The 63,995-nt window shown below is 46.9% G+C and overlaps 4 protein-coding genes, 3 long non-coding RNA genes and 1 pseudogene across 7 annotated transcripts; 3 read left to right on the forward strand and 5 right to left on the reverse strand.

The window, feature by feature from the left end:
* Positions 1 to 2,069: 2,069 nt before the first annotated feature.
* On the reverse strand, positions 2,070 to 3,273 carry LOC120672357. The gene is made up of 3 exons (XR_005674101.1): positions 3,150 to 3,273; positions 2,899 to 3,037; positions 2,070 to 2,266 (listed from the first exon to the last, which is right to left on the reverse strand). It is a non-coding gene; the product is annotated as an uncharacterized LOC120672357 (long non-coding RNA).
* A 2,435-nt stretch (positions 3,274 to 5,708) lies between these two features.
* On the forward strand, positions 5,709 to 9,509 carry LOC120672868 (ketol-acid reductoisomerase, chloroplastic-like). Its single transcript, XM_039953473.1, has 10 exons — positions 5,709 to 6,041; positions 6,158 to 6,250; positions 6,744 to 6,809; positions 7,052 to 7,192; positions 7,650 to 7,877; positions 8,018 to 8,135; positions 8,205 to 8,344; positions 8,427 to 8,594; positions 8,699 to 8,854; positions 8,946 to 9,509. The coding sequence occupies exons 1-10, from the start codon at positions 5,769 to 5,771 to the stop codon at positions 9,309 to 9,311; spliced, it is 1,749 nt and encodes a 582-aa protein (XP_039809407.1). The 5' UTR covers positions 5,709 to 5,768; the 3' UTR covers positions 9,312 to 9,509.
* A 690-nt stretch (positions 9,510 to 10,199) lies between these two features.
* LOC120676983 lies at positions 10,200 to 10,847 on the forward strand. The gene has a single exon (XM_039958327.1). The coding sequence runs from the start codon at positions 10,325 to 10,327 to the stop codon at positions 10,733 to 10,735; it is 411 nt and encodes a 136-aa protein (XP_039814261.1). The 5' UTR covers positions 10,200 to 10,324; the 3' UTR covers positions 10,736 to 10,847.
* Positions 10,848 to 13,561: 2,714 nt separating this feature from the next.
* Positions 13,562 to 15,474, reverse strand: LOC120674208 (protein trichome birefringence-like 19). Its single transcript, XM_039955351.1, has 2 exons — positions 14,602 to 15,474; positions 13,562 to 14,475 (listed from the first exon to the last, which is right to left on the reverse strand). Exons 1-2 carry the CDS (start codon positions 15,049 to 15,051, stop codon positions 13,708 to 13,710), a joined length of 1,218 nt encoding a protein of 405 aa, XP_039811285.1. The 5' UTR covers positions 15,052 to 15,474; the 3' UTR covers positions 13,562 to 13,707.
* Positions 15,475 to 18,728: 3,254 nt separating this feature from the next.
* LOC120674420 lies at positions 18,729 to 20,035 on the reverse strand. Its single transcript, XR_005675110.1, has 2 exons — positions 19,929 to 20,035; positions 18,729 to 19,387 (listed from the first exon to the last, which is right to left on the reverse strand). It is a non-coding gene; the product is annotated as an uncharacterized LOC120674420 (long non-coding RNA).
* An 8,776-nt stretch (positions 20,036 to 28,811) lies between these two features.
* On the reverse strand, positions 28,812 to 35,371 carry LOC120675861 (annotated as a pseudogene).
* On the reverse strand, positions 29,846 to 31,580 carry LOC120675862. The gene is made up of 3 exons (XR_005675522.1): positions 31,029 to 31,580; positions 30,564 to 30,616; positions 29,846 to 30,116 (listed from the first exon to the last, which is right to left on the reverse strand). It is a non-coding gene; the product is annotated as an uncharacterized LOC120675862 (long non-coding RNA).
* A 23,461-nt stretch (positions 35,372 to 58,832) lies between the features above and the next one.
* Positions 58,833 to 60,594, forward strand: LOC120675730 (protein trichome birefringence-like 19). The gene is made up of 2 exons (XM_039956935.1): positions 58,833 to 59,679; positions 59,767 to 60,594. Exons 1-2 carry the CDS (start codon positions 59,239 to 59,241, stop codon positions 60,520 to 60,522), a joined length of 1,197 nt encoding a protein of 398 aa, XP_039812869.1. The 5' UTR covers positions 58,833 to 59,238; the 3' UTR covers positions 60,523 to 60,594.
* Positions 60,595 to 63,995: the final 3,401 nt, after the last annotated feature.

The raw sequence follows: 63,995 nt of genomic DNA on the forward strand, positions 1-63,995 counted from the left end.
ACGCAGGAAACTTTCTCTCTTCCTGTTTCATCTCCTCTCGCAGCTTCTAGCGCCTGGCCGACTGCCTGCATCACCCCATGCTGTCGCCGTCCGGTTACCTGACTCGCCCTGCGTGGCTTCCGCCCAGCCTCCTTGCCTCCCTCTCGACCGCCGCGCGGTGTGGCCTCGTCCTTGTTGTCCACCGCCTTCTTTTTTGATGCCGATGGCCTCCGTGGTGTACGGAGATGACGATGACTGCCGGGGCCATTCCACCCGCACGGAGATGGAGATGTGCTTTGGCGGCGGCGGCGACGATGAAGAGGCGGCCCCTTTTCTTCTTGGTGTGATGGACATCGTGGCATGCGGCGATGACGATGAGGCCGGGGCCGCGCCGCCTGCGCGGGGCAGGAGTTGTGCAGCAGCCACGACCAGATCCCCCGCGGCCACCGCGCGGTGAGTGGCCGACGTCGTGGCGGTGGAAGAGGCCCGCCTGATGCTCCCGCTACTGCTCGTTGACCACCGTATTCGTCGCCACCTCCGAGCTGCCGACCTTCGCCCCCAGCCTCGCTTCAACGACCGCGCGCAAGGATAAGCTCGCCACGCCTCCCGCCGGGCAGCTCGACGCAGCGGCTCCTTCTCCGCGGCGGTCCGGCTTGCAGCTCGGCGCACCGCGGCGGCGCGGGCGACCCAGCCGGGCCTCGCCGCTAGCGCCGATGAGGAGCCCGGCGGCGCGAGGTGGCTCGGCGCGACTACCTTGCGTTCAGCTCGACGTTGCGGCGGCTCCTCCTCCGTTCTCCTCCGCGGCGTCACGATGGGTAGCTCGGCGCACCGCGGCGGGTTGCCCCTCGCCGCGAGGAGGAAGGTGCGGTCTGCGGGCGCGAGGAGTCTCGGCCCCGCGGGCCCCTTCCCTCTGTGGACCGGCGGCGGCCGGCTGCCGAAGCCGGAGGTGCATCGCGGCACGGCCCCTCCTTCCTCTCCGTGACGCGGCGACAACCAGCGTCCGGGGCGGCCCGGCGAGGAGCCGGCCGGGGGGCGCGGGCGAGGGTGGGTCGGTGGGGACGCCTCTGCATGCCGCTGGCCGTTCGTGGCCAGATCGACGGCCGATATTTTTTTTGTCGACGTGGCACGCTGACGTCGCACCTTTTGGTGCGCGAATCGTAGTATAGAGACTAGAAAAGGCGCACGGCATTGCCGCGCAAGGCCTGTGACGGGCCAATTGTGATTGTAGTTGTATCTGTTGCCTTTGAACAGCTTGTGATTTCTGCTGGTTTTGAGTGAGGGATCATACGATGATGATCATAGCCAAATGTAGAAATGAAGATCTAGGAGTGCGCTTTCCTGCATCATCACTTTATTGTAGCTAGTAGTTTAGATTTTACCACTCTCGGAACAAACTGAAACGTGTAATTTTCACTATAAGTCTATAACATTGGCTGTTACTATATGAATTCAATACGATGAATATGAAATCCTACTGCTCCAGGATCCTTGTGAGAAAAGTAGTTAGTGAGACGAGAATATTGGTAAAGGACTTGAGTAACTCATTGCGCGTCATATCATTATCAAGCTTGTCGGGGAGCAACTACAGAGCAACACTTGTCAAAGTATGCCGCAAACTGACAAAGCCAATTGTTTGTCATCACCCTCTTTTCTAAAATTGGATGTACGCATAAGGTAACTATATATCTCATTTCTATAATTTTGAATGATTAATGAGACATCACCATACTCTTGAACGGTGTAAGTGGCACAGCGAAAAAGGTAATTTTTGGATTTTGTGAGTAAAAGTCGTAGGCTGCAGGTAAAACTTTAATTGGACGACTTGGGTTTTATGTGAGTTGAAGTCTATTACCCTGCCTGACACCATAGATCGTCTGCAGCATTTGGATTTCTAATGCCATCAATTCTCTTTCATCGTTGATATCACCACAAATGTGTGTGCACAAAAACATTGATGATCTACTTTGATTACTCTCTGAGCATGGAATTTCTATTTCTAGGTTTACCATTTGGTTCCGTTCTTCACTGTACTCGGTCAGAAATGCATATTGAATACCATTTGAAATCAAAGTATGTCACAGCAAATTGATAAAGGAAATATGTGTAGTTGTCATTCTATAAATTGAAGGTAGAACACAATACACCCAATATGATTTCCTATGATTTATGATATATCAATGTTAATATCAGTTATTGTAATATGATGCATCAAGCATAAACTTCTTTACATTACATACCTGTTGTTCGCTATTCTTTTCAACTTGGGCTCGGCTGTTCTTCTGGTTTCCTGAAAGTACAATGCAAATTTGAATCAGGATACACAGTATAATTATTTGTGTGAGTAAACCAACACATAGGTATTAGTATATATTTTAGGGTTAACAAAACAACTGGATAGCAAAACAGTAGTTATAAGATACTTGACCGAAAGGGAACAAATATGCGACGTATTGTAATTCCCTTACAAGCATGGAAGGCTGATTGGTGATTGGTTTCCAGTGAAAAAAAAATCAGATGAATCAAAGGTACACAGTAACGATGAGGCCGTAGCACTGTATTTCCAATGAATCTTTGCATGTCAGGTTGCGAAATTATACATTAACTGAATAGTAACTTCTACAGAGTAAACTAAGTGCTGATGATATGGGCAATTCGTCAAACATATAACATGCACATATATGTTGTTCGTTCCCTAGGCCATCACAGGCATGAATGGCTGCCGTGCATGATAAGATGGAGGTGCCGTGGACAATGCAAGAGGGAGGAGCAGGAGGCTCGCGGTTGTTAGGCTGACATTATGCTTAGTTGTTGTGCCTCCTCTTATTTTGGCCATGCGTCGCGGGCGTGCCCGATCGGATGTGACGTCGGTAAGCACCGGGAGAAAGAACGGTGGAAGGTAGGGGATGGAGTGCGGTATACTTGCAGTCTTGCACCATGCCCATGAGACGCTCGCCAGGCGCGTGGGAGCCGCTGTGGTGTTTGTTTACTCCAGCAGGGAGGCGACGACCAGGTTGGGGACCAAGCGGAGGGCAGCAGCGACCTCCAGCCGGTGGAGAGACTGAGGAGGAATCGAAGGGCAGCAGCGAGATATTGAATGATGAATTTGAAGGGAATATCTATAGTAAATCATGGATGAAAAAGGAAATCAAAATTTAAGAGAAAGAAATTACCTGGACAATCTGTGGTGGCCGGATCCCAGCCAAGAGTCTGCGACGGCGGCTCTCTGCGATGGGGAAAAAGTTATATGGAGTGCCTCATCTGGCCTCCTCGCGGGCGACAGGGAGCAGCACAGCGATGGCTGCCGCTGTAGGTCGTCTCCGCGAGGACCTCGCGGCGGGGCGCCGCCATCCGAATCTGCAGGCCGGCCGCGCCAAACCCGGGGACGCGCCACATCGGGGTGCAGCTCACCGCGCGGAGCAGGAGGAGGAAGGCGGCGCCCGGGCCGCTCTCGTGGATGCGGGCACCCGCAAAGAGCCCGCGCTGGGGCCGTGACGCCGGGGCTGGGCCTCGCGCGTGCCTTGGCCGCGTTGCCCGCAAGGAGCTGCATCGGAGGATGGAGGCGAAGGGCGGAGGCCGAGGGTGGAGCCGCAGGCGGAGGTCGCGGCGACGCAACGGCTTGCGAGGTGGAGCCGTGCGGGCCGCGCTGCTGGGGGTAGACCTCGCCCATGCCGCCGTCGGAGCGGGGCGGGGCGGAGCAGGAGCGGGGGCGGCCGGCGAGGCGCGTGAGGAGCCGGTCGGGGGCGGGGGCGAGGGTGGGTCGGTGGGGGCGGCTTGGCCAGCCGCCGGCCGTTGTTCGCCGGATCGACGGCCGAGATTTTTGTTGATGACGTGGCCACGCTCGCCGCATAGTTTTTGGTGCACGAATCGTATTAAGAGATTTTGAGGTTGAGAGAGGAGAGGGTCGCGCGCCAGCGGCCCCAGGCAGGCTGCGGGCCTGTGTGTGGATTGGGCTGGGCCTCTTCCAAATAGAAGCAGGCAGTGCAGGCCCATACATCTGGCCCTCACAAGTTGATCGTCTTCTCCCCGCAGCGCGCTGCGCGCTCTGCTCTGGACACCGGGTTCCTGGCCGCGTAGCCTGCTTGCTTGATGGACAGCAACCCGGGTGTCACCGCCTCACCGGCTTGGGCCACGACCCGGTACGGGCCACCGCGCAGGGAAAGTTGCGAATGTTTCAACGGTGACCTGTCCGTGAGGCTGACCAGCTGATCAGCACGAGCGCGATAGAAGGCGGCGGTCGGCCGCCCGTCCGCGCGCTCAGTGGATCAGCCGGCGGGTTTGGGTCTGTTTAGTTCGTTTTACATGTAAATGTAAAAAAATTTTGCGTGAGAATCTTATCAATTTGAAGTACTAAATGAAGTCTATTTACTAAAACTTTTTGCATAGATGGGTTGTAAATCGCGAGACGAATCTATTGATGCTAATTAATTCATGACTAATCAATTATTAGCGGATAGTTACTGTAGCATTACTGTTGCAAATCATGGATTAAATAGGTTCATTAGATTCGTCTCGCGATTTACAGCCCAACCATGCAAAAAGTTTTGTAAATAGACTTTATTTAGTACTTCAAATTAGCAAGATTTCTTCGCAAAATTTTATGTTTACAGTTTTTTTTATGTTTACGGGGTGGAACTCTAAACAGGACCAAGACCCTAACCAGCGCATAAGAGCCACTTCGCGCTTTGGTACCATGCAAGTTGCCGCGGGCTACAGGCTGCAGCAGGGCCGTGTTTCGCGTACTAACAATAATAAATCGTTAGGAAGAAAAACGCGAATTCCTCTGTCCTTTGGGCTCTGCCTAATAAAGGCTTATAGCTACGAGTACAAAAACATGTACGTCACGCTGTCAGTGATGATTCTACAAGGTGAGTGCGCGCGTGATACAGTCAAAATGATGTTGAAAAGAATCAAATAAATGAACAAGGGTACAAGTCTATCAACCGTACCATTTCTACGTAGAGCATATTTTTATATTTGTGCTATGTTGCCAATGACGCGTCCGTATAACATTTCTTGTAGCCAGCATACGATAAAACAATATATATGGCTTGAGCCAAAAGTTACAAGGTATGCCAAAAAAAAAATCTTAGCTCGACTGTAGCCAACATATAGTATAGATGTGTGTAAAAACACTAATCTCGAGCACAATACACCTCTGCACATATTTTTTTACAATAATAATCAGTGAATGTTTGGACCAGAGTCGATGGTTTTTTTTCTCTCCAGAAAAATACATACCATGCTGACTTGTAATTTCTTCCATTAGAGCATCTTCAGCAATAGCTCTCAAATCACAGCTCTCATATAGCTTTTGGGGGCTTGTACCCATCTCATTCCCTCCAAATAATACATCCAACTCCAGCAGAAGCCCTCAATTTTAAGCTCTCATCCAAGTCTAGAGGGGCTGATGAGTGGGGCCCACGGACGGAGGGCTCCCTAGAGACCTCCCAGTCCTAGGGGTGGAGGGGGAGATTTGGAGGCCTCCCTAGTTCAGGGACTCAAATAGAGGGTCTGCTAGAGTTATTTTTTTGATTTCACTATTTAAATTTGAGATAGAGGGTTTGATAGAGAGTCTGCTAGAGTTGCTCTTACAAGTAGTCCAGTAGCTTAACTTCAAAAGTCCAGTAGCCCATACCAATAGCAATAGCGATGTGACTTTCCTACTGTCACCGCACCACCTTTCAGCCCTACAATCCCACAGATAAAAGGCCCACGGACGCATCTCCAAAGAATTCCCCCTTCTTCCGAAACACACTCACGCCGTCACGCTTCACCCTAGTCCCTCCCAAATGGCGGCGGCCACCTCCTCCACCACCACCCACCTCGCCGTCGCCCGCAAAACCCTAAACCACGCCCCCTCCGGAGCCCCAGGCCCCGCCGCCGGCTCCGTCTCCTTCCCCGCCGCGCAGGCCCCATGCCGCCTCGCCGCCTCCGCGGGCTGCCGCCGCACCGTGGCCGCGAAGGTCGCGTCGCCGTCGGTCGTCGGCACCGCCATGCCGTCGCTCGACTTCGAGACCTCCGTCTTCAAGAAGGAGAAGGTGTCCCTGGCGGGCCATGAGGAGGTCTGATTTGTGCCCCCGTGCTGTTGCCTTCCGTCCCGTGGTCCGTCGGGGATTAGTTCGAGCCGTCGGGCGAACCCGCACCCCTGTTTGCTGACTTTGGTGAGTTTATGTTGCAGTATATTGTCAGGGGTGGGAGGGATCTGTTCCCGCTGCTGCCGGAGGCGTTCAAGGGGATCAAACAGATTGGCGTCATTGGCTGGGGCTCGCAGGTTAAAAGTCTGCAAACTCTGTTCTCACGGAATGATCCTTGTTGTCAAGTTTGCTTGATGGTATTTTTGACTTGTACGAAAAAAAACATTATACGCTAGTAGACTAGTATTACTTGCTTCCAACTACTAATGCCAGTCTAGCGCACTACTACAGCACACATCTTCTGATTTGGCTCCTGCTTTTTGGGCTCGAGTGTTACAGGGATAGGGCTAGTGTTACTTAATATTAGATATAGTTTGGTTTAGTAGGAGCGGTTTTGGTGTTGCTATGTTTGGCGTGGGATGCTGCGAATGCCTCTGTTATAGAAATGAGATAGGATCATAAATAGAACTATGCTTTGCCTAGATGTTACAATACATATTTGCTTGATGTTTCCTTGTTATAAGTTATAGTTGTTCCCCATCACGAAATTTTCTATTGATCTTTGGGCATGATCTCTTCCATTGATAAAACAATATGCAGGCAATAACATAGCCGGTGTTAATTTTGCAGGGTCCTGCACAAGCTCAGAACTTGAGGGACTCACTTGTTGAGGCAAAGTCAGACATTGTTGTTAAGGTTAGGCCTTCTTTTGCAGTCTTCCCGTGCAGCATATCCTGCCCTGATAGATAAGCTTAAAATTTATCACAGGACTTAGCTCTAAATTGTTACTTGAGTAGGCCATCAAATGTTTCTTAATTTCTTCTTGACTCAACTTTCCATAGGTAGTAAAAATAACTGCTGGAAATTATGGGTTTGTTAACTGGTATCTAAGTACTTAAACAGTTCTTACCTCTCTGATTCTGTTGTTTTGGTTTCAGATTGGTCTCCGGAAAGGTTCTAAATCTTTCGAAGAAGCCCGTGCAGCTGGATACACTGAAGAGAGTGGGACTCTGGGTGATATATGGGAGACTATATCAGGCAGTGATCTTGTATTGCTTCTGATATCCGATTCTGCTCAGGTTTGTTTCTTCGGTGATTTGTATGCTCATATACTGTCTTTTCTGTGATCATTCTCTGGTATAGTGCTGTCATTCTATTGATTTAAATTATATTTTAATTATATTACTTTGGAATGAAGCTGATTCTTGCTAATCATACTCTGATAATTTCGATATTGTTTGTGTCTTAAAACAGTTGTCCGGTATTGTTTGTGTCTTAAAACAGTTGTCGGGTGGCATAAATTCCTATATGACTCACTATATTCAGCGTGGTCATTCTCTAGCTAATTCTATGGCTTGCAATTGTTTTATCTTAGCAGCACTTTTGTTTCTTGGGGAAAAATGAATGTTTTTGTTAGTTTGTACATATTTTATGCTTGCTATTCTTTTGGTTCTCGTTCCAGCAAATTTTGCTTCTCTTGTTCTACACAATTTTTCTATGAAAATTTGATTTACAGCATTTTGATACTATGTGCAGGCAGATAACTATGAGAAAATTTTCTCACACATGAAACCCAACAGTATTCTTGGTTTGTCACACGGATTTCTCCTTGGACATTTGCAATCCCTGGGCCTAGATTTCCCTAAGAACATCAGTGTGATCGCTGTCTGCCCCAAGGGAATGGGCCCATCAGTTAGAAGGCTTTATGTTCAGGGAAAAGAGATAAATGGTGCTGGTATCAATGCTAGCTTTGCTGTTCACCAGGTATGTTACGCATGGGTATTATTGGAACAGTTTACTATTTAACTAGTTTACTTTCATAAAAGAACACATGCTATTTTTGTTTGTTTCAATATATATTTTCGAATCTCTGTTGATGTCCTTGTATTGTTCTTTGCATTTAGGATGTTGATGGAAGGGCTACAGATGTAGCTCTGGGGTGGTCAGTTGCTCTAGGTTCCCCTTTCACATTTGCTACTACTCTAGAGCAGGAGTACAGGAGCGATATTTTTGGAGAGCGAGGTGATATCCACTTTCATGTTTGCCTGAATAAAGGTTAGCAAGCCGCACGACTAATTATTTATTATGCAGGTATTTTGCTCGGTGCTGTTCATGGCATGGTGGAGGCTCTTTTCAGGAGATACACTGAGCAAGGAATGGATGAGGATTCAGCATATAAGAACACTGTAGAGAGTATCACTGGAATCATCTCTAAAACTATTTCAAAGAAGGTACGTGGAGCTTTTCTTATCTTTCTAATGTCTCTTTTCATCTTTTATGCTTTATACATTCCATATCTTTCCATGTTACCAGGGTATGCTTGAAGTGTACAACTCCTTGACCGAAGAAGGAAAGAAGCAGTTCATTGAGGCTTATAGCGCGGCATACTACCCATGCATGGACATCTTGTATGAGTGCTATGAAGATGTTTCTTCTGGAAGTGAGATTAGAAGTGTGGTATTGGCCGGGAGGAGATTTTATGTATGCTTTCTTATCCAGTTCAAAATGCTAAATCATATTTCTTTCATGGATATCCAATGAAACAATAAAACATCTGACTCATCTGATTTTCTTCCTTTTTATAGGAAAAGGAAGGGCTTCCTGCTTTTCCCATGGGCAATATTGATCAAACACGTATGTGGAAGGTGGGTGAAAGGGTGCGTTCAACCAGGCCACAAGGTGACCTTGGCCCATTGCATCCCTTCACTGCTGGAGTGTATGTTGCATTAATGATGGCTCAGGTTGGATCCTGAATCCCAAAATTGAAAATAGGATTTTATCATACATTGATTGGTAAAATGTTACAATTTATTCTATTTTGTGCCCTTTCAGATTGAGGTCCTTAGGAAGAAGGGCCACTCTTACTCCGAGATCATCAATGAGAGCCTGATTGAGTCTGTGGACTCGCTGAACCCATTCATGCATGCTCGTGGGGTTGCCTTCATGGTTGATAACTGCTCCACGACTGCTCGCTTGGGATCAAGGAAGTGGGCACCGCGTTTCGACTACATCCTGACTCAACAAGCTTTTGTTACTGTTGATAAGAAGGCACCAATCAACCAAGACCTCATTAGCAACTTCATGTCTGATCCCGTCCATGGTGCCATTGAAGTCTGTGCTCAGCTGAGGCCCACCGTCGACATCTCAGTGACTGCTGATGCAGATTTTGTGCGCCCAGAGCTCCGGCAGTCTTCCTAAAGTTTGTATCGATCTGCAGTCCGTCTCTGGTTAGGTTATATAAGGGTATTATGAGTGTGGGCGTTTGAGCTCTTATTAGACCATGTATTACTGCTGTTTGCGAACAGGAAAAGTAAACTCTCTGAGTGTAGGACAACTGTTGTGTGATGCACTGAACTTATATTTGGCATGAATCAAAATAAGTGGTTGGTCTGAGTATCTGTTTCACTATGCCCTTTTCAATGTGGATGCTTTAGAGGTGATCAATGAAGATCGTTGTGATCTGTCCGCGTTGAATATTTCTGTCGACGATACTTCATTTTGCTAAATTGAGCTGAACTATTTGAGTTCTAGTGAGAGGTTTTTTACGGCACACAATATGATCATATATTACCATTTGAAAAGGACTTGTATGTAAACATCGGATGGTCAAAATTTGTCTATAATAGTGCAACATCGATTAGTACTATAAAGGTAGTATATCTAGGTAGGATAAGTAGTATAAGGGTAGTAGTATGAGGTACTATAGGCAGTGGTCTTATTGTGCGCCGTAAAAGTTGTCTCTAATGAAGCGAGGGTCTATGTGGGCGCATGAAGAGGTCTTGGTGATCATTTGTCACATTCTTTCATCGCTTTCAGTTGTGACGGAATGGAAGCCCGAACTATTTGTCAGCGATGCTGCAACCCCCCTTTTTTTTAATTGGTAGGGACGAGGGCAAGCATTGCACCGGCGACATTGCCGGCCCTTCGGACTAGGCAATGCAGACAACACTGCCTTGGGCACTACCGACATGCTGCATCGCTCGGTCATCTCGCCGCCGAACATTCGGACGCTAAACTCCTAAACCGCAACGATTATTTCGAGGTCCGTCACCACTCGTTCGTTTGGCGTCTCCTGATGATTCGCGCCCTTATATAAACTCTCAGCAACCACACGCAAATCACATCATCGATCAAGCGATTTCCAGCAGAGCAGGTAATAATAACTGAAGCGACCTTGCTGATCAACTGACCACCAAGCGAAGCGAGCAGCCATGGCCGAGAGGGAGGGCGCCGTGGTGAAGAAGGGGCACGAGGAGGGCCTGAAGATGGCGGTGTCGCTGCTGGAGGAGTTCGGGCTCCCGCTGGGCCTGCTGCCGCTGGCGGACGTGATCGAGGTCGGGTTCGTGCGCGCCACGGGGTACATGTGGATTGCGCAGCGCAAGAAGGTGGAGCACCAGTTCAAGCTGGTGAGCAAGCAGGTGAGCTACGACGTGGAGATCACGGGGTACGTCCAGGCGAAGCGCATCAAGAAGCTCAAGGGCGTCAAGGCCAAGGAGCTCATGCTGTGGCCGCCCGTCAACGAGATCTCCGTCGACGACCCGCCCACGGGCAAGATCCACTTCAAGAGCCTCGCCGGCGTCACCAAGACCTTCCCCGTCGAGGCGTTCGCCGCGGGGCAGTAGCCGCCGCGCGCACCCCGCACGGTGCCTGCTCGGTCGCACACGTCACGTACCCTGCTGCTTGATTTGCCACATAATTTTATAAAAGAAAGGCGCTAGACGGCCGAGGTTAGCGCGATCAAGAAAGAAGATGGATTTTTACTGTTTTAATCACGAGTGTGCTTTGCGAGGATGGATTGCAATATGAACCTTAGAGTTGTTTGACAATGGAGAAAAAACGTGAACACTACTTTTTCTTTGAGAAAAGAGTTGGATTTTATTGATATAATACTTTTACATCCGAGCCCCTGACATAAGTCCACAAGAAAAGTAGCCGGTGCTCTTCGCCGTCTCCGACCATTGCTGTTGCATCCTGATTCTCCTCCATCTACCCGCTAGAATCTCATCTTAATATTTTGCACTGTGCCGCCAGTTTGACCGGGACGCCCTTGGTGCTCCTTCTGTTCCGCTCAATCATTCTGGATCATCCTAGGCCCCCATCCACCCACCCATTCATATGGGCCGGGGCAGTCCGCTCCTACGCCTCCCGGGCCTGGGTTAAGATATGTCGGGCCGGCGTGGGCCACCTTTATGCAACGAGGTGGTATGGGAGGCGGGTCCGTTAGAGTAGCCTGGAGCTGGAGGAGGCTGGGACGATGCCAGCGATGACCACGGATGACGACACCTCGTGCCCTCGTCCTTGGACTTGCCTTGCGCCCGTCGTCGTTTCCAGTCAGATCATTAACCGAGCCGCGTCTAGCGAGTAGTGATCATTAGACCCGGCGCCGACGGCCGGGCGCTGGGTGAAGTCCCGGCCGAAAGCGTCGGTGCCCAGCAAAACCGCACGTCGCGGGTGGATGCGAGCACTACCCCGGACGGATGAGTCCCGGCCGGCTCCCACCAGCCACCAGCTGTCCAGCTCCATCCGCATCCGGTCGGCAGGCTGCCCCGGAATTACGGGGGCCCGCGATCGTCTCCCGTCCGCGCCACTAGTACCGGGCACCGGCTACCTCCATGAGTACACGACACGCTTGCTCTCGAAGCCATGGATGATCAATCCATTCCATGGCATCCTAGCTATAGTAGTGCCATCAAGCCCTTGTTTAGATGCATAAAAATTTGGGTGTAAAGAACTGTAGCAATTTAGTTTGTATTTGGTAATTATTATTCGATCATGGATTAACTAGACTCAAAAAATTCGTCTCGCAAATTATAAACAAACTATATAATTAATTATTTTATTTATTATATTTAATATTTCATGTATACGTTCAAAAATTTAACGGGCAGTCTTTTCAGCTCGATCTCGACTCGGGCTAGGCTACTCCTGTTGTTACGTACGGCCACCGTCGCGGTTAAAGTCGTAACGTGTCCTTGGAGACTTGTAGTTGTACTGTGGGCCAAACCGTCGCCTCCGCGCACCCACGTTATTCTCGCGGGAGTAAAAAGCTTCAGGTTAAAATCTTGTGTCTGCTGCGCCCTCCCGGTTTCTGCTGTAGTGCCATGCACCCCACGAGCCACGGACGAAAATGGCCCGTCTGACTTCGGCAGCCGGTGGGCCACGCTCCCCCGCTGCCCATTTACTCTTTCGCTGGGCTGGAGCTGGTGGTTGAAGTGGTGTGAAAGAAAAATATTATTAGCTGATTGGTACTCTGTTCGGCAGCCGTCAGCGCAATAGTGTTTCTCTCACACCGCTCCTAGCACCAGCTTCCAGCCACCAGCCAGCTAATAATATTATAGGCAATGATCTTTGCATGTAGCATGGGCCCACCCCATGTCGGAGCGTGTTTGTTTGAAATCGAGAGAATTCCGTGCAGGAGCCGGGAGGTGCTACTGCTGGACTGCTGGAGCAGCGGCGGCGACTATGGAGCAGCAGCCGTCCAACAGCGACGTACAGCTCTCAGCCCGTTTAGTTATTAAAAATTTTCACGCGCTACAGTAATTTGTAATGTTTGATCACTAATTTAGAGTATTAAATGTGAATAACTGATAAAACTCATTCCATAACCCTAGGGTGAAATCGCGAGACGAATATAATGAGCCTAATTATGCAATGATTAGACAATATTGTACTACAGTAACCAACCTCTAATAATAGATTAATTAGGCTTAATAGATTCACCTCACGATATCCCGTCCATCCGTGTAATTAATTTTATAATTAATTTATATTTAATACTCCTAATTAGTGATTAAAAGGTCCCATTTTAGGAACTAAACGGCCCCTCTGATTCGATTTCATAGGAACCACGTCGGCCGAGGGCCGAGGGGCGTAGACAGGCAACCGGGAGCCCAGAAATCATCCGTCCTCAGCAGCGCGGGCGCGCGGTGGTCGCCGCTCCCACTCGCCAGCCACGCGCGGCGCGGCGCGCGGCGCCACCGCTTCTTTTGTCCGGCCCCGGCGCCATCAGTGCCGCGATCCACCACCGTCCATCCATCGATGGTGGGGGCGCGCCAGCTCCCCACCCGGTCCCGGACGCGGACGCCGCCGTACACGGCCATCCACCTCGCCGCCCCGCGCGGGGTCACGCCGCGCGGCGCTTTTACTCCCCGGTCTCGTACGCGCCCCAGATCTGGAACTGCAAACCCCGCGGCAGGTAACCCGACACGGGACGTGATGATCTGATTGGATTCGAAATGGCCGGGGCGACCTTTTCGACAGCTTGCTGCTTGCGTGCGCCAGCCAGCAGCCAGAGTACTCTACTACTCCAGAATCAAATGCGCAGCACTACCACAAGCTGCTGCCGCGGGCACCGGCCTTTTCTCGATTGTTCCTTTGCACGGCGCCGACCGACCAAAGAGGCGAAAGAAGAAAAAGGAGTAGTCACGCCGATCGACGACAGACAGAGATTGTGCGAGATGAGGTCTCGGACGATTCCTTGCTTGTCAAAAATTTCCCCCTTTTTTTGAACAAAAAGCAGGGCAAAACAAAACGAATCTGTGCACGGTTACCGGCGATTGCGTTTTGGGACCCGAAATGTCGATCCGTCTGGTGGCTAGGCGAGGAGCATCTGGAAGAGCATGTCGTTCCAGATGTCGATGGGCCCCGGGAGGCACCAGTGGATGCAGTCGTTGTAGAGCTGCACCTTCTCGTTGAGCCAGTGGCCGTAGCGGCTGGGGTGGCCGTCGGGGCGCATCAGCATGGCCGCCGTGGCGTCCATGAGCATGAGGCGGCGCCCCTTGTCGCGCGCGGCCTTCTCCGCCGCCCGGAACTCCTCCATCTGCGCGGTGTAGAAGTGCAGGTCCCGGCCCTCCATGGCCGTCTGGTTGGCCCGCAGCGGCTGCGTGCGCCGGCAGTCGCCGCCGTGGTCCCACGTGCCGTTCTCGAAGTGCGACATGGGCGAGAGCATCCGCACGACGACCCGCGCCCGGAGGCGCTCCAGGTCGTTGATGGCGCGCAGCGCCACCCGCCACGCGCGCCGCTGCGAGTAGTAGAGCGTCAGGTCCGGCACGCCGTACTGGCGGCTGCAGAAGCTGCACCCGACCAGCCGCCGCTTCTCGTAGAAGAGGGACGGGCGCGAGAACCAGTTGGCCGCCGACACCAGCACGTAGTCGAAGCGCGGCATCTGCGGCACCCACTTGTCGTCGGGCTCGTCCAGGTAGAGGCTCCAGTGGCCCGTGTGCGCGGGGCCGTCGTGGTCGGGCTCCCGCGCGCGCACCAGGAACGGCGACCAGAACATGCTGATGGTGAAGTTGTACGCCCGGTAGTGGTACACCTTGTTCTGGTCCGTCGGGTTCGCCGACACGTCCTTGGGATACGCCACCTGCAGCATACAGCCTGGTGATATTGCTGGCGATCGAATTCAGTAGCTAGTAGTAGCTGGTTTTGCGAATTCAATCGGACGCTGGCTGCAGCTAGCTAGCTGCTGCGAATTCAGGCAGATACGCACCTGGGAGAGGAGGCAGAGCAGCGACTGCATGTGGTTCCTGGCCAGCGAGTCCCCGACGAAGGCCAGCGACTTGCCGCGCGCGAACTGCAGGAACTGGAGCGGGTCGAAGCGCGGGAGCTCGCAGCCAGAGGGCCGCCACCGCCACTTGAGGAACCCCAGGTCGGGGCGGCCGTACTTGAGGCAGTTCTGGTGCTCCTGGATCATGTGGCACGTCTTGTGGGTGTAGTAGGGCGCCTCGGGGTCGGGCACCCACTCCCCGCGGAAGATGTCGCAGTACTTCATCACGCTGACCACGGGCGTGGAGGAGGCGAGCTTGGCGGCGCGCGGCGCCACGCCGACGCCCGCCAGCCCGAAGTACTGCGCGTTGGTGAGCACGATGAGGATGGCCAGCGCCGAGAAGTAGACCGGCACCGGCCCGAACAGGAACCGCACCACCCAGTGGAGCTTCATCCCGCTAGCTCCTGCTACCAATCTCTCTCTATCCGTCGCCGGAGCCCTCCAATAATCCAATCCAATCGACCCCCCTCTCTCCTCCTGCTATGTATACCTTGGCTTTACCTAGCTTAGCAATCTGTCGCCCGCCCGCTCTCTCCGCAAGCGATTCTGCGGGGAGCAAAGCAAAACGGGCGCCGGCCACGGCGGCGAGCTCCGGAGCCGGTGGTGGCCGGCCTCTCGGCTCTCGCTCAACGCGAGAGAGAACTATGAGCTGAGCCTGAGAGCGCTATCCATCCACGCCGCCGCGCCGCGCCGAAGCCCTTTTGCCCCCTCTCCTTGAATAGAGCCGCGCCGTGGCACGCGAAAGCAGGCGAGTAGGTGCGCGACCGGTTTCAATAATACTGCCAGGTGGGGCTCGCCGCTCCGGGGGAAGGAACATGCCCGTCCCTGTCAAATATTTATCGTCGCCTAGTAATAGGCCAAGGCGTTAAGAGAGGCCTCCCCCGCGTGACCTCCCCCTGCTGAGTGTTCGGGTCGTCGCTTGCCTGCCCGCCACTTGCCGAGCTGGAGATCGAGTTGGCCGCCTCCGGCGAGTGATCGGGTCGTGCCCCGGCACCAACACGGCACCAGGCCAGGCCTGCAGATCTGAAAACGATCGTGTTATCCTGCCTGCCTGCCATGTTATTGTATCCTTTTTTACGCGTTTTTTTAATACTTTGGTTGTACTGATGTTGGGGTGCTGCTAGGGGTGGTAATGGGTCATGGCCCTAATGGCCTATTCACAGCTCAATAATGCCCTTAAAATTTTTAGTTCAAAAATATATATGTTTAGAGCCCGGCCCTTTTAAGGCCCGATCCTTAGATTTTCTAGTTCAAAATGTTGGGCCCTTTACCACCCCTAGGTGCTGCAGAGGAATGGACGAATGCGAAGCGGACGTTCTGAGGAGGATAAACAAAGGGAGTGGGAGGGAGGAACAGCGGTCGATGCGCGCGCCCGCCCATCGATAGAAAAACAAAGAGCGGTTAGTTTTTGTGTTTACGGGAGTGGGCGCCGTGCGCGCGCGGTTTCAGAGGGAGGATGTTGGTTAGCATGTTCGTCCGGGTGGAGTTTGAGGGAGATTGCGAGTGCGGGGAGATGCTTCTGGTCGGCCTCGTCTCGGCTAGAGATGCCAACCACGGGAGAGTTGTGGCAAGGGAACCGTGACCCTGACACGCGATTAGCTTTAGCTCCGAGTAGCCATAGCGGAGACGGGCGTCGCTGTCCGTCCGGGGTCGGCGGGTCGCCTCCTGATTCGAGCCGGCGCGGGGCGGCAGCGGACGTTAACCCCGAGGCGGGCGCGGGCACTGTCCGTGTGCCACCCACCATATGGCGGCATGGAGCAAGCGATCAGCTCCGCGAGCTGTTGCTTGACATGGGGCAGAACCAGACGTGCACTCACGCATGTGCAACGGCGAGAACCGTGTGAAACCAGCGCCGTGCCGGCATAAATCGGAGCCCTGTGCGAAATTCTGAAATGAGGCATACTAGACTAATCATCTTTATGTTTTTGGCTGCCAGAATCATATTTTCTAGATAGATTTGGAAAAAATATGACTTCAATCCATTATTTTCTAATATAAAAGATGAAAGAATAAAATTATAATTAATCCATTAAAGACTCAAATGATACAAGTATATATGTATATCAATACAGTTGGGGAATTAAAAGAAATATTTATTTACTTTCTCCTTAAGCCAGTCAATTGCGTGAAGAGTTGAAATTACAGACCTGCCGTTATTGAATTCTCCGCCTGCCCTGGAGCCGCCAGCCGGCTGCTGCACCCCCATCGCCGTCGCGAACTCGCAATCATGGCAGGACTCCACGGCGACGGCGGTGACGGTAGCGTGACAAGGCGGCAGGTCGGTTCATGTTCGTCGGCAGGGCTGCAGGCATATGGCAGGAAAGCTGGGAGCGCGCGGGGTTGGGCAGACAAGGCAAGGGGGATCCGCCGCGCCCGAGCCGCGTGCATCGACCTCTCCCGTTTCGGCCGGTCCAACCCGCGAACTAGCAGAGGCGGCGAAGCAGGAAGGCGAGCGAGGCGGAAAGCTCGAATCACCATTTCCGCCGCGCGCGCGCCCACTGGGCAGGATGTGGCTTGTACGGGGCACCGGGCAGCGCGAGTCCGCAGTTGTGCGCGCGGACGCCATCAATGACTCGTGGGGATGTTTGTACACGGCACATGGGGCCACGGGATCCGGCGGACGGCGACGACATGCCTGCATGGTTGCAAAGCTAAACAAAAACAACGTGCATGAGCAGAGGAGCACAGAGCCACAGACTGAGGTCTCAACACTGTGCGTTCTTGTTATCCTGCGAGCGTGAGGCGGACCCAATCCCGATCCATGAAAGATGGGATAACCCTGCTGCTCTTTTTTTTTGTGCTTAATCCTGTCTAGGCAGAAGATCTGGATCGGATTAGGCTGAACCCCACAGCACGGGCGATCGACCGATCGTACCAAGCTGTCTAGGCAGTACGAAGCTGCTGGCGACCTGGCGTGGACTTATGCTCACAGTTCACAGACGGTGGAGTCAAGTTGTGCGCACTTGCGAGACGATTTCGTTTGCAGTAAAAAAAATCTTCCAAATTTGGGTCTTTGGGAGGGGAGGTAAATGTTCAGGGGCCATGAAACGCATGCGTGTTACAGCCAGTACTTGCATGCTTCTTGAACAAAGTGGAAAGGTATTGGTCACTGGTGCAGTACCAGTGAAGTCCAGCAGCTCGATCAGCTGCCTGCTCATCTCACATCCCATGGCCATCAATTAATAAAAGAAAAGTAAAAGAAAAGCGAAACAAAGGAGGAGAAAAGATGATGCTCTGGGCCATCTCCGGGGTCGGGGTGTTTGAATTTCGATGGTTGGGGTGGTTGCAGCCTGGTTGCAGCTTGCTGCCCCGACCCGGCAGGCGGCAGCGGCGTAAATTTCCGAGCCGGTACCGGTACCGTCAATGGTCACCACCACATGGGGGCCGCGGTGAACTGTTCCTGCACGTGGACCTGCCCACGTCTAAAAGTTACTATTAGTACTCCTAAAGCACGGGTTAAAAGGTAACAAAATAATTAAACCGATTAGCTTTGTTGCTGTCATCCGTACAACAATTGTTCATGGGTGGGAAAATAATTGTGTGCGCCCCGGGCGCACGCCAGCGCCTGTGCGACCCCCTCCTGGATCGTGGACGCGTGGCCAGCCAGGAGATCGGACGTCACTGCGCAGGGACCGCGGAGGAGATGGCTTCCGGCTCGTTTTCCCGGTCTTTCCCAGCTCATTGCGCCCTCGGCTCGGCTTCCTATCCCGCTCGTAGTGCCAGGGCTCGGTTCCCGCGTACGTCGACTCAGGGTGTGTTTAGTTAGGCTGTGTTTAAATGCGAAAAGTTTATGAAAAATAAAGTTGAAAATCATTATATTACTTTTTATTTGTATGTGGTAAATATTGTTCTACCATGGGTTAACAAGGCTCAAAAGATTCATCTCGCAACATACATCCAAACTGTGCAATAAGTTGTTTTGTTTACCCACATTTAGTGTTCCATGTATACATCATTTGTTATATTTAATATTTCGATGTGATTTCGATGAGACAGGAAGTTTAGAAGCTTTGGGAGAACTAAACACAGCCTTGGGAAAAGGGTATACATTTTTGTATTGAGAAGCATGCTTTGTGAGAGGGGACACGGCCTTCAATGCAAAATTTTTTTAGGGATTTTGAGAAACTAAACACAGCCTCAACTCCTTCGGAAGGCGGCACGAAAGCCCAACCTGCCGACGGCGGCCCCGCTGGAGGTCGACGGAAGTTCACGGCGCCACGGCCGGGGGAGGAAGGCGGCACCGCGAAGCCCTACCCACTGTTGAGACCTTTGACTTGCCAGGAGAACCTGATCTTTACAGGTGGAGAACAGGTTCAGGGGAAACAGTTTCCCTGTTATCATTGCGAGTTCAAATGTTTGTCAGGTGTTGAGAAACCTTGAAGTTGAGCTTGAGGATTCACAGTTTGTAGACGTCTCTTCAGAGCCAAGGGATAAGGGATCAAGTTCTGCACTTCCTTAATGACCTTCGCTGGCTCTTTCAGAGAGCTTCTGCATGTTCTTCTGATTTGGATTTGGTTCAATTCTCAACTCCACGGCTCAAATACCTCTTGTTGTTCTCTAGTAAGCATGAGTGGTGCTCTCTTACTAAAACACTTCTTGCACAATTCTCAACTCCACGGTTCAAATACCTCTTGTTGTTCAAAACGCATGGTCCATTTGCTTGTACAGTTTGTTGCAATTTGCCCTGACAATTCCAAAGTTTACCCCTTCATGCCAAACAGGTAATCTCCTGCATAAGAGAATAAGCAAGTCAACTGCAAGTTCAGTTATGAACTGAGTATAAAAACATCTGTTTCTTCTTCTATCTACTAATAATCTGTCTGAGATAATTCTTTATGCGAGACAAAATTCTTTATGCCATAATATTTGTTCCTTCTATCAATCCCAGATAAAATTCTTTATGCCATCTGAACAAGAACATATATAAAACAATGGTTTCTTCTTCTGCAGCAATCAAGTTTTCGGTGGGATATCTTTCAACCAAGTATCATCTGAAAATAGGACATCCTGACCATTATTTACTACCCGCAACAATCATCAAACGGCACCCAAACGAGCAATCATCACAGCAGTTCATATATTATAAAACCTATGCAAATTCTCAATATGTTTGCTTTTATTTGACCTTGACCCCCATGAATCCATGTTGCGTGTGCATGTTACTGCATTCTTACTACACTGTTTAATTCCGATTGGATTTCTGAAAATGCTAGTTGAATGACAAAGAGTTCCTAGATCGAGGGAGAGGCGAGGCAGTGGGTACTGGCTACCTTACGGAGAGGAGCCGGCCAGGCGCGGAGAGGACCTCCTCGGCAGCGAACCGGATCTTGTTTTCGCAAAAAAATATAGAAACGGAAGTAGAAATGAAGTTTTTCCGTCCCTTTCCATCCGTTTCTACGAGCGGGATTGGAAGCCGGCAGGAGCCAGAAAAGACCGGAAAACGAGCCGGAAGCCATCTCCTCCGCGGTTCCTCCGCGGCGACATCCGATCTCCTGGCTGGCCACGCGTCCACGATCCAGGAGGGGGTCGCACAGGCGCTGGCGTGCGCCCGGGGCGCACACAATTTTTTTTTCCCATGGGCGAGCTTTTTCATCCTTAACCCGAACCCTTTCAGGGCGATCGACAGCCACCCACTTGCGCTGCCGTGCCCCCCCTGTTCCGAGAGGTGAGGGCAGCCATGGCCCAGCAGCATGATCGCCCGGGCCAGCTTCCGATCCAAGAAACGTCGACCATCGATTAATTATGATGATTATCTCTTACTGTTGGTAAAGTAGTAGAAAAAAGAATATATCCAGACATCCTGCAGAGGAGTGAGGCGTGCGTCCAAAAGAAATCGTACGCACTGTCGCCTAGCACAGTGTGGCGCACCGACACCCTCTGCCGGGCCTGGGCTGGGTATATTCGGACCAGTGGCTGCCACTGCCACGATAGGGGTAATCGGCTTTCGCAGTACCTGTGGACTGTGGTAGAGCCAGGGAAGGACTAGCACTTGCCGGTAGCAAACAGAGGCCTGGACCGTCGCCACCGCATCAGCGGCGGTGGAAACGGAGGCAGTAAAAAAAACGAGGGGTGAGACAAAGCCTAGCACCGGGACTCCGGGAGATCACCGGCCCCGTGAGGCGTGAACGGTCAGTCGCCGGCGTCCGCGGGCGGCGTGGTGGAGCTCACGAAGCACGGCGGTAAGCAGTCAACCCGGACGTACTACTACGTGCAGCTGGTGATCCGCGGCCTCCGCGCCCGTGCCGTGTTGAACTTGAACGTGGGCGCGCCGCGTGAATGGGGCTCAGGCGACGACGACGGATGCTGTGCCCGCCCCCGTTTGTCAAGGCACCAATCCGGCTGCTTTTCCGGATTTTATTTAAGCGCAGTGTTTTGCCTTCGGATTGTTGGGAAGAGCGAGCGCGATCCATCCAAGATCCAACCATTCATTCGTCCACCGTGGTTCGTATGATGACGCCGTCGAGACTAAGGATGTATTCAGATCGGATACGGATGAAATCAGATCCAAATGTCATTTTTTATTACATTTTAATCCGGATACGAATGCGAACGTGGATTTCATCGGATCTGGATACCTTCTCGATTTGAAACATAGAGCTATCACGAGTATCAGTTTATTTTGTCAATAATTTTGCAGTAGATCAAAATCATTATACAAGTAGAGAATAAAGGATTAAAAGATAGCTAATAAAAAAGAATATAATTATTTATGTATAGCTTTTATATTAAATATATAATACTAATTTTAAATGTAAAATAAATAAATCTTTAAATACTTAATAATTAAGATATATAAAAAGATTTATCATTAAATAAATAATTAAGTTGACTTGTATAAAATAATTTTAATCATGAAATAAATATATTAAATAGTTGAAGTTAATTTTTATATCATTACTAATTTTAATAAATATATTATTAGTTATCTAGCTTTCTAAATAATTTAAATAGTGTGCATCATTAAGTAATTAGGTATAAAGATAAGTTTAAGATTTTCTCACTAGTCACTTTTTCTTTGCGGATACGGACGAATACGAATGTGATCGGATATTCCTCGAATACGAATATGGAATCGGATAGAGAAAAGTTCTCAAAGTCGGATTCGGATGCATCCATTTGACATCCATATTAAAATCGAATACGAATACAGATATCCATATTGACGTTTTAAGCGGATACGAATACGGATAATTCGAATGTTCAGCCATCCGAATCCATTCTTAGTCGAGACGAGCGTGGTGCGGCGAGACTGGCGACGGACAAACGGAGTGACATTTGCGAACGGATGGCCGTCGAATCAAAGATTCATTTGCAGAGGTGCAAATTGGTGAATTGCAGATGCACCTCTAATTCTATTTAGTTTAAATAATTATACTAATTTGTAAGCATAAAATTTAAAAAATAGTATAAATATGTGAATTAAATAGGATTAGAAGTGCAACTAAAACCACTTCCTATTTGTTCGCACTTACCTGCCTACTGTCCTGAGAAGTGATTAAGTAGACTTATTAAATTCGTATCGGGACTTATAATCCATCAGTGCAAAATATTTTATAGATAGACTTCATTTAATACTTCATGCATATATCTAAACGCATGACGTCATGTTTTTTGCTAAAATTTCTTGGCATCCGAACACAGCCTCAGTCTTGGACCATGCAACAAGCCCCATCACAAACAGCCCACGGACTCCCCTAGCCCCTACCTTTTCTAGTGTTGAATTCGGCCCACCCAACTTGCCACCTACACGGCCCACATAATCAAAGGGGCGGCGACTTGCCTTGTCTAAACGACCCATATAATCAGATTTAAGATCTTGAGAAACGAAGGCCCAATTATCACTGCATTAGGTCACAGTTGTGATAGAAACGTTGCAATGGAATGGAATCATGAAAGCCTCAACATGGTTCATAGTCATGGCTGATCGTGGGGGGTTCTAATCTATATGGTCGACCGTAGTGAGGACTCCTACTGTCAATCTTCCGACAATCTTTTTTTTTCTTATTAGTATTCTTTTGTCATTATATGCATCCTCATATAGCGTCAGCTATAGCCTGCTATTCAGGGGCGGAGCCAGGAAGTCATTTTTTTCAATGTTAGGGGAGGGCCAATCATATAAATTTAATCAAAATTTAATCAAAGTTTAAAATTCTAATGGAAATTTGGGGACCGGGGGGCCAGGCCCCTGCCCGCCCCCCTGTCTCCGCCCCTGCTGCTATTTGAAACTTGCTTTTACCATACCAGCTCAAATAATTACTACCCACATAAATGGTGACATCACACGTACAGTCATCCAAGCACACAGTTTTGTGATGTTTCTTGGTATTGATTATGACAAAAAATGAGTGTCACAAATTAGTAACGAGAATAATCGTCATCATATTTATGATGAAAAAAGATGTTTTAATCCTTAAATAACTTTTATTACAGGGTATAGGCGATGAACCAATTTTTGTCATACAAGTATCATAGATTAGGAAACATACGAAAATAGTACTAGTGATATAAATGGAACGGCTTAGAAGCCCAAATGTGTTGTAGTGGTAAAGAGCCGCTGACTAAATTCTTCTTTATGGTAGGAACACGCTGCATGTTCTTCAATTACACAGTTTTCCCCGAAGTAAGCTTAATATTTACTAGACCAACACCAAGAACACACACATGTGGTCCGTTCCCTATCAACAAGGAGGAAGTCATTGCGGCCTGGTAAGAAGAAAAAAAGAAAACATTAGCACACATGAATATTAGCCCTAGTGTCAACCCACCACTCAGATGAACAAAATATTGAAAGAACTGTAAGTAATAAATCATTGTACCCCGATGTTCCTTCAGCCTCGCTAATGATCATGTTGGCGGATTTCTTGCCTTTGCGATTCGGACACTGAGAAGCAAAGTGGTTCGGACTCTCGCACACAAAGCAAACTCCCTTCTTCTTGAACATGGTTGTTTGCTTAGTCTTTGTTTGGTTCTACGATAACTTTTTCTTATTCTTATGGGAATTGTTCTTTTGAACAAAGTTGGCACTTGAAGCTCCAATAACTTGTTTTCCACGTGTATCTTTTGCTCTCGCCTTCTCTTCAATATCAAAAGTCCCGATGAGTCCATCAGTCGTGAACTCATGTCTCTTGTGTTTCAATGAAGTAGCACAATCCTTCCAACAAGATGACAACTTAGAGATAATATCTCCGAGCACAAACTTGTCGGGTAACACATGGAGTCTCTTTCCTATAATTCTTGAGATCTTTTACTAGCTTTATGTATCTCATAAGCTTGTTCTACCACAGAACGGTCTTCAATCATCCTATAGCCAAGAATTGTTCCATAATATACAACTCACTGCCGACATCAAAAACGCCATATTGAGCATCATGAGCATCCCCCACATCCTAGCCATTCGTTAGCCGGATATATGCATTCACTAGGTCAGCAAGAACACTTATGATGCAACCTTTGAAAAGGCTATCGGCAGCATCGAACACACTCCCTTTCCCTGGAGTGTGTTTGGGCTTCCCCTTTGTTATATGGATCAAGTTCATAGCCATCAACCACAAAATAAGCCGCTCACGCAAACGTTTGAAGTTGAAACCATCAAATGCATTTGGCTTGATTGTTGCAGCAAAGTTAGCTATCGAAAGCCTATAAACAAAAAAATTAGGTTTTTGGATTGTTAGAAAACTAGGCAATTTTGGGCATGTTTAATTCCAAAAGTAGACATATAATTTAGCAATATTTCCATAACTACAGTGAGAAACATAGCATGTGGTCGTGTTTAGGATTAACACAAATATAATAAAAATCAGAATGAAACATAGAAGTTTCAATCTGTATCCCGGGACATGACCAGTGTTGGAGGCACTAGATGCGCCGTTACAAGCTAGAATAGACATGTGTTCAACTGGTCTTGTTCAGTGTAGCTGTACAAAGTCGTTGCAGGAAGATGTTTGTAGTGCAGTCCTGCAAACGGTCACTAGGAAGTTGAGAAAGTACTCGAATATGGAGGCCACAGGGAAGTAGACGACGTAGTCAATCAGGGAGGTCACCAGGGAGTAGAGGATGTAGTCGTTCAGGAGCGAGCCGTCGCGTGAAGACGCTCCACAATTCGAAGGCATGCTCTCACCAGTACTGTGTGTGTAGTGCTAGCAATGGAATGGCAGAGAAGCAGCTGAAGGGAAAGGTCTCCATAGCAGGAGTACCTGCGAGTGTTTGAGTGTGTGGATTGAGAGGAGAGAGTGCTGGTTTATATAGTTTTGGAGGTGCCTCCGTACCGCTCCGCTTGGGCCTCGCTACGCCCCGCGTGTGGCTCGCAAATCTCCTCTTACCGGCTTCACAAGTGTACTCATGGTCTACCATTTAAGTCGGTTTAGATCCTCCTCAAATACCCATACATAATTAAACACTCGATTCTCTAGTATTTACTAGTGGGGTTATTATTCTTTAATTGCATATGAAATTAAATGGGCTAAGCTCATAAATTCCAACAATATCTAGATACAGAGAAAAGTCTATGCACCTAAAAACTAAAACAACTAATAATTTGGAGTGCAGCAAGTACATACTTGATGTTTTCAAAGTGTGTTTACTTACGATTGCGTGTATACTTATGATGAAGGTCAATGGCAAGACATAGGAAGCGGAATATACTCTTACTAAGTATAGCACGTCGACATCAAGTACTTTTCTTTTTGCGAGTAACATCAAGTACTACTAGTTCGTATTATTGGATTCAGAATGTGTAACCCCAAAAAATGTAGATTTGTTCATCTGTGTATATTTATAAAATAAATCATATCCAAACATCTTTAATCTATATAGCTGGGAGTTCAATGCAAAAACAAGAGGAGAGCACCGATTTAAATAATTTAAATAGCATTTGTATGGCATGCACAGTAGTACTCCCTTTATCGAAATTATTAGTCCTTTTAGTTTTTTTATGAAACAGGAGGAGTTGCCCCCTGCTAGTTATATATTAAGGAAAGTGAAACAAAGGGTTGTACAAATTAGGAAACATAAAAAGAAACAAAGAAAATAAAGAACGTTACACAAGGGCTCCTAGCCATTGAGACATTTGTGCTTTTTTTCTTGGGAACATATCTGGTGCAAACCACAACTTTGTGAAAACTCATGCAAACCAAGGCAAAAAAGTTGTCTAAATTCACCAAACAAATCACACATGTAGATGATATGATGATACACAACCTTGTAAAATATATTGTCCAAAATCGACTTTGTTTGTGAGATATAAAAATAACAAATTTCAAGCCAGAAAGCTGTCCAGGTGATTTGTTAGAAATTTGTTATTTTTATATCTCACAAACGAAGTCGAGTTTGGACAAGATATTTTACAAGATTGTGTATCATCATATCATCTACATGTGTGATTTTTTTGGTGAATTGAGACGATTTTTTTTACCGTGATTTGCATGTGTTTTCACGAAAATTGTGGTTTGCACTAGATACGTTCCCTTTTTTCTTTGCTTTGCTCTTAGTATAACTAAGGCAAATTCCTTCTTGAAATGCAGCCAACACGAAGATTGATTCGGCTGAAATCCTTTGAAAATCAGATCGTTTCGCTGCATTCAGATGCACCAGCACATCAAAACAATTACTTCCACGAAGAATGGAACTCCCAATTGATTCTTGAGTTGCTCTAATGTGGTAAAAGGATCATCTTGTCCAACCATGAGTCCTATTGACGCCCAACAAGCATGTGCAAAAGGGCAGTGAATAAAAAGATGTGTTAAGGATTCTTCTACCATCTGTAAGCAACAAACACAGTTGTAATCAGGCAACTCCATATTTCTGCGTCTTAGCATCTCTCTTGTACTCAGTCTGTCCTTTAATAATAAACCAAAATAACACTTTATGCTTATTTTGGCAGGATGATCTCCACAGCCACTTAAAGGCCTCATGAACAATTTGGTGTCCAGCAAGATGTTTGCATGCCTTGGCTGTGGAGAAGAAAGGTGGGCTCCAAATATATGACCAGATGCCTTTTCACTGGAAATTTGCAGACTATTGAGATCTGTTGCAACATCATTCAACTGTTGCAGTGTCACATGAGAGATTTGAAGGTGAAACAAAGAAGCACACTACTACAAAAACTAATTAACAGCGACCTTTTTAAGGAACTCTGAGGCGGACACAGAAAACAACCGCCTCTGTTAATGCCTAGTATTAACAGAGGCGATCATTTCTTATAATTGAGACGGTTAAAGAAACCACCTCTCAAAATCGATTAACAGAGGTGGTCAGTGTAAAAGTGACCGCCTCTTTTAATACTCCTATTTTCAGAGGCGGACATGTTATAAGTCTGCACCTCAGTTAATAAACCGGCCCAATTGAAGCCCAATTGAGCCCAGTTGCTGAGAGGAGTATATAATGAACCCTAACCCTTCCATTCTCTCTCTCTCTCAACTCTCTCTCTCTCTCTCCCTCCCTCCCGCACTTCTCTCTTCAAGCGGTGGCCGCACTCTCCCTCCCCACGCGTGCTCTCCCTCCCTCCACAGGCGGTGGCGCATGGAGCTCCTCTCTCCCTACTGTAGCACGCAGGGCATCATCGACGGTGGCACGCATGAACGAGTCGGATCCGGCACGAGCGGGCGGATCCGGCGCGGGCGCGCTCGGGCGGGCGCCGGCGTCCGCGCGCAGCTCGCGGCGGCGCGGTAGAGAACCCCATCGGCGTCGAGCACTGCGAGGAGCACCTCCTACGCGGGCGAGAGCGCGAGGGGCTCCCCGAACGATGAGCAGGCCTTGGCGCGGCGGACGGGGGCGGCGGGGCCAAGGACAGCGGCGACGACGCGGCCGCCTGCGGTGGCGGGGTCGAGAGGCTCGACGCAGACCTGCAGCGCGGTGGTGCGGCGGAGCACTGGTGCGATGGAGCAGCGACGCGGCGGGCTCAGGGCGTCGGCCCCGGCACTGTGGGAGGCAGCCGGGGCTCAGATGTGCTTTGGCTGGCCCGTGATGGGTTTTATCAGGCTCGTTAGGGGTTTTCTTTTTTATTTTTTTTAATTCATTAACTGAGGCGGGCACACAATTGCCCCAGAAAATAGGTCATTTTCTATAACCTTTGCTTTGAGACGATTGTGAAAACCACCTCTGTTAATCGGTTTTGCCCGCCTCTGTTAAGTTATGTGTAGTAGTGGCAGGTCCACCCACTTCCAGAGCTGTTTGAACTGAGATGTGTTTAGTCTTAGCAACAGAGAAAAGTTCAGGGAAATGATGTTTTCGGACATGATTTAACCAAAGGTCATCCCAAAAGAGACATCTGTTTCCATCATAGATATTAACCATTGCAATATCTTTGAAAGAGTTAAGGAGCTTTAGGATGTCCCTCCACCAAAATGATCCTTTTTTACTATTACTAAGCAATGTACCATTGTTGTAATATCTCGCCCAAACAAGATTGACTCAAGAAATGTCCATTCTATTGAAAATTTTATGGAGGTGCTTGAGTAAAAGAGCATCATTCTGAGTTCTGAGATTTAGCACACCCAAACTACCCTGTCTTTTTTTTTTGGCAAACAAACCATTCCCATGCAGCATTTGGAGGTTGCTTTGCATTGATGTCTGCTCTCTCCAAAGACGATGTTTTCTGAATTTATCTATCTGCTTGATGGTGGTTTTATGCAGCTGAAATGTGCACATATAGAACATGGGGAGGGTAGTGAAGATTGAATTTGTAACCTCAAGATGTCCAGTTTGTGAAAGGAAAGTTGATGTACATAAGAGCCTTCTTTCACATCTATTCACTAGTGGTAGGAAATCCACAACTTTTGGCTTTGTGAGACCCAAAGGTAGTCCTAGATATGTGAAAGGGAATGTGCCAAGGACACAACCAAAAGTTTGGGCTAGAGAAGTTGCTCTTTCCTCAGCCAAGTTAATTAGAACCATCATCGATTTAGGATAGTTAACCTTGAGCCCAGTAGAGTTTTAGAAAGATTGAGGGAGGTAATTTTAAATCATTGATCTGATTTGGCCATGGCCAGCTATTCAACTAGACATGATATATATTTAGATGCATAGTAAAATCGATGTGTCTAGAAAAGCCAAAACGATGAATAATTTGGAGGTTTATCCTAGGTCAAATTTGGCCAACTTTCAACAAACTTATTGAAAGAAATAATACACCATGAAATATATGTTGATAGTGCATATGTTGTATAGTAGAGTCTTTATTTTTCTATAGATTTAGCTTAAGTTAGTTAAGTTTGACTTAGGACAAATTTAATACGATATGTCGACATGTAAAAAAACCAAAGTAGTAAATAAATAGGGGCTAATTAGTCAATTAAACTCGGCAGGTAGGCGCAAAAGGTCTCGTTCTTGACGCAGAGAAAGAGCCTCTCGTACGCGAGCACCATCTTGGTGGCCGCAAACATGGACCTGGCGTACTCCCGGTATGCGCGCCCCCGCCGTGAGGTGCGGCGCGAGCCCTCCGCCACCACCGCCTCCAGGCTCTCCAGCAGCGACTCCGCGTTAGGCGCGAACATGTGCCCGAACTCGCCGTCCACAACGATGCTGCCCTTGATGCTCGGGAACCGCGTTGCCACCACCTTCCCGCACTGCATCGCCTCCAGCAGTGTCTGGTCTAGCCCCTGTGATTGCAGCGTCGGTGCACGAACACATCCAACGCGTTGTAGAATGCCTTGAGATTCGCCAGCGGCACGACGCCGAGCACCTTGGCGTTGCGGCCCAGGTCCTTGTACCAGTTCTCCCTGTTGGAATATAAGTAAATGGCCCGCCTCTCCCCATCAGCTTAAGTTTTTGGGTTAAACTGGTTGGTGCATGCAACTCAATATGGTATCAGAGCCAGAGGTCTTAAGTTCGAATTCTGATTGCCGCAATTAAATAGAATAATTGTTGCTCGCTCCTATTCCACAGTCTGAGGCCTGAGGGAGCCTCCATGTGAGGGTGAGTGTTGAAATATAAGTCAATTGCTCACCCACAACCCCAAAAAACTTTTTCCCTGACGGTCAGAACCGTCATGAAAAGTAGACAAAACCGACAGGAAAGGCTTTCCCTGACGGTAAGGTCCAAATTTTCCCCGTCGTTTGGGTGTCGTCAGGGTAACTCCAAACTTTCTCTGTCAGTGAACAACCATCAGGAAAGCTTCATTTTAATATGGATAAAAGCTCATTAAACAATTCAAATCACAGCCAATTCTTGTAACAATTGCACAAGTGTCATATATATACACGGACCAGCTAGAATCCACAAATCTCAAGTGTCATACATATAATCAGCATTCAAGTTGTTCATAAATTGTTTAATGGTCAATAAATCGTAAGGTACATTCTAAAGGCCTTGCAATATAACGCAGACCCAAGTTACAATTCTATAGTTCATGCAACTAACATGTAGAAAATATATTGAAGTTTAGTAATTACTACTTCCTATAATCCCTTAGAACGCAATGCACATAGCTGCTAGACTGCTACATATCCATTCATCTCCACATCCTACAGCCAAAATAAGAAAAATATAACGATTCATGAGAAATCTTGTTAAATATGCAGTAAAACATATAGCTAGCTGATTGCTTGTCCAACGTCTCTGAATTAAAAGAGTGACCATATAGCACTACAACGGCTGATTGCTTGTGCTGAGCCGCTGAGGCCTGCACAGACTACAGTAAAATGTAGGTCTGTCAATCTGCTGTACATTCTCTTGTTCTTGTTCTTGTTGGTAAATTGATGTTAAGTAAAAACCAGGTTCTTGTTTTTGCACAGACTACAACGGCTAGTAAATTCATGTTAAGTAAAAATCAGGTTCCAATTGGAGCATAGGGCATGTAGGAGAATTCTCAGTCAAGCAGAGGCTAAAAGAAACAGCCCAATTGGTCCCTAGAAAGTAAAAACAAGCATGCAGAGAATAACAAAGAACACACCAAAATGCTAGTATGCTACCTCTGAAAGTACTTGAAGCCCTCTCCTTTCTTCAGCAGCCCAGGAACCCAGACCTGAAAGAGAACAGTAAATAATTGCAGCAATTCATACACCGTGATAATACAGGTCTATTTAGCAGCAAGGGTTCTGTAGCAGTGTTAGCAAGGGTCAATTGAGAAAAGAAAGCTATTGTTTTAAAAAAAAGAAGAAGAAAAGAAAGCTATCGACACATACAAATATAGATAGATGCAGTTCAGCTAATATACAAACAGTTCGGCAGCTAATGCCTAATAAACGGGGACTCAGGCAATGAGGTAATACATGGAGATTCAACCATTCAGGCAATCAGGCAATATTAGCATTTAACGGTGCCAGTATAGCAGGCGTTCAGGCAAGAGGCAATATTATTACCAGACTAGTAGTACAATCAGTACAGAGGAGGCAAGCTGAGCAGGGGAGGTCACATCCAATCATCCAAGTGCTTACCCGCATGAGAAGCTGCTCGGCCGGAGGGGAGCGGCCGGTGGGAGCAGGCGTCAGGCGACCAGCCACCCAGCGAACGGGGGAGCCACCGGCAGGAGCAGGCGCCCAGTCTCCCGCGCGGGGAGGGGAGCAGACGAGCAGCTGCCCGTCGGGGAGGTGAGCTGCCGGCGGAAGGAGGGAGACCGCCGACCAGCGGCCGGGAGGAGGGAGACCGGAGACAGGCGGCGGGGAGGAGGGAGACCGGAGACCGTAGGGGAGCGCGCTCGCTGTCCTCTCTCACTTCTCGCGCTCGCCCGCGTCCTCGCCGTCGTGAATCGCCGCGGAAGCGCCGATGCCGGATGTCGACGTCACATCATGGTCCTAACTTCTGAGGAGGAACAATAGGAAGAAGTCATGAGAAGAGAGGGAGGGCCTCGACTCACCAGATCCCATGGACATCCTTGCCGGCGCTTAGCCGTGCTCCGCCGCCGTCGCCGAGAGAGAGGAGAGAGAGCAAGGGAAGGGGAACGGGGAGAGTGGGTGGTGGGGTGGGAACTGACCAGAGATACAAGAGCAACTCTAATCCAATTCCTACTTTTGGCCCCCTATTTCACCCATACGAGGGTATCTCATTTTATTTCTCTCCTATTTCACAACAAACTTCAACTCTCATACTGACTCTTATATCTCCAATTCCCTCATTTTTAATTCATATGAAGTAACTACCATGAACATTATTTTGAATTGCCATTTTATTTTTGCATAATTTATTTCCAACGGGCATATTTGGAACCACAATATTTTGAACGTCATGTTTTTCAACTACCATAATTTGGATAGTACTATTCACAACGGCTATATTTCGCATTGGTACTTTGAACGTCCTATTTTGCAACGGCTATTATTTCCAACGGGTAGTATTTTCAACTGCTAGTATTCAAACGACCAGATTTCTCACATCTATATATGTGTAGGCCTATACTCCTGCCTTCCACACCACACCATTCTTCCTTCTCTTTCTGAAATGAGCTCTATCTTTCGTTTAGACTCATCATCGTCGCCGTCGGATGACGATGATGAACTGATCCTTTCGGCACTACACATAGCTCACACGCAGTATGAGGGTACAAGTGCTCCAAGGCGGGGTGGCTCTGTGGTTGGTCGTCAATATATCTATCGTGATAGTTTGAGCGGTGCGTGGAGGTTGTTCAATGATTATTTTTCAGACAATCCAGTCTATGGTCCAACTTTCTTCCGTCGCAGGTTCGCAATTAGTGTATCCAATTTGATTTTGATTTAGTCAGCACATCTATTACGTAGGGATTCTTATTTGTTTTTCTTTGCTCAGATTTAGAATGGGTCGTTCTCTGTTTATGCAGTGCACGCTATAGAGCAACATGATGATTATTTTGTGCAAAAGAGAGAGTCAAATGGACGCCTTGGGTCATCTTGTCTACAGAAGATGACTGCAGCCTACAAGATGTTAAGTTATGGCGTACCATCAGATTTTATGGATCAATATATTCGTATAGGTGAAAGTACTGTTATAGAAAGTCTTAGAAGGCTTGTCAGAGGTATTATCGAGGACTTTGGAGATGAGTACTTGAAATCTCCAAATGAGCATGACACTGTTAGACTACTTGCAATCGGTGAGCGTAGGGGTTTTCCAGGAATGCTTGGGAGCATAGATTGTATGCATTGGTAGTGGAAAAAATTGTCATACAACATGGCAAGGTCAGTATACTGGTCATGTTCACAAGCCCACAATAATTTTGGAAGCAGTTGCCTCACAAGATTTATGGATTTGGCATGCATTTTTTTGTTTGCCGGGGTCTCATAATAATATCAATGTTCTTCACCGTTCACATCTGTTCGGAAAGCTAGCACAACATATATATATATATATGTATATATATGTATATATATGTATATATATATGTGTGTGTGTGTGTCAATGGCCATACATGGAACATATATCTTGTTGTTCGCAAAGCAAAATAGTATAAGCTGAAACAACAAAACAACAATGCATACCCTATCTTGCTCCGTCAAACCGCTTTCCTACCTTCTTTGCACATGACCACACCATGAACAAAGCATATCGATCATCCAGGGTTCCATCTTCCTCTCTGCATTGTCAGATCCAACGATATCAAAAATAAAAATTAAAGCATTGCAGAAATCAATTGCTCTGTTCAAGCTAAGCAAGAAAATAGGGCTCTGTCCACACTAGCAGGCGGCCTCGCACCCCCTATTCTACTCCACGACCTCCCTCCCTCGAGCTGCCATGCCCTGTCCCTGGTCCCGCGAGCCCCAGCAGCCGCTCCTCCCTGTGCCCCGCGCGCACTGCCGGCTGCTGACCGCGCAGCAGCTCAGCCTGCATCCCGTGAGCACCACGATCTTTGGGCCTGCGTCCCGCGAGCTCCGCCGGCCGCCTGACTGCGCAGGAGCTCAGCGCGCTGAGCGTGGGGTCTGCACTGCCGTGCTAGCCTCAGGGGCCACGAATCCCGCTCCCTAGCAGCAGGGCCTCTGCGCGCACTGATCGTGGGGCCGGCGTGACTCCGGCTACAGCTGGCATGTAGATCCGGCGGCCAAACTGCTCGATTCGGCCGTTCAGCACCACCAGCGACCTTCCTCACTCGCCCCTCTCTCACCCTAGATCTAGTTCGCAGATACAATAAACGGAAGGGGATGACGGGGAGGAGGCATACCTTGCGGGAATGGTGTCCGTGCTAGCGCGGGAAGGGGCTGTCGTTGTGCCTCGACTTGGATGAGAGCCCGGAGCGGGGGCTCCCAGATGATGTAGGAGTCTGGAGGTCGAGGATGAGAGCTCTTCTATCCTTAGGAAGTGGATGAGAGCTGGGTTAGAGCGATTTTTCCCATTTCTCTCTCCTAAACACAGGATAGGAGGTCGAGTAGGAGGCGAGTTGGAGTTGCTCTATGGTTAGGGAGATTTTTTCGCACGCTGGGCGTGCCTCCCACCCGCGTGACTGTGCCCTTTCTTTTCAGTCCCTCTCTCTTATGTGTGGGCCATCAAATGTGGTTGGAGCGCAAGAGTTTTGTTTTCGGGGGCCGTGGTCGGATTGGAGCTGCTTTTCGGAGGCGCGAACATAATTTTCGGGTATCCACACAGTGTCCCTGACGGTACAGTCTGCTTCCGTCTCGGCTTAGCTGCCCACGCGAAGGAAGGTGGAGCCTCTGCAATGGAGACTCCCAGCCGAGAGGAATGCTCTACACCGTAGGGGAAAAACTCGTCTGCGGTTGTGACCTCTCCCCATCAGCTTAAGCTTTTGGGTTGAACTGATCAGTGCATGCAACTCAATACTACCAGAGGCCCTTGCCGGCTATCACTAGGTACACGTTCAGGTAGCGCAGCATTAGCTTGGAGAAGACCTTGTACAGCAGCGGGTGGCCCTTGTCCTTGACCAGCCGCCCCGACATGCCGAGCACCAGGTCGGCGCCCCTGGGCACGCCGACCTCCTCCCGGAACGCGCGCCCCAACACTGGGTCTGGCTCGAACTGCGTCTAGTCCACACCGTTGAGGATGACGTGCACGCACCAGAACGGGATCTAGTACACGTCGCGCAGCATCTACCTCGAGGAGTCGCTGGTGGCCACCTGGTGCGCGTAGCTCCGGAAGAAGCGCACCTCAGAGAGCACGCGAAACACGGACTGGCCAAGGGTCTTGTCCAGAGCCGGCGACATGGACTCGTCCTCAGCGCGGGCGAGGTCCTGGAAGATGCCCGAGTGTAGGGCCTCCAGGTAGATGCCATGCCAGGAGACCACCAGGTTGTCCACCCCGCGCGCCCATCGGTGGAACACGGCCACGCTCTCCGAGTGGATGACGTCAAAGGGGTCGTTCTTGCCCTCGGTCTCGTACAGCTTCCACGCCTCGTCGCAGCGCCACTTCCCTGGCTCGCCGTCCAGGAAGTGGAGGTGGGGCCCGTCGGGGGACGGCGGTGGCGGGGAGGTGAACACGTGGACGCAGTGGCCCTGCGCCGCGAGCGCCGTGTGCAACGTGTGCGCGTGCCGCTCCATGCCGCCGGGCGCCGAGGCCACGGGCCACTTCTAGGAGAACACGGCGATCTTGAGCTTGGCGGGCGGCGGCCTGGACGCCGAGAAGTGCAGGTGGTTCCACGAGAACTCGATGTCGTGCAGGTCCCCCGAGAAGCCTTCCGCGCTGACCCGACGCGAGGCGGCCCCCGCCAGGGCCGGCGAGCAGGAGGAGCAGGCCAGGAAGGAGGAGCGGTGGAGGAGGAGGGATAGGAAGGGGATGAGCAGGATGGGGCGAGGAGGGACGGCATCTGGTGGGGCGGGCACTGCTGCTTCTAGTTCCTGGGCCTCGGCGGCGAGGTGAGCAGCGCCATCGACCACGTGAAAGGATCGTGGCCCAATAAGGTGGGGGATGAATTTGGACTTTTTAAAATCCTAACCGTCTTTAACCTACTTCTAGTGTTGCCCAAACCTATAGTTCAAAGACCTAAGATCTAAAGCACACTAACATGAAGTATCTAGGTAGGTAAGAACACTAACGAAGTCATTTTTCTAAGAGGATCAAACTATCATGCAAAGGCTAGACCAATTGAAGCAAACTATCAAGAGCAAATCCTAGTCTCAAACAATCAAGTAAGGAGCAAAAACTGAAAACACTTAAGTAAATTGCTTGAATGTAAAAGAGAATGGACAAGAGACAACCGGATTTTTTTCCCGTGGTATCGAGGAGTTGACGCTCCCCCCTAATCCACATTGGAGCACCCACAAAGGGATAAGCTCCCTTGCATCACGAAGAGCAAGTATCCACTAAGAATACCCCTTCTCCATCTCCGGAACGGCGGGCTTCAAACCATGTACAACTTCTTCTTCTTGGGGCTCCCACAAACTCCAAGAGCTCACCAAGAGCCTCCGATCACCAAGACCGTCTAAGTGTCGTCAAAAACCAAGAGTAACAAGCTCTAAGCCTGTCAGTCCCGGGGCAGTGGGACTGCTTATAGGCATAGAATGTTCTAAAGTAATGGATAGCTCATAGATGTACCTTACCTCTCTTGTAACTACCCGAATAGGCGTAGGACTAGCTGCAGTACAAAGGAAACTACCCGATCGTGCTGTAGTAGGATTCCAACTGTACTCAGCTAGGACTTTCCATGTAAACCTGTCCCCTCGGATATATAAGGGCGGACAGGTACCCATCAAAACACATCAACACCTAAGGAAATACAAACCACCACATAGGACGTAGGGTATTACGCAACTCGCGGCCCGAACCTGTCTAAATCTTTGTGTTCCTTGCACCATCGAGTTCCAGAACCCTCGATCCCTACCTACAAACCCTACTTCTAAGGACACCCCTGAGCAGGCTTGGCGGTAAACACCTACAAAGCCTTCACTTGACCATCACTCAGTTGGCCCTAAGGTTCTAGCACACTTGCACTCTTCCAAGGTTTGAATTCTTGATTGAATTTGTTGATCTCAATGTGTGGATGTCTTCTCTCAGCTCATGGGGTGGCCTCAGATGTTCAAGGGTTCAAAAGGTAGTGAAGAGACCTGAGGTACCCCCTTAAATAGGCTAGAGATCACCAAGTGGCAGTTACCAACTTTCTAGAAAAAGTTGGTTACGTCGGATAATCCAACCTTGCTAGAATCAACAGGGTCGGATCATCCGATCCCACTGGCTTTTCTATTTTAGCCATTATAGTTTAAACCAGTGCGGATGTCATTCATCCGACATGTTCATCTGACGCCCTGTTGGATGACGCATCGGATCATCTGGTGCCTTGATCAAATTTGAATTCCATTCAACGGCAACGATCATTGACATGGCCAATTAGTCCGACGTATAGTGCAGCCCCACGTCGGATCATCCGATCCTGAAGCATGAATTCCAACTAAGAAAACAGGCTCTCTGGTACATCATCCGACCATTAATCCTACATGCAATTCTTTAGCGTCGGATAATCCGATCGCAAAGGGTATTTTCAGTCCCTGAAAAACATGCTCTCTGAGTAATACTACGAGTGAAAATCCGACCTGTATTCCTGTAGGGTCGGATAATCCGGGTGCTTTGAAGTGTTTATCCGACCCTAGTGTAGTCGGATTATCCGAACCTTTTGAAAAACCCATGTTTCTGTTTTCTAACTTGGAGTCGAATTGAACGTCAATTCTTTCTACTTCCAAGTGTTTTTCTGAGTTTCTTTACAGGTCTTGAGTTGATCTTAAGCAAGTGTGCAAGAATTCTAATGCCAACTCTTGAATGATCAAGCTACTCACTTAGAACCCCCCTTAATAGTACGGTCACGAACTAGAAACTATAAAACCTAAACCAAATCAAGTGTCCTTCATCCCCTTGTAGCACTTGAGTCTAGAAAGGTCCTTAATCTTGTGAATTTGAGTCCATGACTTTGAATGTTGAAATTGAGGGGTCTCCTTTCATTTGCGACTTTAACGGATAAATATTAATTCCTTCAAAACACATGTTAGTCACAAACATTGTCACGAATCACCGAAACTTACCGTTTAGCATCCACGGGCCTAGATGCTTTCAATCTCCCCCTTTTTAGTGATTGGTAACAACACACAGATAGAGATAGCAAATAAGGAATTTAAAGCGCAAATAAAAAACTGAAACAAAAGCCACATGTATAGCCATGTCAACACAGAGTCATACACAAAAGCCAAATGACATGTCTGATACATCAAGATCCATGAAAAATCCAAATCACGCCACAAACCTCCCTGAGCCCCCTATCTCTACTCCCCCTATCTATCTCCCCCTTTGGCGACAAAGCACCAAAAATGAAGGCTAGAGCAACTTATCCTGGGGTGGAGAAGACTGAGTCGGAAGCGTCGTGCTCGGAGCGGTGATGTAGCGGCCGACGTCGTCGTCGTCGTCGTCCGAAGAAGTGGTGCTGGCACGCTCGGTCGGAGAGGGCAACGGGGCAGCAGAAGTGGTCGGAGCTGAAGAAACGGCTGCCTCCGTGGTGACGACCGTGGACTCCGTCTGAAGAGCGACCGAAGCCGCAAGAGACGTGGGAAGCGTGGAGTCCACTGAGACATGAACTGGAGAGGGTTGAATCGGTGGCGGAGAAGTGCTGTCAAACTGAAGAGCCTCTACCGGAAGAGTCGAGATGACTGTAGCAGGAGGTCGAGACTGAGCTGTGCTGAGCTGCTGGTACTCTTGAAACTGACGCTGCTGCTCAAGGAACTGTCGCCTCTGATCCGTTGTCATCGGCTTCTGCTGAGGGTAGCCAAACACCCCTGGGTGAAGAAGTGGCGACATCAGGAATGACACCAAGGTAGTCTGGGGCAGGCTGGCAGCCGGACCGGTAGGAGCTGCTGGGTCCGACGGAAGGAGAGGAGTTGGAGGAGGTGGGGCAAGTCCGACGTGACTGTAGAGTGCTCCGAAATAGCCTGAGAAGTACTGTAACTGCTGCTGCTACTGGAAGAGCTGTAGTCTGACTGCCTCCTGGTGCTGCCTCATCTCCTGGAACATCAGTATCTGTGCCTCCTGCTGTCGGGCCTGCTCAGCCAATATCCGAGCCTGAGTATTAGCCTGTTGGTCCTGCTGCTCGATAAAGGCACGCTGCTGCTCTGTAAGTGTCTGTAGAATCTGAGCAAGCGTGTCGGGCACTACAACATGGGCCATTGTCACTGGAGGCGGTGTCGGGGGCCTAAGGTCGTGATGTGGTGCTCCTGCCCCTGACGTACCGGCCTCGTCGTCGTGTGCTGCTCGTCGGACGGGAATAGTGGGAGTGAAGTCCTCATCATCCTCGAATTCCTCTGAGTCTGTGGCCAGGTAGTGTGGAAGCTGGGCCTCTGCTGCAGCAAGTGAGGCATCGGTGGCTGCGAACGGGTCCTCGGCGGCTACTGCTCTCGGAGTCTCTGCTCGGCTCTGCGCTGACCACGAGCTCCTCAGCTACCATCGTTCGGAGAAGTAGGAGAGTAATCCTTGAACAAAGTGGTCGAGATCTCTAGATCGTGCATCATGGCACCCTGGTCAAGCTGAGCGAGAATCCAACTGATCCAGTGAGCGTAAGGCTGCCTCCTACTCGAGGTCAGCCCCTCCATGATCACATCCTCAAGCTCGCAGATAAAGAAGTCAACAATATTGAACAGCAAGCCTCCGAGGATGTAGATCAGTAGCCACTACTGGAGTGCTGTGATCCCCTCACTGTAGCCAATCCGGAACAACAGGCTCCTCTTAAGTGCAAAATGAATCACGTAGGCTACTGGAGTGAGCTGAGCCGGCTGGGAACCCTGGGAGTGCCTGGAAGGAAGGGCGGCTGGAACAAGACACTCACGTCCTCATCGGAGGGAAACATCGGCTCCTTCGAGCGACGTGGTGGGTCTGCGTCACCGTAGGTGTGAAAGTGAAGTGAGTAGGGCTCCTCTGAGAGTGTCACACCAAGGTACCTCGCCAAGCTCTGTCTGTTCAAACACCACTGCTTCTTGTTGAACATGAACACAATGTACTTCCTGTCCTCTCCCACGAACGGGTGGCGTAGAACACTCTGACCCACTCCTGGATGTACTGACGTCTCTCTGAAAGGAGTGCTGGCAAGCCGGGGTATCTCTCAAAGAATGGCTGAATGGGCACACCCCCGGCTGCTACTCTCAAAGCTCCCTATTGGAGCAACCTATGCTCGCTCATCATGATCCCAAGCTGGACGTACCCGAAGTAGAAGGACTCCTGGAGGAGTGTGTGAAAGCACGGGTCTACATCCCTGTCCCTCTGCTCGGGAAACCAAGTCTGCTCATCCACATATCTCATCCTCCTCACTCTGGTCACTGTGAACTCACGAACGTCAATCAGAAACACGAACCTGTCCCCTGACTGATCCTCTGGCTTACACTCTGACTGCTCCTCGGTCTGAGCTGTTGTGTCTGTCTGTGGCTGAGTGCGAGCTCCAGGCCTCGAAGGGCGTCCACCTCGGGTGCGAGGACCACCACGAGCATGTGTGGTTTGAGTTGTGCCCCGGGTGCGCGCAGAATGGCACAAAGTTGGAGTGCCTGGCGGTGCCTCTGCATATGGCTCCGACTCCCCCTGAGTGGCTGCCCGTGACTCACGGATCTGGAACGGCCTCTGAGGGCGGTCTGTAGCAGCTGCGGCTGCGTGTGCTCGCTCCCACTCTCGCTCCTCACGAGTCCGCTTCTTCTTCTTAAGCTGCTCGTCAACCTTGGCCTTGCCCTTTCTGTCACCTGCCATCTGTTTCAAAGAGAACGATGGAAGATAATAGAATAAGACAGGGCTATATAACAATACGAGATGATATTCTAGAGAAGAGAGAGCCCTAAGCAAAGCAGGAGATCGATATGAGCCTAAACAAGATTTCTAGTGGATGTGTACTTGCCTCTAAAGAATTTCAGTGAAAATGTGCAAGTGTAGGAGTGAGTGTGTCTCAGGAGTGATAAAAAGTGTAAGTGTGAACTCCTAACATGGCAAAACAATGTGCTCTAAAGTGTATAAGTGAAACATGTGTGTGAGCAAGAGTGTGTGCGAGCAGTGAGGTGAAAGTGCAAAGGAGATGCGAGATGTGCTCTAATGAAGTATGTGTGAACAAGTGGTATGTGAGCATGAAACCATGTGCGAGGATCTAGGTGAGTGAGTCATGTGAGTGAAGGCATGTGTGCAGAAGATACTCTAGAGTGAAATCAGCACAAGCTAGAACTTGTAGCACGCATACCTCTACTGCTCTCGAAGAACTGCACCAAAGATCAAAGAAAGTTGCCCCTTAGGCAAATCACCGAGCACTTGGAGTGCAGGGCTTGGGATGGAAGAGGAGGGGGCTTCAGAGGCTCGAGCTTGGGTCCCCTGGTGCGCACGCGTGCGTAGAAAGTCACCGGGGTGCTGCTGCAACACGGGACGGCGGCGGCAGCTGCGAAGGGTGGCGGCGGCGCGAGATGGTGGTGGCAGCGCTAGGGTTTGGAGGATGCGTGGTGGTGAGCGGTGGCGCGGCGGTGTGGTGGAGGTGCGGCGGCGTGAGGGTGGTGCGGCGGCACTGCTGAGCGGCGGCGAGCGGTTGGCGACGCGGTGGAGTCCCGAAGCAGAAACGGTGGCGTACGGGCGGCGGTTTTGTGGTGGGGCGGCGTACGGGAGCGGAGCGGTGGACGGGCGGTTTGATGAAAGAGATAGAACTGATGCGTGGGCCCCTCAAAGGATTAAGCGAACCTGACAGACTGGGCCCGCAAAACTCGGGAGCGTCGGATAAACCGACATGAAGACTCAGCGAGCATCGAATAAACCGACATGAAGACTCAGCGAGCGTCGGAGTAAGGCTTCAGATAAAGGTTGACTGTTTTTGAACTCTGTCGGAGATAGGTGAAAATTAGTCCGACGGTGTGCAGGTCGGATAATCAGGCCAAAGCAGTCGGATGATCCGACGGCCTGTAATGAACTGCATCGGAGCAATTTTGAAAGATGGCTCAGAATAGAACACTGATGAAGGGATCGGATAAACCGACGTGAGAGAGTGCAAAGCGTCGGATTATCCGGCCTTAAAGAAATTTTTCTGCTGAACTAAGCCTCTACTTCTTATCCAAATCTCAAAAAACCAAAGCAATAAACACTCAATTTGGACCATTTTCGAGTGACAACCTCACACCTCAAATATTCATATTTATAGATGCTCAAAGAGCTTTTACATAACGTAGGCAAATGAAGATCCAAGCGATTAAGAGCTTAAAAAGGGAATGTATGAGTCATTTGCCTATGAACTTAGAGATCGAACATTTAAGTTCGCTAGGACATGACTCAATAGGCATGAAAGCGCAATATTTGTCTTATCACTCTTGTTGAGTTGTCAAAACATATTGAGCATGTATGACATTCTCTAAGCGTGATTTCTCCTTTGTGATGCCACTAACGCAATGCAATGCTATGCAAGACAAGAATTAAACATGAATGCAAACTATATGACAAGAAGAATGCATTGCAAGAAATTTAAATCTATCTTGTCATGTTTGAACCCTCGGCAAACTTTTTCATGATGAACCTTTCTTCATGCCATGAGCGAAACAAGAGAACCACCGTCTCATGCAAAACCCATGTTCATAACTATCATGGCAAGGTTAGACAAGCCCCTAATATATACATATGAGAGGCAACTATATGACAAGGCAATTACATGACGTTAGAAGCATCTAAAATGTTAAGCTCACTTCGCAACCTACAAAAGGTGCTCTCATCTAGGGGTTTTGTGAAGATATCCGTCAATTGATCTTTGGAACGAACACCACAAAGTGAAATGTCATTTCTTGCCACATGATCTCTTAGGAAGTGATGGTGAATATCTATGTGCTTTGTGCGAGAGTGTTGAACCGGGTTGTTAGCAATTTTTATGACACTCTCATTATCACAAAGGAGAGGGATCCTATCTAGCTCCAGACCATAGTCCAAGAGGCTTTGCTTCATGTAGAGGATTTGAGCACAATAAGCCCCGGCGGCAATGTATTCCGCCTCCGCGGTGGACAAGGCCACGGAATTTTGCTTCTTTGAGGACCAGGAAACCAAAGAACACCCTATCAAGTGGCACCCACCCAAAGTACTCTTACGGTCAACCTTACATCCGGCAAAGTCCGAATCCGAGTACCCTAAGAGACCCTAAGAGAATAAAGCTAGCACCTTTGGGGTACCACAAACCTATGCTAGGCGTGTGCTTGAGATATCTAAGGATCCTCTTCATGGCACTTAGGTGAGACTCCTTGGGATTAGCTTGAAAACGAGCGCACATATAAACGCTAAACATGATATCGGGCCTAGATGCGGTAAGATAAAGAAGCGACCCAATCATAGAACGATAAAGAGTTTGGTCTACCGATTTACCTCCCTTATCAAGGTCGAGATGCCCATTAGTTAGCATTGGAGTCTTGATCGGCTTGCAATCATCCATCTTGAACTTCTTGAGAATGTCTCTTGTGTACTTTTCTTGATGGATGAAGGTTCCTTCCTTCAATTGCTTGACTTGAAAACCAAGGAAGAAGTTGAGCTCACCAATCATAGACATCTCGAATTCCCTAGCCATCATGTCTCCAAATTCTTTGCAAAGAGTAGGGTTAGTTGATCCAAATATGATATCATCAACATAGATTTGACATACGAAGAGTTCTTGATTGATGATCTTGGTGAAGAGAGTTGTATCCATCCTCCCGATCTTGAAGCCCTTGTTGATGAGGAAGTCACGAAGGCGTTCATACCAAGACCTAGGTGTTTGCTTGAGCCCGTAGAGCACCTTGTGCAACCTATAAATATGATTAGGATATCTAGAGTCCTCAAACCCAGGAGGTTGTTCAACATAAACCAACTCATTAATGAAGCCATTTAAGAACGCACTCTTCACATCTATTTGAAAGAGTTTCATGTTGTGATGTGAAGCGTATGCTAAAAGGATACGAATAGCCTCAAGTCTTGCAACGGGGGAGAATGTCTCTCCAAAGTCCAATCCTTCAACTTGAGCAAAGCCCTTAGCCACAAGTCTTGACTTATTGCGAACCACCACTCCATGCTCATCTTGTTTGTTGCGGAAGACCCACTTGGTGCCGATGACGTTCTTGTCTTGAGGACGTTCTTCAAGAACCCAAACTTCATTGTGGGTGAAGTTGTTGAGCTCTTCTTGCATTGCCATCACCCAACCCGGGTCCTCAAGAGCTTCATCTATGTTAGAGGGCTCCAAACAAGAAACAAACGAGTAATGTTCACAAAAAGAGGCATATTGACGTCTACAAGTTCTTGTACCACCCGTAGGATCACCATGACCAAGTCAATGGGATGGTTTCTTGAAGTTCTTGTGTGCCTTTCTTGTGGTTGAGATGATAAATCTTCTTGTGGTTCAACATTTTGTGCTTGAGCTTGGACTTGTTCACTTGTGGTGTGGGTGTCATCAAAGTGGAGTTGTTCTTGAACCACTTGCTCATCTTGAACATCTTGACGTGGAGGTTGTGGAGCTTCATCTTCTTCATCGGATGACTCATCATGATGGATTGTTTGTGAACCTTCTTCTTCATCCTTGGAGTCATCCTTGGAAGGGGCTCCACCTTGAGTGGATGGTGAGATGATCTCTTCATCCTCCTCCTTTGGCTTGGCTTGTCCAATGGCAATGTTCTTCATGACTTCCCGTAGTGGTTCATCACCTACATCATCACAAGCAAAAACTTCCCCTTGGGAGCCATTAGTCTCATCAAACTCCACGTCACAAGTTTCTTCAATCATGCGGGAGGCATTATTGAATACTTGATATGCTTTGGAGTTTGATGAATAACCAACTAAGAAACCAACATCACACCTACTCTCGAACTTACCTAGGTGCTTCCTCTTCTTGAAGATGTAGCATTTGCACCCAAATACTCGAAAGTAGGAGATGTTGGGCTTCCACCCAACAAGAAGTTCATACGGGGTCTTCTTCAAAAACTTGTGGAGATACACCCGATTTGCTGCATGGCAAGCGGTGTTGATAGTTTCCGCCCAAAACCTTTGCGAAATCTCATAGTCATCTAGCATTGCTCTTGCAAGAGTGATTAAGGTCTTGTTCTTCCTCTCCACAACCCCGTTTTGTTGAGGTGTATAGGTTGCGGAGAATTCATGCTTGATCCCGATTTTGTTGCATAGCTCCTCAACTTGAGTATTCTGAAATTCGGAACCATTGTCACTTCGAACCATGACTACACTTGACTCAAACTAGTTTTGGGCTTGCTTGATGAATATCTTGAAGATCCCGATGGTTTTGCTCTTGTCCTCTAGAAAAATTACCCCCAATAAAGATTACCCCCAAGGCTCTTGTAGGTGGTTGGTCCGAATAGGTCCATGTGTAGCAACTCCAAACACCTTGATGTGGGTAGGTACGCCTTCATGGGATGTGGTGAAGCAAATTGCTTTCCGGCTTGACAAGCACTACACAACTTGTTTTTATCAAAAATAACGTCCTTCACACCAACCACCATACCTCTTTTGAATGTCTTGTTTAGTTGACTCATCCCAATGTGAGCAATCCGTCGATGCCAAAGCCATCCCATTGAGTTCTTTGAAAAGAGACAAGTAGCCAAACTAGCATTGTTAGATGAAAAATCCACAAGGTAGATATTACCGTGCCGGAAGCCTTTGAAGATCAAACTCTTATCCTCCTTACTTGTAACAACTACACCACTATCACTAAAGGTATATATCAAACCCAAATCACAAAGTTGTGCAATTGAAAGCAAATTAAAGCTTACCAACTCCACAAGTAACACATTTGAAATTGAGAGATCTTTGGAGATAGAAACCTTACCCAAACCTACCACTTTCCCTTTAGAATTATCACCAAAGGTGATATGCTCGTGATCGCCCACTTCTTCATCTAGTGAGGTGAACATCTTTACATAGCCAGTCATGTGTTGTGTACATCCGCTATCAAGCACCCAATACTTTCCACTGGCTTTGTAGTTCACCTACACACAAATGAATTACTCTTGAGGTTTGGGAACCCAAGCAACTTTGGGTCCTTTGATGTGAGTAACTAAGACTTTGGGAATCCATAGTTTGCGGGGTAGCTTTTTCTTCTCTTGTGTGCCAATGAACTTGGTCTTCACCTTGCCATTCTTAAGCTTGCTCAATAAAAAGTGATGATTGGCAAATTGAGACTTATAGTTGAAAGGCAAGGTAGGAAGAGGGCGAGTAGGAAGAGGACACTCCCTTGTGTGATGTCCAACATCTTGGCAATGTTGACAATAGGAGCCTACTTCCTTGTTGAAGCAATCCTTGAGCTCCGGAGATCTTGGAACATTCTCCGGTGGCTTGGGGAAGGATCCAAGACCCTTAGTTCCAAAGTGTCTTGCATTGATGAAGAGAATCTCTTTGTGCAAGTATTCTCCTCTTGTCACATTGAACATGCACTTGGTCAAACTTTGGAGCTCCTCCTCAAGTTTTTTTCCCTATCATGGTTAGTCTTGGAAGAACTAGGGACATCATAATTAGTGAAAGTTTTGGAAGACTCCACATGTGTTTCACAAAAAGTTAATGCATTGATGTTTTTAGTTTTTAGAGTTTCAAGTTCATCATCAATAGCATCAAAAGCAAACTCAAGTTCTTGATATTTTGAATTTAGATTAGCATAGTCAAGCTTAAGCTTTTTGTTGGACTCTTCAAGCGACTTGTTGAGCACAACTACATCATGTTTTTCAACTAGTTCATTGTGCTTAACAAGTAACTTATCATGATCCCCTCTAAGTTGCTTGTTAGATACAACACATTTTTCATGAGTCACTACTACCTCATTGTGTCTAACAAGCAACTCATCATGCGAAGTCTTAAGCTCAACATGCACATTTTTAAACACTTGAGTTTAGATTTAAGCTTCTTGATTATGTCATTATATTCATCTAGGAGCAACTTAAGATCTCTAGGAGATAACTCTTTTTCACTATTATCATCACTAGAGCATGAGTCATCGGAATTCACCTTAGGGTTACCTCTAGCCATGAGGCACATGGGTGGTGGAGGTAGCGGTAGTTCATCTTCATGGATGGCGATCCCCACAACGACTTTCTTGGAGTCATCATCATCATCATCGTCGTCGCTTGAGGTCTCGTCATCGGTGATCCACTCCCCAAGGAAAGCCTTGATCTTCTCTTTCTTCTTGAAGGACTTCTTCTTGTACTCTTTCTTGTCATGGTCCTTCTTGTGATCATGATCTTTCTTGTGCCTTGGTTGATTGTCCTCATCTTGCTTCTTGTTTGATTCTCGAGGGCAATCATATGAAAGATGACCATACTTGCCACAAACATAGCATATCTTCTTGATGGCATCTTTGGGCTTCCTTGTACGGAACTTGTTTTTCTTGGGGTCGAAGTTGTACCCCTTCTTGTTCAACCTTGACATGAGCTTTGTGGTCTTCCTCATGAGGAGAGCAAGCTTGGTGTCTTCATCACCTTCCTCATCACTTGAGTCATCACTAGCTTCGCTTGAACTTGATATAGGTGCCTTGCCCTTGCTCTTCTTGTTTGACTTGTGTTCGCCTTTAGCTTTGAGAGCAAGATCACCTTTGGCTTGAGGAGGATCAATTTCGCCCAAGAAAAACATCTCATGAGATCGAATTTTCCCAACCACTTCACTCACTTGCAATGTTTAATGATCTTTCTCATGGAGCAAAGATGTCACAATATTGTACTTGGGCTTGTGCAATGAGTGAAGAATCTTCCGGATGATGTCACTAGTAGATAAAGGAGAAATTTCAAGCGCGTTAATGTCCTCAATAAGTACATTCAACCTAGCATACATTTGATCAACTAGTTCCCTAGGATGCATTTTGAACTCATTGAGTTTCTCCTTAAGCATTTGGTACTTTTCTTCACGGAGCTTCTTAGACCCAACATAAATGGTCTCAAGCTCTTTCCACACTTCATGAGCGGTTTTCTTGCTAAGCACACGAGCAAAGATATCTTCACGAATAGCATCAAACAATGTATTCTTGGCTCTAGCATTCCATTTTGTTTGGTCCCCATCCATAACACCCATGGCTTTGTTGGTGACCTCCCAAGCAAGAGGGTTAAGAGCCTCAAGGTAACTCGCCATGTGGGTTTTCCAATAACTATAGTTTCGTCCATCGAGCTTGGGTGGTCCACTCCTCCCCGGGGCCATTTCTCTAGGTTGTTAGACCCTAAAAAGAGAGCCTACGTTCTGATACCAATTTAAAGGATCGTGGCCCAAGAAAGGGGGGATGAATTGGGAATTTTTAAAATTCTAACCGTCCTTAACCTACTTCTAGTGTTGCCCAAGCCTATAGTTCAAAGACCTAAGATCTAGAGCACACTAACATGAAGTATCTAGGTAGGTAAGAACACTAACAAACCCATTTTTCTAAGAGGATCAAACTATCATGTAAAGACTAGACCAATTAAAGCAAACTACCAAGAGAAAATCATAGTCTCAAACAATCAAGCAAGGAGCAAGAACTAAAAACACTTAAGTAAATTGCTTGAATGTAAAAGAGAATGGACAAGAGACAACCGTATTTTTTTCCGTGGTATCGAGGAGTTGACGCTCCCCCCTAATCCACGTTAGAGCACCCACAAAGAGTTAAGCTCCCTTGCATCACGAAGAGCAAGTATCCACTAAGAATACTCCTTCTCCATCTCCGGAATGGCGGGCTTCAAACCGTGTACAACTTCTTCCTCTTGGGGCTCCCACAAACTCCAAGAGCTCACCAAGAGCCTCCGATCACCAAGACCGTCTAAGTTTCGTCAAACACCAAGAGTAGCAAGCTCTAAGTCTTCACTTGACCATCACTCAGTTGGCTCTAAAGTTCTAGCACACTTGCACTCTTCCCAGGATTGAATTCTTGATTGAATTTGTTGATATCAATGTGTGGATGTCTTCTCTCAGCTCATGGGGTGGCCTCAGGTGTTCAAGGGTTCAAAAGGTAGTGAAGAGACCCGAGGTACCCCCTTAAATAGGCTAGAGATCACCAAGTGGCCGTTACCAACTTTCTGGAAAAAGTTGGTTACGTCGGATAATCTGACCTTGCTGGAATCAACAGGGTCGGATCATCCGATCCCACTGGCTTTTCTATTTTAGCCGTTATAGTTTAAACCAGTGCTGATGTCATTCATCCGACATATTCATCTGTTTCCCTGTCGGATGACGCGTCGGATCATCCGGTGCCTTGATCAAATTTGAATTCCATTCAACGGCAACAATCATTGACCCGGCCAATTAGTCCGACGTATAGTGCAGCCCCACGTCGGATCATCCGATCCTGAAGCATGAATTCCAACTGAGAAAACAGGCTCTCTGGTACATCATCCAACCATTAATCTGACCTGCAATTCTTTAGCGTCGGATAATCCGATCCCAAAGGGTATTTTCAATCCCTGAAAAACATGCTCTCTAGGTAATACTACGAGTGAAAATCTGACCTATATTCCTGTAGGGTCGGATAATCCGGGTGCTTTGAAGTGTTTATCCGACCCTAGTGTAGTCGGATTATCCGAACCTACTGAAAAACCCCTGTTTCTATTTTCTAACTTGGGGTTGAATTGAACGTCGATTCTTTCTGCTTCCAAGTGTTTTTCTGAGTTTCTTTGCAGGTCTTGAGTTGATCTTGAGCAAGTGTGGAAGAATTCTAAAGCCAACTCTTGAATGATCAATCTACTCACTTAGAACCCCCCTTAATAGTACGGTCACGAACTAGAAACTATAAAATCTAAACTAAATCAAGTGTCATTCATCTCCTTGTGACATTTGAGTCTAGAAAGGTCATTAATCTTGTGAATTTGAGTCCATGACTTTGAATATTGAAATTGAGGTGTCTCCTTTCATTTGCGACTTTAACGGATAATTATTAATTCCTTCAAAACACACGTTAGTCACAAACGTTGTCACGAACCACCGAAACTTACCGTTTAGAATCCACGGGCCTAGATGCTTTCACCACGCCGTGAGCGAGCTAGCTCGAGCTAGGCGTGCATGGACGGCGGCGGATGCGGTCTCCAAAATGGCGCCAAGGGCAGATGGGGCGCGGAGGGAAAGGGGCAGGATTACAGGCGCGATTCAGAATTCAGCGTGGGTTTTGAGTGATTTGCATGCATTTGACCTCCACTTGGGAGCTTGCTAGTTGCATCATGCGTTGCTTCTTTCCATGGCTGAAGTTAGTTAGGGAGGCGGCGATCCATGCGATTCGAGGGTTGTGATCGAGCAGCTATGAAGTTTCATGCGATGCAGCGTGCAGAAGTCCATGCACTTCAGCAATGTACAGAGCTACTCGACCGACGCTTACGCTCATCAGTCTCGGTCATCAGTTCATCACCGCAGTGGCGCTGTGTCGACCGAAACAGTGTTTTCAATTTTTGAGAGGTCAAAACAGAGTGCAGCTGGGCTGTGGCCCAACCAAAATAACATCACGGAGATCAAGTTTGGGCTTGAGTCCGAGTGACAATTGGCCATGTTTGGTTCGTGCTTGGGCTCCATTCCAGGAAACCAAACGAGCAACGCTTGCTAGAATGCTAGAGTGCTGTAGAATGGGCCTATGGCGAGATGCGGCAAAAATCAAACACGAATGGGCCCTGTTTGCTAGAGTATTTGGGTACATGCAACAAAAATCAAAAGCTTATTCTAGAAGCTAGCACAAACCAAACAAGAGTTTACCTAGCATTGACTAGCGTGGCCTAAAATGCTAGAAATCCTAGCACGTACCAAAGAAGGCCATTGGTCTGCCCAGTTTAGTTTGCTTTACAAGGATAATAAAAAAAAAGAACAGTAGACTATCGTACGTATCGGCCGCATTCAACATCTTAGCTTTGTATTCGCAAATGTGCGGATAAATTTAGGCCAAACAACCAACTGAAATTGCTTGTCTTGCTTCCTTTAATTTATCCATACTCGTATAGCTTTTTTTTTATCCTTGCCCGATTATGATAGACTTTACTTACAAATTGCTCTACGTTTCGTCCCCATCTAAAGTTTTCCAACATGCATATAGTATATCCACGTGTATCTTAGTTAAGACCTAAGCTTGAGCTATGTTTTTTCACGTGAAAATAAATATATGTATATATCGCTTCCTTTATATTTGTATACATACGTCTATGTGGATGGTGACACATAATCTATTTATACTTTGACTTGCCTTTTTCTATATTACCGATGCTAGAAGCTGATAACTCAGATACATACATAGTAGTACTTTGGAATTATTTTTCGTAACGATGGATGTGTGCCAAAAATATTTAGAAGTTACTTTATGTTATTTCTAAGGACGGATGTGGGTCATTTAGATGCAAATTTATTGATTACTTTAGATTATTTTTAACATATTTATTGGATTATAGGTTATTTTTAATAATATAGTAGAGCTTGGTAATTTATATGATAATTTATGGAGCCACTTTGGAATATTTATCATAATGGTATAGGCGCGTAATTTAAATGAAGATTAGGGGATGCATTTTGGTAAGTTTTAAAAAATGGTAGAGAGGTGGAAAATATTTTAGAACACAAAACATATGTAATGTCTATTACTGTCGATTTCTATTGAAGTCAATCAGCTTGATGGATGAATTGAAAGACCGGATCGTGTGCTCTAGTCTAAAAAGAGAAGGAGTTAAATTAGACAACTTAAAACCTTGACCTATGGCTCCAACTAAATTGCACAATATTAAACTAAAACATGCTATCTAAATGTGCAACTAAGTCTTTTCTAGTGTGAAACCCCTATCCCAAGAGAGCTTAGCAACCTATAGCCTTTCCTATCAAGAAATTACTTTATGAAAGTAAAGGCACAAGAATTGCTAGTATGAAATGCGGAAACATTAAGAGTGGGATATGAGGAAGAAAACTCTTGACGCGGGTGTTTATTTCGTAGTTTGGTTAGCCACAAAGGCACACCTACATCCACATTGTTGAAGCACTCACTAAGAGTATTGCTTTTCGGTAATCAAGTCTCTTCCGCGGACTTAACCACGGTCACCTTGATCCCGATTTCCACTAAGGAGCTTCTTCACAAAGGATGAGGTCTCCACGTCCCCTGCACAAGATCGTCCACGCCGCTCCACACCAAGTCGGAGGGTCGTTGACATTGCCGGCGAGCCACAAAGCTCCAAGGGGCCGGCGCTCCAAGATATCTTTTTTGGTTCACAAGAGAACCATATCACAAAGGCACAAAGCCTTGCTTGTTCACTCTCTAAAAAGCTAACCTAGCACTAATACTCTCAAATGTGTGCTAAGGACTAAAGATATGATCAATAAGCACTTGGATGGCTTGGAGATGTTTTTGGGTGTGGGTGTGATGTTCCTGAACTCCAGCAAGCTTCAAATGATAGGGGGATGGCATATATATAGGCCTCCAAGACCATAGAGCCGTTAAGAGCCATTGGGCCTTTTCTGTGCAGGGCACCGGATAGACTGGTGAGGGGACACCGGTACAACCCGTCACTCACGGCTCGTCAGTAGCCGTTGGCGTTCTGACAGTTGACGTGGCTGTCACCGGTTAGACCGGTGCCAAGTCTCCAGTTCATCCGGTGCAGTTTCTTTCCCTTGCAGCTGACGTGACATTGCACCGGTGCTTGCTCCGGTGCACCGTCGGTTCAACCGGTGCTGAAGAAGTTGTGTCCTGGTCACTTGACATGCTCTCTGGTGCATAGAATGGTGCTTGCACCGGTGCTTCAATTTTGCACCACCGGTGTATCCGGTGCCACTTGACTTTCTGGCGCCAGCACTGCACATTGCTCCGGTGATAGGGCACCGGTGCATCCGAAGCCTACCGGTTAGGCCGGTGCTGGGTCACCGGTTCAACCGGTGCAACTGTTTCTGCAGAACTCGTCCAATTCAGCGTTTCTTTGAGTTCTTTCTTCGTGTTTTGCTTTGCTTGGCCTTTTTGCTTCATCCCTGGGATTTATAATTGTTCACTTGACAAACTCATTAGTCCCATTGATTGCGTTGTTACTCAATCACAAAAATCACAAAACAATGGCCTAATGGGGCCATTTTCCTTACAATCTCCCCGTTTTTGGTGATTGATGACAACACAATTAAAGCAAGTATAAATTTTACAAAAATCGATAAATTTAACCACTTACACTTGCTTGGATGCTTACCATCATCCAATATTGACTTGGCCTCCCCCTAAATCCATCATTCCCTCTTTGTTTTTCCCCATGTTTGCTACTTTTTCTTTTTCTCCCCCTTTTTGAATCAAAGTTGTTCCCCCTTTAGATGATACTCATTTTTTCTTTGTTTTAATCCAAACTTCTCCCCCTTTGGAATCAAATCACCTAAAAAAGCTTAGCAAAACAATATAGCTCAAAAGGGAAAAGTTAGTAGCCTAGAGAGTTAGTCTCATGAATTATGATCCAATTGTATGATATTAATGAAGATACCAATTGAGCGATTACTAAGGTGGATCACAAAACATGAAACTAGCATGACATGAGTTAAACTTTCCATAAGTGTGTGCACAAAATGATAATGCGAAAATCATATGCACAACTAGACATTTGAAGGAGAAAGCTTAGATCATATCATGCACGGAGGTAGCTCTATAAAAATAAAGAATCGACAAAGATACAAATTGAAGGAGTTATAGACCATGCATACCTCCGGGGGATAATTAATTGGGAACGTATCTAGTGCAAACCACAGTCTTTGTGAAAATTCGTGCAAACCACAGCAAAAAAGTCATCTAAATTCACAAAAAAAATCAAATATGTAGATGATATGATGATACACAACCTTGTAAAATATCTTATCCAAACTCGATTTCGTTTGTGAGATATAAAAATAACAAATTTCAAGCTAGAAAGCAGTACAGATGATTTGTTAGAAATTTGTTATTTCTATATCTCACAAACGAAGTCAAGTTTGGACAAGATATTTTATAATATTATATATCATCATATCATCTACATGTGTGATTTTTAGTGAATTTAGACCAATTTTTTGCCGTGGTTTGCACGGGTTTTCACGAAGTTGTGGTTTACACCAGATATGTTCCCTAATTAATTACCTTGCATGTACCAATTAAAAAAGACTTGTGACAAAAGATATCAATTGTAATTAGATACCAATTGAAAGTCTTTGAGGTCAAAAGACACTTGGTATACCAAGATGAGCAAATGCATGGGCACATAGCCTATGAACTTGGATATGGAATTTTAGTTCAATAGATTATGGCTCAATATGAGACTACATAAGATAAGTTTGAAAACATGTTAGTCTCAAAATCACAAACCATAGGATGAGCTCCCTCTAAATGTGTGCATTTAGTGTTTGAATCATCAATCAAATATATGCACATTGTTTATGACAATAATGAGAAATTTACCCTATAGCTTGTGTTCATGGTACACAAATGAAACACATACCTCATGAAGTCCATGTACCATGAAGGGTAATCTTGTGTAGCTTTCTACATACTTATCAAACCATGTAAGTTGCTCATGGGTTAGAGCATGACACAAACAACCCACCATATATAACATTACGTGATGCAATGCAAACAACCTAGCAAGTAGCAATGGAGTTATATGATGCTTGAATTGAAATTTAGCTATCATTATTTTATGGGGGACTTGGCAAAAAATTGCCAAGGAGTAAGCTAGGTTTCTTTAGCTTGAATCATCTCATATTCTTGTTAGCCAAGCATCCAAATCCCCCGTAAGCTATTTTTGGGCTTCAAGTTTCCATTGAAACCCACATCATTTGAGGTCGCTTTATATTGATGATGACAATCTTGGGCACCCAATATAGAGTGATTCCAACTCCTTTCTTGCTTCCCAACCTTGTGAGCAACCACTTTTCCATTTTTCTTCTTTTTAATCAGATAAGAGGTGTTATGGTTCTTGTTCCTCCGGTTGGGCTTGGTGTAGATGAGAGAACTCTTGATTCTAAGTTTCTTCTTGTTCTCCTCATCCGAAAGCTTTTTCCTTGGTTGAGGGCATTTATTGGACTTATGGCCTCTTTGGTGGAACTTTGAGCAAGTCACAGCGGATCCCTTCTCAAACTTTTTCACTATGTCTTCACGGTTATCTTAAGAAGGTTGGACATTGCTCTCTATGTTGTTACCCTTTAATCTAGCCAAGTCCTTCATGAGCCTTTCTACTTCTTACTTGAGTTCATCATTCTCCTTGGCAATGAGATCATCACATGATTCTACAACAACATTCTCATAGCATTTCTCATTGCAAGGGTTAGACTTATCAATTGAATCAAAACAAGAAGTTGAAGAACTATTATTATCATTAATGCTCTTAATTTTCAACTTGAGCTCTTCATACTCTTCGCTAAGCAATTTGAATTTGCATAACAAATTTTCATAACTTGTAGCGAAAATAGCATTAAGTTAAGAGCATTAAGATTTTCAATTTCATTTGATTGCTTATTAATAACTTTTTAGTGCTCATATATTAATTCAAGAAGCTCATCATATGAAGAAGACACGGAGTCATCATCATTTAAATCGCTTTCCATTCCTTGGGCCATAAGGCGAGTGTTTGATGATGATCTCTTATTAGTGCGGGTGGTGAATTTCTTGCTTGATTCATCACTTGAGCTTGCACCGGTGCACCGTCGGTTCAATCAGTGCTGAAGAAGTTGTGTCCTGGCCACTTGACATGCTCTCGGGTGCATAGAATGGTGCTTGCACCAGTGCTTCAACTTTGCACCACCGGTGCATCCGGTGCCACTTGACTTTCTGGCACCAGCACTGCACATTGCTCCGGTGATAGGGTACTGGTGCATCCGAGGCCTACCGGTTAGACCGGTGTTGGGTCACCGGTTCAACCGGTGCAACTGTTTCTGCAGAACTCGTCCAATTCAGCATTTGTTTGAGTTATTTCTTCGTGTTTTGTTTTGCTTTGCCTCTTTACTTCATCCCTGGGATCTATAATTATTCACTTGACAAACTCATTAGTTCCATTGATTGCGTTGTTACTCAATCACCAAAATCACAAAATAATGATCTAATGGGGTCATTTTCCTTACATAAATATTTTAAAATTTTCTGTTAGAATCTCCAAGATTTATTTATTTATTTTTCTAGTACATCTTATGAGAATTTAATCATTTATTGAAGGTTGAAAAGGAGTATTCAATTTTAAAAACTGTAATATTTTTGTAAAAAATTGTAATTTTTTCTAACCTGTCTCATAAGAATTAGCTTTCGTGTAAAGGCTTCAAAAGTAAATATGTTCCTAGTGCGTCTACTAATTTGCAATCAAGATGCACATGAATTGTAACAAGGGGTCTGACATGTGAAGCAGTTGCATTATATTAACGTTGCTTCCAGATCATTTCAGAGAAGCCGCTAGAGTTTAACTTAGCTCCAACTTGTGGGCCCCTTTCCTTCTTTCTCGATCCCGTGCGCTTCTATTGTTTTCTCCCTCCCGCCGTGATTTTCCCCAAGCGCGTTTTCTCCCTCGGTAATTTTCCCTTCGTACCAAATCCTCTCCACCAAACGCCAAATCCTCTCCACCAGGCGCCAAATCGTCTTCTTTCAGTGACGATTTAAGTTCTCCCCAGAATTTGTTCTATGATTTTCCATCTATCGTAACCCTAGCCTTGGAATCGGATGTCTCGCTGGTCAAAGCGAGAGATGGCGCCACTGCCTCAGCCCTTTCCAAGTTCCTATCCATCCATCCCATGCCACCCGCAACACCACCAGGGTCCTCTGGACCTAGGTGTTTCCTTGCACCACCAACTTCCGTGAACACCCCAATGGGTCTACAGCTCCTGGCCCTTGGTGGTGTGGGCCGCCGGTGCCCCAGCAAGCTATGCCGTGGTGTCCTGTGCCTAGCTGTGGTGGTGGAGCCGCTGCATCATCTTCCCAACCAGTCCAGAAAGATGACATCAACTTTGGTCCAAAGGAATGGCAAGTACATCCTGTGCACATCTTTGCATCTATTTTTTATATCATATAGATTAGTGAAAAGTTGGGATATCCTCTCGTTACTAGTACGCCTGTCTGAACTGCATATACTGTTGTACCTGTTCATTCATTCTAGTACGCTGCAGTATTCTTTGTTTGTTATGCTGCAGTAGTCTTTATATTCTAGAGCTTGTTAGTATCTTGCAATATTTATCCTAAATTCTTGAACACATATGGAAGGAATCATGTTTTTCAATATACGAGTATTCCAATTTTAGTTAACTTCATCCCCTTTTAAGCTGTTATAGTCATATGAATTTATTTATCTAGCTGCAGGGCTGTGGATAATCGTCCACCTGGTGGTTTCCTCAGCTATTTCAATCACCCATATGGAGTTAGCCACTTCCCCAGCTGATGCCACCACATCTAGCTGATGGAAATAGAGGGAAAGGGAGCCCACCAATGTTAGTTTCTGGGTCTCATCCGCGACCCCAGCCCTTGATCAATTTAGACAATGGTGATGATGATGGAAATGGTGATAGGATTGACATACGGCTAAAATGGGCGTAGCCAGAGGAAGTGCACTTGGTTAGTTACATTATATATACGTCTTTGTGAAGTCAATAAAAGCACCTCAGATGGAGAAACACAAGTTGTATACATTGAACCAAGAAGAGTGCACGAAAGATATTGAGCGTGCTTTTGGAGTTTTGCAGTCACATTTTAATATCATGCGTCGTCCATCACGGTTGTGGAAAAGGAAGAGTATTGGGAGAATAATGAAAGCTTGTGTCATACTCCACAATATGATAGTCGCGAAATGCCCCGTAGGGAACATCCTCCTTTATCCTCTTTAGACTTCCCCGGGCATGGAATTTGAACCCTAGAGATCAAATTTCCTATTGACTTGAACGAGCAAGGTGGATCATCAATTGCTCTACCCCCAGAAGTACAAAATGGTGGAGGCAAATTTTCTCTGAAATTTAACATAGAAGAGCAGGTATCCATCGTCAACAACACATAAACAATTGAAACAAGACTTGATTGAGCATATTTGGCAAAAGTTTCCCAATAGGAGAAATAATTAGTTGTACGTGCAGTATCCTCTTTCTTTTACATGTAAGATATAACAGTTCATTAGATTTATTATTGTTTATCGTACCATCCATTAATATACTTGTCAATTTCTTACAGGTTCCTGTTGGGGGTTCTTCCTGAAGACATGAGTATCATCCTGTTTGGGGTTCTTCTTGAAGACCTAAGTATCATCGATGGCTGCTGGTTATCAAGAGATATGGCTAAATAAATTGATAAAATATGGATGCTAGATTTAGTTCCAAGTCATTAGTGTAATAGCTGCTCATGGTAGTAGCATTCTTAATTTTGTTGATCAAGTTTCAGTTGCACTGCAGACCATGTTTTATTCCCTAAGCTTTTAAGTTTGTGTGTGTCATCCTTGGTCTATCTGATGATGTGAATTTGGTTGTAAGAGCCATTATATTTTACCAGTGAACAATATTATTGCTTTAGTCAACAACCTGTTTCATTATTTACTTGTGAATATGTCCATGCACCTGTGAATGTCGCCAGCAACACAAGTGGCTACATAGATGTGCTTAGTGTTGATCACCAGGCCAGATGCATTGCAATGATTTAAATACATGATTATTAATTGTACAGCCAAACTAACAGCCAAACTGTTGTATCGCTTGTCTCTTGTGTTGTCTCAAGATGACATGAACTTGGCTTATAGCCAAGCTTATTGGCCTTGCTCTAAGTGTTTTGGAAACCCGCATGGGCGGGTGATTACATCGAATCTGGTAAAAAATCTGTGTGTTTGGCATCGTTAACCGTACGACTGCTTGCATCCGATCGATGGGAATGCCGCATTGCCATTCTGGATTGTGAAAAAAATGCAAGCCCCTGCCGAAACTCTGAACTTTGAACAGCTAGTGCGGTGAATAATAATAACAATACAAAACAAGCTAGAAAAATTGCAACTGGTGTTTGATCGCGCGGTCAGATTCCTCGAGGGGATAAAACTAGGGTTCCGCGGCGTGAGCCTCGATCGACACTCACTCCTCCTCTCCTCTCCCCGCTGCAAACACCAAGTTCAACTCCTCGGTAAGACTAAACAAGATCAGAAACCGTATTGGTCTCTAATCAAATCAAACGTTGATCTCCTTGTAATTTTTCTTGCAACCTAGCAAAGCGTTTCGTGTGAAGTGCGCCTGTAGTGTCGATTGACGATTCACGCCGACGCTCGACCTGCAGGCAACAAGGCCTTTTGAAGGGTTTTTATTCTGTTTCCCGAAAGTTCTGAATTCTGACAGCACGATTGTATCTGAGCTAGTTTCTTTCAAGAAAGTTTACTATATCTGATCCACTGCATGATTCAGAATAGCGTGCGAAGTTGCGAGTAACGGCATCGTTGAACATTCGTACAAAATTCAGAGATGAGGTTAGAATAGGGCCATTGGGATTCGGGACATTAATAGCACTGGCACCAAAACATATCGGTTGCCTTTAGAAAACAAAGAACAAGATACTCGTGTTTACTAAAAAGAACAAGAAGGCATGATGTTGAACAGTAGTAGTAGGAAATATATAATTGTTGGCCGCCAAGCATGTGGCCGATCGATCTGAAGAAATATAATTAAGTTCCCTTGCACCTCCATCATCAGGAAGCAGTACGTACGAATTCTTTGTGACCTCGCTCATCAGCTCCGATCCGAGGTGTTGAACGTTGAAACAGTCGAGTAGAACTAGAAAGATTGGGCCTCTGATTCAGTATTAAGCAAAGGCAGATGCCACCGATCCCGACGCTCACACTCTCCAGTGCACACTGCACAGCCGCCACAGCGGCCTGGTGGTGAGGGCCGGGTCTGTCTGAGTGAGCACTGATCGAGCTAGCCATGGTTCTGTGCTTCAAGCTCCTGTTCGGCCCCACGGCCGCCATCTTCCTCTCGGCCGTCGTCATCCTCTCCTGCTTCACCAACGTGCCGCACCTGCAGCTGAGCTACACCGACGGCGACCTCAGCCGCCGCTCGTCCTACCTCGCGTCGCCGGCGCCGGCGCCCAAGTGCGACATCTTCCGGGGCGAGTGGGTGCCGGACCCGGACGCGCCGCACTACACAAACGAGACGTGCGCCTTCATCCAGGAGCACCAGAACTGCATGTTCTACGGCCGCCCGGACCTCGACTTCCTCAAGTGGCGCTGGAAGCCGCACGGCTGCGACCTCCCGCGGTTCGACCCGCGCAGGTTCCTCGCCGTCGTCGGGAACAAGACGATCGCGTTCGTTGGCGACTCGCTGGCCAGGAACCACATGCAGTCCCTCCTCTGCCTCCTCTCCAAGGTGAGTATTAGCTTCGTTCTGCTTGAGCATGGACAGCGAATTAAGTTGGAACGAAGCTGGCTCATGCCACGGATTCTAAATTTGCAGGTGGCGTCGCCCAAGGACGTGTCGGTGACGGACAAGACGGACCCGAACAAGATCCTCTACTACGAGGGCTACAACTTCACCATCTACCTCTTCTGGTCGCCGTTCCTGGTTCGGTCGGAGGAGGTCGGCAGCGACCGCCCCGGCGTGTTCAGGCTGTACCTGGACGAGCCCGACGGCCGGTGGCTGTCCGCCTCCGCCCGGTTCGACTACGTGCTCCTCTCGGGGGCCAACTGGTTCACGCGGGAGTCCTACTTCTACGAGCGCGGGCAGCTCGTCGGCGGCATGTACGTCCCGCTCAACTTCAGCAGCAGCCTCACCAACCAGTACTCCCACCGGATGGCGTTCCGGACGGCGCTCCGGGCGCTCACCGTCGCCCGGTTCCGGGGCAAGGTGATCCTCCGGACGCTGTCGCCCATGTCGCACTTCGAGGGCGGGGCGTACAACGCCGGCGGGGACTGCCGCCGCACGCGCCCGTTCCGGGTCGACGAGACGCCGCCCATGGGTGGCGTGGAGCTGGAGTTCTACACGTCGCAGCTGGAGGAGTTCAGGGAGGCGGCGGAGGCGACGGGCCTGGACGTGGTGCTCATGGACCCCACCGCCGCGATGCTGATTCGGCCGGACGGCCACCCCAGCCGCTACGGGCACTGGCCGGACGAGAAGCGAGCGCTGTACAACGACTGCATCCACTGGTGCCTGCCAGGGCCCGTCGACGCCTGGAACGACATGCTGCTCCACATGCTGTCAGATTCAAATTAACACACCATTAAGATGGGCAGATGGCTTTAATTTGTTTCTGATCATTGATTTATTTGGATTAGTTTAGTTTTGCCTCGATACATACAGTGTATGTGTACCCCGTGCATCATGCAGCTGGATGGAGCACAGGTTTACCCCCCCCCCCCCCCCCCCCCCCCCGATTTTAGTCCTCTTACGCATGAGCACTGGATCAAGGTTGCTCCACGTGTAATTGGAGCGTCAGACACCGTAATTATATATTGGATTGTATGTGAAAGGATACATACAGTTTTCTTACCGCCAATTTTTAGGCAATGCTCTCTCTCCCCCCCATTTTTCTTTAGCCATCTGGGTCTCCTTGCACATTCCGAGTATGGGATATGAAGTACCTATGTGAACTTTATATTAGCTTCAATGTTTTAAATAGCGGGGTACTCCCTCCGTCCTCAAATGTAAGACATTTCAGTATTTTTGAAGAGTCAAAGTTTTTCAAGTTTGACCAAATTTATACAATAAATTAATAACATTTATGATATCAAATATATACCATTAGATTCTCCATTAAATATATTTTTATAATATATTTGTTTGGTGTCATAAATTTTTATGATTCTCTCTAAAAATTTAATCAAACTTGAAAAACTTTGACTCTCCAAAAATATTAGAATGTCTTACATTTCAGGACAGAGGGAGTAGGCATTTAGCGGTAAGGATTCTAAAATGTTGAGAGCGGAAGCTATAACCAAATATAGCAGGCTATAACGGACTATTTCTACTAGCGGTAACTCTTCAAAAAAGCTATAGCGAAAGATAGGGGCAGCTATAGCCGGCTATTTAAAACCTTGATTAGCTCTCTCTCTATCCCATTTTTCTTTAGGCATCAGGGGCTCATGGCACATTCCGAGTGTGGGATATGGAAGTACCTAGGTGAACTTTATATTAGCTTTCCTTTCAAAAAAAAAAAATAGTTTGGCAACGAGCCAATGACTTGAACTTGAGTGGTTAGGATGCACAGCTAGTCAGCAACACCTCCCACCCCAACCGGTTGAGTTAGGTTCACTTTCTTTCATATTTTCTTTATATATACTTGTAGATTTAATCTTCAAGCAAAATATAAGATTGTGAATCATGCGAATAAGGAAACTTTTGAAATGGAATCATGCCAAGAAATGAGGCCTGGATTTGAGCCGGACAAATTGTTGACCCTAAGGTTCTCTTTCAACTCTCTTTAGTTTAAAATTTTGCACTACTTCTCCAAACTAAGATATCATTTTGAAGAATTAGTACAAATTTTTTTAACTAAAGGTGGTTGGAGAGGCACCTAAAAATCACCAATTAACATCTCTAAATTGATCCATATCTCCACGTGCCCAGAAAAAGGTGCGCTATCTAAATATTGGGCCTTAGTCTAGCATGTCGCATAGGGTTCAGGCAGCCGGCGTTCAGCCACCGGTGACCTCGCCAACTGCTACTCCGCTCGCAACAACAACATCATCTTCCTCCCTCCATCCAGGTACGTCTCAATCGTTGCCGTCCGAGCCAACGGAAGCAGGGTGGAAACGGATATTTATTCAAATGTTAGATTTTTTGTTATTTTTCTTCGATTATGGACAAATAAAATATAGAATTTACTATGTAAATTCATAGCCTTGTATTTAACATTGACCTTGTAAAGATTCATAAAAACTAAACCTCAAATTTATCATATATATTCTCAAATAATAGATATAAAAATTCGAATACGGATCGGATACGGATTCAGATGTTTTTTCACCTTTTTAATTGTATGGAGCAAATAATGCATTAAAAATCTATACAAAATTTTATTCTTATGTGTAATAATATGCTTGATAATATAAAAAAAGGTTAGCATAAAATTTCAAGCATATCTATTTTAAAATATCAAATTTGTTCTGAGAATTCGGATGTCTAGTTCCACCCTTAGCTGAAGCCCCCCCCCCCCCCCCCCCCCCCCCCCGCCGTTGTCCTAGCCTTGCAGCACCTCATCGTTGACTCCCGGTCCACCGCAAGGTCATCGACGGAGCTCAAACTCAAACTCGGCCAGCTTTCCCGCCAAATATTCCGTCCGGCCCCGCCATCCCAGCAGCTACTTCTGGAGGTGATTTTTTTCGTCGACAATTCTTAGCGTGTTGTGCGTGCTACTCATGATCATCCTAAATACCTAATCGTATTCATGCACTTTCCTGATTTTTGTGGAATAATCTCTGGTTGATTTTCTTTAGATGAAACAGTAGGGGCTGAATATATCAAGAAAAAAGAGGAAAAGAGTTACAACGGGTGATTAAACAAAAGTCTCTAGCCAATCTCTCATTGCTTGTACATGTTTTGCTTTTGCCCTATGGATTACCAATGTAAACCAATTCCTAAACTTACCTTTGACAATCTGGACAGACTGGGCTTCAGAATCAAATATGAGGGCATTACGGGATCCCCAAATACTCCAGCACATGCATGGAGCATCGATTTTTCAAGAATTTTCAAGATTCTCCGTCACATCGATTTTTTGGACACATGCATGGAGCATTAAATTAAATGTAAATGATGAGATGAATTTTTTGAGCCTAATTAGTTTATGATTGGACACTAATTAGCAAATAAAAATGAAAGTGCTACAGTAACCGAACCAAAAAAATCACGAACTAAACACGCCTTAAGATGAACTAAACACGCCTTAAGATGATAATCTCCATGAGAAAAAGGTACTTGCAGGTTAACTCTGAAAAATTCTAGCATCTTTTGCAACGATGAAGCAATGTTTTGATTCAGTAAAGCCCAACATTGCACTGCAAATGGACATTTCATATATGATTGCTTGCATGTGCATATGTGTTTTTTTAATCAGGCAACCGCAAGTATCACCAGAATACAAGCTAGAGCGATAGTGCGCATACATGTAGAGCACTACCGCATGCAAAAACCATGATAAATACAAGTGAGTGATGACACAAGTTGCTAATTTATCATCATGGTGTTACCACCAGGAACTAGTTACAATAATTCTAGGATGAATTTACCATGTATTAGTATAGGAAAATACCAATTCAGATGGCTTGAGTTGATAAATCATGGCGTACTCATGTCAGAAAGCAAGAAAACGAAAACTGAATGGGCAGAAACTACTGGAAACCATGATTTCCTCGTGGGTGAAAACCCAACAGTAAAATAGTTCTGTCGAGAAACCGATAGAAAAATACCGAAAGACATAGCTTGACAGGGAATTAAAAATTGCTTGTCGTTTCACCGACAGAAAAATTATTTCTATCCGTATAATCATGATAGGAAAATGTGTTTCGACAGGTTTGGTTTTCATATACCTGTCATGGCAATCCGACAGAGAAAGTGGATTTTTCCGATGGAGAAAAACATTTTTCTGTTGAAATTCTTCTGTCAAGCACCCCATCAAAACAGAATATTTTTTCTATCAACACTAAACCAACACAAAAATGCATTTTACTGTCAAGGAAAATGAAAAA

This window comes from Panicum virgatum, chromosome 5N (genome assembly GCF_016808335.1).
Source record: "Panicum virgatum strain AP13 chromosome 5N, P.virgatum_v5, whole genome shotgun sequence".
Classification (NCBI taxonomy): Eukaryota; Viridiplantae; Streptophyta; class Magnoliopsida; order Poales; family Poaceae; genus Panicum; species Panicum virgatum.

What these genes read in the sequence shown, in the direction of transcription:
- LOC120672868 (XM_039953473.1), top strand. Translation starts at nt 5,769, where the DNA reads ATGGCGGCGGCCACCTCCTCCACCACCACCCACCTCGCCGTCGCCCGC. An exon ending in CTAGCTTTGCTGTTCACCAG is followed by an intron (nt 7,878 to 8,017) that starts GTATGTTACGCA and finishes CTTTGCATTTAG; the next exon opens with GATGTTGATGGAAGGGCTAC. An exon ending in CTAAAACTATTTCAAAGAAG is followed by an intron (nt 8,345 to 8,426) that starts GTACGTGGAGCT and finishes CCATGTTACCAG; the next exon opens with GGTATGCTTGAAGTGTACAA.
- LOC120676983 (XM_039958327.1), top strand. Translation starts at nt 10,325, where the DNA reads ATGGCCGAGAGGGAGGGCGCCGTGGTGAAGAAGGGGCACGAGGAGGGC.
- LOC120674208 (XM_039955351.1), bottom strand. Translation starts at nt 15,051, where the DNA reads ATGAAGCTCCACTGGGTGGTGCGGTTCCTGTTCGGGCCGGTGCCGGTC. An exon ending in TGCTCTGCCTCCTCTCCCAG is followed by an intron (nt 14,476 to 14,601) that starts GTGCGTATCTGC and finishes TGTATGCTGCAG; the next exon opens with GTGGCGTATCCCAAGGACGT.
- LOC120675730 (XM_039956935.1), top strand. Translation starts at nt 59,239, where the DNA reads ATGGTTCTGTGCTTCAAGCTCCTGTTCGGCCCCACGGCCGCCATCTTC. An exon ending in TCCTCTGCCTCCTCTCCAAG is followed by an intron (nt 59,680 to 59,766) that starts GTGAGTATTAGC and finishes CTAAATTTGCAG; the next exon opens with GTGGCGTCGCCCAAGGACGT.